The sequence below is a fragment of the Taudactylus pleione genome, unplaced genomic scaffold (genome assembly GCF_031769625.1).
Source record: "Taudactylus pleione unplaced genomic scaffold, aTauple2 ptg000541l, whole genome shotgun sequence".
In the NCBI taxonomy this organism is placed as follows: domain Eukaryota; kingdom Metazoa; phylum Chordata; class Amphibia; order Anura; family Myobatrachidae; genus Taudactylus; species Taudactylus pleione.
The window spans coordinates 92,329-153,276 of record NW_028284943.1 but is presented as its reverse complement, the minus strand read 5'-3'; the positions used below and the strand labels follow the sequence as shown (position 1 = coordinate 153,276).

Here is a 60,948-nt window from a genome sequence, read left to right as displayed (position 1 = left end):
GTCTATTGCTCTGGGTGGACAGTGTTTGAATGTTCACTTTGCATTATATACTAAATACTAGCAATAACTGTTTTAATTGGGCACACTCAATGAATTGTTAAGCTAAAGAACTGGTAAGCAGAGTATCAGACTGCTGGCCATCATATTTATAAAACACTCTTGCAGGGAATGTCCTGCCCTTATGAGTGTTCATGGAAGTGTCAGCCACCAGGTTAGTACACTGGTGTGAGCCCTGGAGGATCAAATAATAATGGTGGAGCAGAGCATGACGCAGACCTAACACTTCTCCCCTAAAGCTGGGTACACACTGACAGATTTATTGGCCGATCAATTGATCGGCCAATACATCTGGTACCTGTCGGCTCGTGTGTACCAGCGATATGTCTGTGAATGACGTTGTTCACAGACATATCTGGGCCTTCGCAGCAGCAGAGGTCGCGGGGAGGGGGATCGGACACCGCCCCTGGCCAGCAGGACCCGCTGCCAGAAGCAGATGATGGTTGTTCAGTATGTATGAACGACCATCATCTGCAGATATATCTCTGCAGTGTGTACCCACCGTAAGTCTGCCCCATCACACAGATTCCAGTATGCCACTCCAACACCTGCAACTATATGCTGCCATCAATTCATATATTAATACTACTGTACACCTTGTCATTTATTGTGAACTCAAGAACACAATTTTAATTCACTAAAATTAAATAATCATTGATTCCTTGCTGGAGTTAATCATCTATGAAAGATCAGGAAAGGAATGCAGTGTTAATATGATCTATGACAGCATCTCACACTGGGCAGAATGTACTAAGCATCGCTTGAGCGATGCAATACATCACCCCTGACTACGGGTACATACCACGGTTCATTACCACGGTATGTACCAAGATATTTGAAAAGGACAGCTCTCCCGATAAGAGCTGTCCTTTGTGATGCTGCCGGGCAGAGGGACTTCCGGGTTTAACACCCAGAAGTCCCTCTGGCGTCCTTCTGCGCATGCGCAGGAGGCCGCGGGCCGCAGGGGCTCATGGGAGGGATACGATCGGATCCCTCCCAGCCTGGAGCATCCCGATAAGAAACCCATAGGCTTCTATTGGGTAACGCCACCTGAAGGTACATTAGTACATTTGGGGAATGCGATAAAAGCCCCGAAAACTACATTTTCAGGAGTTTTACCACATTTTTACCTTTAGTACATCCCACCCCCCTATGAGAGAGCTTGTCTCCCCATTCAGTTCATTCATTTGGTGCATAACACAGTTAAGCTGGGTACACACTGGCCGATATATTGGTCGATCAATTAATCGGACAATATATTGTGCCCCCATCGGCCAGTGTGTACAGACTATATGTCTGTAAACAACGTCGTTTACAGACATATCGCTTTATCTGTGCTCCACAGCCAATGAACAGATATGTCTACAGACATATCTGTCCATCGCCAAGTGCGTACGGGCAAATAGCTGATCGCCCGTACAGAGGGGTGCAGAGAGGGGGGGAGCCGCGAGCGGATACTTCTTACCTGGGTCCGGCACAGCTCCCCATCCACAGCAGCCCGAGCAGTCTCCTCTGTCAAAGGGGGGAGCAATCACGCGGCTCGCGCCCCCAATTGGCTGTGCGCTAAGCTGAGGGGCACACATCGCCCCCCTTCCCCCAGCGTTGAAAATGTTGTTTGTATGTTTTTCCAAAGGGGGCGTGGCCACGCCTTCCACTATTAGGCCCCAGACGCCGGGACCCACTGCAGCATGCAGATGCTGGTCGTTCAGTGTGTATGAACGACCATCATCTGCAGATATATCTGTCAGGTGTGTACCCATTTTACTGATTGTGGCTGTACACAGTCAATACAGCAAATAGGACACAAAACTGTGAATAATTACTGTGTAAATAAAAAACAAACAATAGTTTGCAGGAATCTATGACCTTATAACTGTACTTATGTTCTAGGGAATAGGTTAGCCAAAAAGAAACAGCTGATGGATATAGGCAGTAGGCCTCCCTGCAGACAAGGAGAGTAAATAACTGCAGGGAAGCTGCACACATGTACAGGAGCAGGTCTCATGCATCAGCAAGTCACATGCACAAACAGATGTGTACATGCCTGCTTCCCTAAGGCAGATTTGTGGAAGCTTATGGGTGACAATCACATTACAGAGAACTGCAATGTGAAGTACCATGTATTTATCAATATGCAAGAAAGAGAATTGAAATGTATTACTGGACATAGCAGGTAATATCTAACCTGATCTCTTGCAGAAGAATGCATGGGAACAAAGTACATGAGAATAACTATATATTTATAAGTAACTTCATAAGACATTTGTCTATTTATGTTTCTTTTAAAATCTAAGATAATGCTAAAGGTGCATACACACTGGGCGATATTACTGAGCGACTGCGCGATTACAACATCGTAATCGGGCAATCGCTCAGTAATCGCACACAAATCGTGCACTTTTATGTCAGAAACGACCAGCGATGCGCACTCCCGCTGGTCGTTTCCGACATTGTCCATCGCCTGAACATGCAGCACAATCTGACGATAACGACAGATTGGCATGTTCAGGAATGATGGACAGTGCCTGCACTGAATGACTGATCGTTCAGTGCAAACACTACAGGGGATCAGGAACGACGGTACGATTACGATGTCGTAATCGTACTGTCTTTCCTGACCGCCTAGTGTGTACGCACCTTAAGAGTATGAATATGGGCAATCAAGAACTCTAAGCTCAAACTGAAGTATTGGAGTGAGGACTTTCATAATAAACTTTGTAATAGTAAAAGTAAAACTGTCTTGTTTCAGACAATTAAGAACAAATGCAAATGTCTTATTTATTGTCATTGTGAACAATTGTTTGCAATCTTTATCGGCCCCTTGGAATGCCTGTATGAAACAGCTCTCAAAGAAATTTTGATTATTGATTATTTAGAAGAGCAAATAATAGACCTAGTATCAGGGCCTGTCTGACTGTTGCACTGACTACACTGGTGCATAGAGCGCCAACCAGCAGACAGCACTGTTAACTGCTTCCTGCAGTGAGTTGCCCACCCACAATTTAGCCCCCAGCACAACCACACAGTGGAGAGAGGCCCCCTGGGCTGCCTCTCCACTCTGTCTGCCACCCGACCACAATTCAGCTCACAGCACGACCATGCAGAGTTGAAAGCACCCCAGGGCTATCCCTATACTCTTCCTCTGGTCGCAGTTGTGGTGACATATAGACATATAGCCTCCCCCTCAGCAACAGCACACCCAGAGCCCCCCAAGGAACAACTAAGTGAGACGCTTGGGGAAGGGAGGGGGTGTTGCTTTGACCAATGGATTTAAAGCGGAAACACAAATAAATGCTGAACCAGCCTGGTTTAGCATTTATTTATGTTTCCGATTTTGTAACCCCCCCCTTTGATCTCTAAAGGGACTCTAGGTTACCATGTCCCTTGATGTCTAGGATATACCCACCCTTAAGTGCCCATTAAGTTGTGTATCCTTATATCAGTGCCTCCACCCAAGCTGTATATCTTGGAATTGTTTTATTTAGGCTTGCTTGGGTAAACCCAACCTAAGCTCTAGGTACTATTCCCCAGTTATTTTCCATCAATTAACCACATCAATTTATAAGTTTAAAACAGTTTTATATGATGTATTACAGTAACTTGGTATGGCTGTCAATGGAATTCAAATTACAAAACATACACTTAATTTTTAATTACAATAAAATACATTCCCTTGAATGACATATTATTGCAGCATTTAGCACCAACAATTTATACTTTTACATATCACATATTCACCTTCCAAATGTACTTTGTATATTTGGTGTTGTTACCAACACAGATCCCTTGGGATTTCAATTATAAACTAACCCGAGAAGGTTTAGATGTGAGACACCCTCTAATATATCTAAATACTGACCTCACTCATTATTCGGGTATACCTCCGTTTTAACTATAATGACCATATATGTAAGCCACACAGCATTACATTTTCCTTGTTATAGTTATTTTGAATTGAAGAACAGTACTGAAGGTATTTATCCTCCTTACTCTAAATGAATTAGTAGTATGAATAATCAGAGGCCAGCTACTGTACAGTCTGCTATGGTAAAGCTGCAACTGAATGCAAATAATAAGATATAACAATGTTTCCTCATATGGCAAATGTTTAGATGATTTGTTTCGAGTGGGGAACTCTTTACTGAGCTCCCAGTCTGAGTATACTCTCCTAGTTCACACACCACAAAACTGGCATCTAAATGATAAGTATAGCCACCAGATGAACAATGTTGTTTTTAATTTAAATTAACTAAATTAATGGTTGCAAACTAATCTCCCTGTCAGCTTTCATATATTTATGCTGCATCCTGCCCTGTGGCAAAGTACCTACATTAGGTAGATACAGATTTAGAGTCATTAACGACTTCTAACAGATGCTGATGGTTAACTGGTACTTCCTCCCCCAGTTCATGTCCTATAAAAACTGCTATGGGAGTTCTGTATGTACTTAAAAAAACAAAAACAAAAAAACACTGATAGTTGCTATAGAGGCTTGCTCTCTTTAATCACTTTCCTCCCTCTGTCTCTTATTAAGCTGACAGCTATAGTGATTATATATAGATGAATAATATGTGAGGATATATACTATAGGTGAATAATAGGTTTTCTGGGCCTGATTCAGAGCCGGACGCTATTTGCGCTCGCTCGTTCAGAAAAAGGGGCCGGCTATTTAAATTGAGTGCTCGCTCTTTGCGGTGTGTTGACGCCTCTATGTCTGAGCGAGCGAACGAAACATGCACTCGCTATTTTGTAAAGACGCCCCCTGGCTGTTCACATCATACATCATCTCCGCTATTTATTAGATTAATCGAATACATCGAAAGGTGTCTGAACTGCTCGCAGTGCTTGTGGTTGGATTTTCCTACCGCAATCATGCGAACAGTTCAGGCTAAGAGACAACCAAGTGACGTGGCCGATGACGCTGCTTTGTTAATTATGCACTCCCTTAAAATGCCCGTTTTGACCGTTTGGCACGCCTGTGTTCGGATCTCCACTCCCCGTTTTCAAGCACCTTCTCCTGTTACCACCCACAAACGCCTCATCCTGTCACTCAAATTAGCAGGCACTCGCTATTTTGCGAACACACGATTTCCGAATGCACTGACTGGTTGGCGCATGCGCATTACGACCCATATGCATGCGCAGATGTGCGAACATCGCTCGGAGCGAACGAGCGGCCGCTTACAAGCAGCTCTGAATCAGGCCCACTATCCCCTCTGTCTGCTGTTGGTGCTATGTTAGTGCTCACCACATCCTATAGTAGCGGGGACTTCTGCTAGCCGGGCTCTGCTCAGCTGACAGACCCTTGAAGTTGGCTAGAATCACTGCTTGTCACTCTCTCTCTACTGCCGACCACCCAAGCCGCCGACAGCCAACACAGGAGCTGCCTTCCACACAGACCCGGAGACAGCCACTTACATCTGCTTCCAGGTAAGCGCCAGACACCTCTGCCATTTCTGACAGCGGGCACCGCAGCCTCCTGCCCGTCAGGAATACCACTGGTTCCCTGCTCCCTCTCCAACTCCACCTCCCTGTGCCTGGTAACCTGTTTACAGCTCAGCTGCCGCTCAGGACACATGGGGATGACTGAGCACTGGAGGGAGGGATCCGCAGACTGACTCTCAGTCTGCTGGCAGTTCTTTTTATACCTCTCTCTACCCTGCCCTTCTTTCTCTGACAGGACCCAACTCACTCCCATCTGTATCACTCCACCCCTTTTTCTATAGTGCATGGACATCCCACACACTGGGGCACATCCTCACCACAGAAAGAAGTACCATATAAACCTATTTGTAAATTTTTTAAATACATATCACAATGTACATTTTCAAAAATATCTAAAATATCTATAGCAGTTAGTATACATTTACCATATTATAAAAGGAAAGTTATGGTAAAACTTACCTTTGTTAACTCTCTCTTCGAAGTCCATAGGGTCCACAGGGAGACAATGGGGTGTAGGTGGGACCTGGAGGACCGGACACCAACAGCAAAGCTTTTCAATCCCAGGATGCTCCAGTCCTATCCCCGTATACCCCACCCACAGCCTGAGGGCAACTCAGTTTTGTTAACAAGCCCAAGGCAGGAGCAGGAGAGGAGAGAAGAGAAGGAAGAATGGTACACTGAAGAATCACACTCTCACACAGAGAGGGAAACAAGTGACCAAGAAAAGAAACCCATAGAAGCCAGGTGCATCAAGTTGGGTGCCCTGTGGACCCTATGGACTTCAAAGAGAGTTAACAAAGGTAAGTTTTCCATAACTCTCCTTTTCTTCATCAGGGTCCATAGGGCTCCACAAGGAGACAATGGGGATGTCCCAAAGTAGTTCAAGGGCGGGAACACTCCTGAGCTGATAGGAGAACTGTACACCAAAGGAAGCATCCTGAGAGGCAATTGTATCAAAGGCATAAGACCTAAGAAAGATGTAGACAGAAGACCAGGTGGCCCCCCTGCAGAGCTGTTCAGTTGAGGCGCCATGCCAGGCTGCCCATGAGGGACCCACAGAGCGAGTAGAATGTGCAGATACTGTAGCTGGCACAGGAAGTCCAGACTGCGTGTATGTCTGAGAAATAGTCATGCAAATCCATCTGGCCAGAGTCTGTTTGCTAGCTGGCCATCCCTTCTTGTGGAATCAATATAGGACGAAGAGGGAGTCCGATTTCTTCATGGAAGTAGTACGGTCCACGTAGATCTTCAGCACATGGACCACATCCAAAGAGGCCTCACCTGCCGAGAGGTCTGGTGATTGAAAGGCTGGAACCACAGTTTCCTCATTTAGGTGGAAACGAGAAACCACTGTTATGAATCTCTTAGAAGATTCACAATTGAATCATACCAGGAACATGAAGCTCAGGAGAGTATAGTGAATTGGTTGATCAAGAGTCAATTGATAATAGATACTTAAAGAGTCAATTGATAAAAGAGTCGATTGACAAGGAATTTTGAGGATAAGATGGCTCCTAGTTGAAATGTACTTGGCTAGTTGCAGTCTTGAGGACTGGTATGCACTTGGCTAGTTGCTGGTATGCACTGACTGATATCAGGAATTGCTGTAAAAGTTTATTGCATGAATATACAGACAATTAATTGGAGTTGTAAATTGGAGATAGTGCACATAGCACTAAATGGTAGTGCAGACAGCTGGGTGGTAGTTAGCGGATTGTCCATACAGACACAGAGAAGCTGCTGAAAGTGCTGGAGTGAATAAACAAAAGTTCACAGTACTGAAGTGCAGCAGACACTGCTTTAATGTACTTGCTGGGAATCCACACAGACACTGAAATGTGGCAGACTCTGCTCTGTTGTCACTTGCAGGTAAATCACACACACGCTGGGAAGTGGCAAGCCACTGCTTAGATGTAACTTGCAGGGAAATCACAGACATGAGGAGCTGGAACACACAGGAGGATAACCTCCCACTAGAACCGGAAGCCACAACAAACACTATAGCTGGCATGGAGTGAAGGGCTGGCTGTAACTTATGCAATGCAGGATCCAATCAAAGGCATTTCCTGCAGAGAGCACTTCATAATGACTGCTAGTGTGCACCTGAGCTGTGTACACAGATAAGACATGATTTATTAGTGTGCAGCTGAATCCAGCACACAGACAAACAGCTAGAGCTGTATACAGACAAGACAGGAATCCGGCTGCCTGCAACAGCCGGAACATGGTTCAGGACAAGATGCAGTATCCCAGTAGCTGGGACCTGCCACCAAGATGATCCGCTGTCATGGATCCTAACAACCACCTTGGGAAGAAAGCCCGGGCATATTCTAAGAACAGCCCTGTCCCAAAGAAAGATTAAAAAAGGGGAGCGACGTGAAAGCGCACCTAAATCCGATAACCTTTGGCCAGATGCAATTGGCTGAAGAAACAGAGGCTTCGCAGTGAGTCACTTGACATCCACTGATTCCAGGGGTTTGAATGGAGGTTCCTGAAGTGCTTGGAGCACCACTGCCAAATCCCATGGAGCCACAGGAGGGACAAAGGGAGGCTATATACGTATAGCACCTTGCAGGAAGGTTTGAACATCTGGTATAGGAGCAAGTCTGTGCTGCACTTTCAGAGATGCTAGGCGGAAGCTTAGATCCAATCCAGCCTGAAGAAAGGAATTCTAGACACCTTAAAAACTTGAGGGTAGTTTCTCGGAGCACACTATTGGAAATATGTATGCCATATTCTGTGATAAATCCTGGCTGAGCCTGGTTTACAGGCTCTGAGCATGGTCTGGACCACAGAACTGGAAAATCCCTTAGCCATTAGGAGGGATGTCTCAAAAGCCAAACCGTTAAAGACAGACGGGCTAGGTCAGGATGTAGACATGGACCCTGAGACAACAGGTCTACTCATAGAGGAAGTTGAAGAGGAACGTCTATGGAGAGACTTTGAATATCGGAGTACCAATGGCATCTGGGCCAAGTCAGAGCTATCAAAAGGACTGCTTGAACTTTCAAAGAACTTGAGGAAGCAAGGGTATTGGGGGAAAGAGATATGCCAAATGGAAGATCCATTTCACTGACAATGCGTCCACGAAGGCTGCGTTGGAGTCTCTTGTCCTGGTTTTATATACTGGAAGTTTGTTGTTGTGTCTTGAGGTCATAAGATCCACACCTGGCAGACCCCATTTGTCCACCAGGAGCTGAGAGACTTCTGGATGTAGAGACCACTAACCTGCATGCACGTTGTGATGGCTGGGGAAATCTGCTGTCCAATTGAGAACTCCCGGGATGAATACCGCGGAGACGGCTGGGAGATGGCAATCGGTCCATGTGAGAATGTGGGATACTTCTGCCATTGCTGCTTTGAGTGCCTCCTTGGTGATTGAGGCAGTCCACTGCTGTGGCATTGTCGGACTGTACTTTATCAGCGATGCCCTGAAGAATATCCTAGGCCAGAGTGAGAGCTCTGTAGATGGCTCGAAGTTCCAAGACATTGATTGGTAGCTCTGCCTTGACTGGGGTCCAGCAGCCCTGGAAGGATTGCTGGCCGGGCACTGCACCCCACTCTCGGAGGCTTGCGTCCATGGTGAGGAGAGCCCAGTCCAGGATTCAAAAAGGGTGACCCGTATCTAAATGGAATGTCTGTTACCACCATGCTAGGGACAGACAAACCTCTGGGGGGAGGCCCATCATCTGGGATCAAAGTAGATGGGGTAGCCCATTTCACCTGGAGAGGATCAGGTGTTGTAGGGGCCTGGAGTGAAACTGTGTGAACTCCACCATGTCGAAGGTGGACACCATTGATCCCAATGTCTGCATTGCAGCGTGAATTTACACTCGGCAACTGTAGAGCAGTCTGTGACTTGGTGTTGTATTAATGATATCTTGTCTGTTGTTTGGAAGATTCTCTTAACCTGAGAGTCCAAGAGGGCCCCTAAATGTACCATTCTTTGAGAAGGTGTCAGGGAAGACTTTTTCCAGTTGATCAGCCAACTGTGCATTTGTAGGAAGGCAATTGTTACCTGCAGATGGCGGTGAAGAATCTCTGGCGAGCTGGCCAACAGCAAGAAGTCATCTAAGTACAGGAGTAGTCTGATCTCTTGATGATAAAGGTAGGCCACCATAACTGCCATGATTTTGGTAAAGACGTCAGGGGTCGTTCAGAGGCCAAACGGTAGAGCCTGAAAATGGTAATGCTGCCGCAGTATTGTTGATGTAAAGGCGCTATAAGTACATGTAGGTAAGCGTCCTGAATGTCCAGAGACGCCATAAAATCCCCAGGCTCCATAGCTAGGATAATAGAGTGTAGGGTTTCCATATGAAACCTGGGCACCCTGATAAACTTGTTCAGAGATTTGAGGTTGAGGATTGGCCGATGAGACCCGTTGGGCTTCTGAACCAGGAAAAGGGTAGAATAATAGCCCTTGCCTCGGAAGGGGACCGAAATTATTACTGCTGAATTCAATAAGGACTGAATGGCTTTTTGGAGCAGCAGGGCCTTGCTTGGGTCCAATGGAGGTCCTGTGCAAAAGAATTGTTGGGGGGATCGCCTTAGGAAGGATAGGGCCTATCCGTGGGAGACCACTTCTCTTACCCATGCATCTGATGTGGTCTGATGCCAAAACTGGGTGAATTGAAGAAGTCGGCCTCCTACACTGGGAGCCCCAAGGGAGAGGCCCGCCCTGTCAGGCTGTAGGCTTGTCCTCAGACTTGGCAGGTGGATGTCCAGTAGCCCAGGTTTGTTTGGCCCTAGGCTTGGAGGCCTTGGCTGATGCCTGTAAGGATTCTGGATATGAACCTCTATACACTCCTGCCTATACCTCCTAATATCCTGCCTATAAACCTCTAAGGTTGACGCAATTTGCATACGCAGTCATACATTAAAGACTCTAGACCTTGAACCTGTGTTTCCAAAGCACAAAGTATTATTCAAGTAAAAGTACAGTCAGTTACACGCTATGATCTAAGTAAAATTTAGCGCAAAGAAATTATACAGACCCAAGTACAGTTATACATACGCATGCGCTCTGGACCAGATCCCGGCATCAGCAAGAAACCTCCGTCAATCAGCATTCAGCAAGAAGACTAGAAACCCAGGGTCAGAGCACACATATTTATACCCCACCAGAAATAGACAACACAATAGAGGAGTTTGTTCCTGATCCCATTGGTTCCCAGTGCGGGTGCATTTGTTACAGGGCATTTAACAGGTTGGTTCAAATGGACACAGAAAAGCCTCTAACAGCTTCTTGCCTCCTCTATTTCCCCTGCATGCAAATCTAGGCTGTTGGTTTCACAAAAATACATTTTGGTTCTTTATGTCTTTACGGTCCATAAGTTGCGAACGCATGTTCCGATCTTCACACCGATGCTGTAAATAAAGTGCGGATCAGTATAATATCAAACACGGCTATCACTAGGGGTGAGCATGTTCGGATTTCTGAAATCCGAACCCCCCCGATCCGAGGCCGATCCGAGTCAGGCTCGACTTTTCCTGCCTGACTCGGATCTGAAATCGAGGCAAAACGTCATCATCCCGCCTTCCGGGTCTCGCGGGTTTTGGATTCTATATAAGGTACCCGTGTCGGCGCCATTAGCTCACTCAGCTGTGGACAGTGAAGAGGGAGGGTGGGAGTTAGGGCTGGCTGGGCTGTGTAGTGTAGTGTTGTGCTGTGCTGCTGTTGTCCATAGGGGCTGTGTCCACTCCTCCAAAGTCCATAGGGGCTGGCTGTGTTGTGCTGTGCTGCTGTTGTCCATAGGGGCTGTGTCCACTCCTCCAAAGTCCATTGGGGCTGGCTGTGTTGTGCTGTGCTGCTGTTGTCCATAGGGGCTGTGTCCACTCCTCCAAAGCCCATAGGGGCTGGCTGTGTTGTACTGTGCTGCTGTTGTCCATAGGGGCTGTGTCCACTCCTCCAAAGTCCATAGGGGCTGGCTGTGTTGTGCTGTGCTGCTGTTGTCCATAGGGGCTGTGTCCATTCCTCCAAAGTCCATAGGGGCTGGCTGGACTGTGTTGTGCAGTCAGTTGTCCATAGGGGCTGTGTCCACTCCAAAGTCCTGTGCAGTGTTCCAGTCCTAAAGGGGTGCTGTAGTGTTGTCAGGGGCGGATTGGGAATTTAAAGTGGCCCTGGAAAAAATCCCGAAAGTGGCCCCATGTGCGCGGTGAAGGAGCGCACCTGAAAAAATGGGTGTGGCCTTGCAGCTAGGGGTGTGGCCGCGTGTGAAATGCTACGCCCGCAAGCTACTCCCCTTGTTTTCATCATGCTGGGGGCACGCCCACTGCTCTGGGAGCTGATGGATATGCCCCCAGCTCCTCTCTCCAGTGAATAAGCACAGCGTGTGAATAAGTGTTTTCTTACCTATATGATTTCTCTGCAACAAGGAACCGCTGAAGAAATTGATCCTCCCTGGACAGGCTGTTTCTTGGCAGTTGTTGGTTTTCACTATTCATGCAGGAGATCACATGATCCAGAAGCCGCCTGTAAGCGCAGGAATAAACCCAATGTCATCAACATGCAACAGAGGTTCCCGCCAGTACCATCATCCTGTATCTTCCCCCTGTCACTCTCCAATACCATCCACCTGGATCTTACATCCCACTGTCCAGCTCCAGCTCCTCTTTGCCCCCATTGCCATCTCCTCTGTGCCTCCAGTGTCAAACCTCTCCCCACATCACAACATCCTCCCACAGCACAGCAAAACCCTCTCCCCTCACAGCACTCATCACAGTCCCCCTCATAGCACAGTCCTCCACAGCTCAGCCCCCTTATCACAGTCCTTCATACCACAGTCATCCTCAACATAGTTGCCCACTTGCCCGCCCCCTTCATAGCACTGTTCCTCCCAAATCAGCCCCTCATAACACAGCCCCCCTCATCACAGTCACCCCATAGTAGTCTTTCACAGCTCAGCCACCTCATCACAGCCCTTCACACCAGTCCTCCTCAGCACAGTACCTCACAGCAAGATCACCTGCATAGCACAGACCCTCTCACAGCACAGTCCCCCTCATATGACAGCCCCCTCAGAGCACAACCCCTCACAGCATAGCCCCAGCAGGCCCTTAGCACAAAATAACACAGCTCCACAGACAGATCATCTCTCCCTAGTTCGGCAGAACCCCCCTCCCCCCACAGACAGATCATATCTATTATCTAAGTACAGAATACCCCACCCCCCTCAGGTCATCATTAATCATTTCTCCCCAAAGCCCCCACCCCAGACATCCCTCTCTCCAGACTCCATCTCCCAGCCCCATTGCCCTCATCTCATCATGAATTTGAAATTTGATTTTAAATAATTTTAAATAAACACCCAGCCCTGACCTCTGATGGCTAGCCTACCACTGCTACCACCAGGCACTGACAGACTGCTGCAGCCAGCTGATTGTATCCTCTCCACTGTGGTCCCTCCCCAGACTGTGAAGTTAACTTAAGAGCCTTCTGGCTATGACATTAAACTTCTTCACAGCCTGGGGAGGGGAGAGTGGAGATCAGACAATCGGGCTAACAGACTGCCCTGAGCAGCCCCATAACTCACCCCCCGCAGCTGCACCAACCACCGCTATCAGTCAGTGGCGTAAGTTCATCCCAGTCACCCAGAGGCAAGAAGGAGATGTGCACCCCCCAAAAAAAGGAAAGTAAATATGCTGCGCATATATATATATATATATATATATATATACACGCGCAAGTAGCTGTGATAAGAAATTATAATTATCAGGACTAGGATCTGATAATTAATAAATATCAAAAGCACGCTGGTCATATGACGCATGCGCAGAGGTACTTTTAAGTCATTACCCTTGAAGTCCCTCTATCGCAAAGGACAGCTCTCCCGAAAGCGATTTTAACCGCAATTGCTGATGCGTATGGCATTACTAAATGCTGCTATGATTGCGATGAGTGGGATGCTTAATGCAACCCACCCCAAGTGTCATGCACTTTAAGGGTCAAATTGATAACTATTTGCAGACCAAGGCCCCCATTTATTAATGATCGAAATTACAATGTGATCTGGGCATGATATTACCGTCCATGATAACATTGCAAAATGTTCCATCTGGAACATTCCAGGGACAGGGGCTCCGAAAGGAACCCATCACTGCAATGTGCCCGGAGAGCTACAGGGACTGCTGTGCATGAATCCACCGGGATTCTTCCCGCAAAAAGTAATGGGCAATCTGCCCCTGAGTGTTGTCCAGGGGGTGCTCTGTCCATCAGGGGTGCTCCCCCCAAGTGCAAAAAAAATAAATATTTTTTCTGTGTTTGTGAATTGTGTGCACTGTGGCTGCACATGCATCAACAAAGGAGCAGCGCCAAGCGTGCGCCTGTGTCCCATAAGTAAAGGGCCGGCTGGCTCGTCCGTTAAAGGGTGCTGTAACCCCAAAAGGGCACTCCAAACAAAATAAAAAAATATATTTTTTTGTGTTTGTGAATTGTGTGCGCAGTAGCCGCACGTGTATCAACAAAGTAGTGCCAAGGGTGCGCCTGTGTCATAAGTAAAGGGCCGGCTGGCTTGACCGTTAAAGGGTGCTGTAACCCCCAAAGTGCACTCCAAACAAAATAAAAGCTGGCTCATTTCTTAAAGGGTGGTGTAGCCCACAAAGTGCACTAGTCTCCAACAAAAAGAAAAAATTATTTTCTGTGTTTGTGTGCGCCTTAGCCGCACGTATATATCAATATAACATAAATGGAGGACCAAACTTTCTCCGATATAAATAAAATAGGGAAAGATCAAGAACCACTTCCTTCTAGTGCTGAAGCTGCTGCCACTAGTCATGACATAGACGATAACATGCTATCAACGTCGTCTGCCAAGGCCGATGCCCAATGTCATAGTAGAGGGCACATACAATCCCAAATGACGAAGTTCAGGAAAATGACCTTGAAAAAAACATTTAAATCATCTGAGGAGAAATGTAAACTTGCCAATATGCCGGAGTGGCAAGGAACGGCTAAGGTCTTTCCCTATGTTCATGACTAGTGGTTCAGCTTCACATGACGATGGAAGCCCTCCTCCCGCTAAAGAAATCAAATGAGTTAAGCTGGCAAAAGCACAGCGAAGAACTGTGCGTTCTAAGAAGATATCACAAATCCCCAAGGAGAGTCCAAGTGTGGTGGCGGTTGCGATGCCTGACCTTCCCAGCACTGGACGGGAAGAGGTGACTCTTTCCACCATTTGCACGCCCCCTGCAAGTGCTGAAAGGAGCACCCACAGTCCACTTGCTGATATGCAAATTGAAGATGTCACTGTTGAAGTACAACAGGATGAGGATACTGGTGTAATTGGCGCTGAGGAGGAAGTTGGCGAGGAGGATTCTGATGGTGATGTGGTTTGTTTAAATCAGGCTCCGGGGGAGACAGTTGTTGTCCGTGGGATGAAAAAGCCCATCACGGTCATGCCTGGGCAGAAGACCAAACATTCCACCTCCTTGGGCTGGCAATATTTCTATCCAAATCCGGACAACAACTGTCTTGCCATATGTACCATATGTAAAGGTGAAATAAGTAGGGGTAGGGACGTTAACCACCTAGGAACATCCTCCCTTATACGGCACCTGCAGCGCGTTCATAAAAAGTTACTGTCAAGTTCAGAAACTTTGGCTAAGACCGTAAGCAGTCCAGGGACACCTAAATCCCGTTGTCCTGTTGTATCCAAGCGCCTGCAAACCACAACGTCAACTCCCTCCTCGTCAATTTCCTCCTTAGTTCAGGATCGGAAGTAGTCCTGCAGGCCATGTCACTGGCATGACTGACTCTCCTATCCGGGATTCCTCCGGAGGATCCTGCATTGCTACGCCTCCTGCTGCCGCTGCTGCTGTTGCTGCTGCTGGGAGTCGTTCATCATCCGGGAAAGGAAGTAGTAACACCACTACTTTTACTAAACAATTGACCCTCCAACAGTCCTTAGCGAGGAGGATGAAGTACGACAGCAGTCATCCTGAAGCAAAACGTATAACTGAGGCCTTGACTGCTATGTTGGTGTTAGACGTGCGTCCGGTATCTGGAACGCCAGCAAACACTCTTGAACCTGCCCCGCCATCGCCTGAAGCAAGAGGTTGTGACGTGGTGGAACTCAACCCTCTATATGCTTCAGAGGATGGAGGAGCAGCAAAAGGCCATTCAAGCCTATACATCCACCTATGACATAGGCAAAGGAGGGGGTATGCACCTGACTCAAGCGCAGTGGAGAATGATTTCCGTGTTGTGCAAGGTTCTCCAGCCCTTCGAACTTGCCACACGTGAAGTCAGTTCAGACACTGCCAGCTTGAGTCAGGTCATTCCCCTCATCAGGCTTTTGCAGAAGCAGCTGGAGAAAGTGAAGAGGGAGCTAAGACGGAGCGATTCCGCTCGGCCTGTGGGACTTGTGGATGAAGCCCTTCATTCCCTTTGCCAGGATTCCAGGGTGGTCAATCTGTTTAAATCAGACCACTACATTTTGGCCACCGTGCTCGATTCTAGGTTTAAAGCCTATGTGGTGTCTCTCTTTCCGGCCGACACAAGCCTGCAGAGGTGCAAAGACCTGCTGGTGAAACACTGTCAGCTGAAGCGGAACGTGACACGTCAACAGCTCCTTCTTCATTTTCTCCCGCAACTGGGGCTGCCAGAAAAAAACTTAGGTATCCTAAGCAACCCTCTGGCGGTGATGCAGGGCAGGCAGGACCAAGTTTGGACATCTGGTCCGGACTGAAGGACCTGGCAACAATTTCTGACATGTCTACTGTCACTGCATATGATACTGTCACCATTGACCGAATGGTGGAGGATTACATCGGTGACAGCATCCAAGTAGGCATGTCAGACAGTCCGTACCTGTACTGGCAGGAAAAAGAGGCAATTTGGAGGCCCCTGTACAAACTGGCTCTATTTTACCTGAGTGTTTAGTGCAGCCGGGAACCTTGTCAGCGAAAGGCGTAGGAGTTTGCTTCCACAAAATGTGGAGAAGATGATGTTCATAAAAATGAATTCTTCCAACTCTTCCAGGGAGACCAGCCTCCAGAACGTACAGAGGGACCTGTGGTGCGGGGACGAGTTAATAGTCTGTGAGGATGAGGATGTTCACAACACTGAAGAGGGTGAGGAATCTGTGGATGAGGAGGATGAGGATGACATCTTGCCTCCGTAGAGCCAGTTTGTGCAGGGACAGATTAATTGCCAGCTTGTTTTGTGGGGGCCCAAACAAACCAATCATTTCAGCCACAGTCGTGTGGCAGACCCTGGCGCTGAAATGATTGGTTTGTTAAAGTGTGCATGTCCTGTTTATACAACATAAGGGTGGGTGGGAGGGCTCAAGGACAATTCCATCTTGCACCTCTTTTTTTTCTTTGCATTATGTACTGTTTGGGGCCTAGTTTTTTAAACTGCCATCCTGTCTGCCACTGCAATGCCACTCCTAGATGGGCCACGTGTTTGTGCCGCCCACTCGTGTCGCTTAGCATAGCCTTTTGGACATAAAAACACTATTGTGAGGTGTTCAGAATAGACTGGAAATGAGTGGAAATTAAGGTTATTGAGGTTAATAATAGCATAGGAGCAGAAAAACCAACACATTCTGTGATTTTAGCTGTTTTTATTCTTTTTTTTAAAAAAATACAGATCCAAAACACAAAACCCAAAACACGGAAGGGTGGTTTTGGCAAAACCAATCCAGATCCAAAACACGAAGAAAGATCCAGATCCAAAACACGAAAAGTGGCCGGTGCACACCCCTACTTATCACATATTAAACCTTAGATACCAAAATAGTCTTTATTTCACAGCATTTGTAATAAATGAATAAAACTCGGATCTTTTACTTTATAGCTATGGAACCTTTTGTGTAAGTGTGCATTATGTAAGTATTAGGGATATGGGAAAAGACGCTAGTTAGGTTTATCTGATTTGGGGCAGATGTGCACGCATGCAGCTAATAAACAGCGTTCAAATGCAGGATATTGTGCATTCGCTACTGAGCGTCATGTTAGCAGCGCAACTGTGCGTAATGTGTGGTGTTTATGCATGAGATTCTATTTATGATTGGCTTAACATATATATATATATATACACACACATATACAAACACATACACACACACATCTCATTCCTTACTTACAGTTTCAAACTGCAATGCAAATGTGAAGCTGGGGCCATTCTGTCTGGGAGTGGGGCTAAAACCTGTTTAGGATTCAGACAAATTCAATTGTGTAGATCAATGTCTGGGTTATATTACAATTGCCACAACTATACTTGTCTATATACAGGAATTCCCAATTTGTATATAAAACACTCACAGTATTCTGGTGTATTGTCTATTCTATTTACTTTTCTCAGGAGGCTGTTTTTCTTATTGTTTTTGGTAGATTATCAAAAACATTGCCATCTGTACTTAGCTTGTGAGTTGTAACTTAAAATGGCGCTGGTCGCAAAATGGTGTCTTGCATATTCTTATTTTTAAGATGGAGTCTAGCTGCCATTCGCAAGATGGCGTCGTTACGATCTAATTTTAAGCTGATCTTGTCTCAGCCAATTATCTAGCTTCGACGCCTGCTACTGTGGAAAGGAATGACCCTTAGCTTTTCCTTGAGGGCGAAAGGACAGATAGTATGATGTCCGAGTCTTTGTATTATATGAAAAGGACAGGAACGCCGTTTTGGAAGCTGCCAAAGTAGTTTGAATTTTATCTAATTCTGGACCACATAGGATATCTCCAGAATAAGGAAGAGACTTCAGAGCCCTTTTTAAGGCTACTTTCCAGGAACAGAGCCAAACAATACGGTGGGCCACTACTAAAGTGTCAGATATCCTGGAGGCTGCATCTCTAATGTAAGATATGTAGGATAGTTGTTCCCTTGAGGCATTAGGGGATATGTCTCTTCTAGGGCCTCTGCCTAGCTCTCAATGGCTTCTGCCACCCAGGCTGTAGCCCTAGCAGGACGAGTAATAGCTCCTGTAAGAGAGTATATGGATTTGTGACAAGCTTCTATACACCTATCTGTAGTCTCCATCAAGGAAGTTGCAGTATGGATGGGTAAGGTGGCATTCTTAACCAGACGTGTTACATGAGAATACACTGCGAGGGAAACTTCCCATTTAGTGCAAGCAGTAGCTGGCAGAGAGTAAAAGGAACTATTGGAATTCGAAACCTTTTATCGGGCATATTCCATGCTTCGCTCATGTGATCAGATAGCTGGTCAGAGTGAGGGAACTCTGGTAATACTACCTTTTGTAATTTAAAAAGTGGTTGTTTTCTCTTTGGAGCGGGTTCTTCCTCTTCTATTTGTAAATACATTTTTACAGGTCTCGAAAGAGCAGGTATATTTAATTTAGAGGGTGGCTCCTCGTCTCCTGAAACAGAGTCAGAGTGAGAGAGGTCTGCATGTTCTGTCTCCCCAGATGATATATCAGAATCAGATAACTGGGTGGGCTGGGAAGATAACACGGCACGTTAGTAGGTAAAGGCTTTTCCTTTTGCAGCTTTTGCTGAAAAACTGTAGAGTTGTTAGCCAAACTCTGTACTGAGGTAGACTGTACGTCTACCCATGGGGGAGACAAAGGATTTGCAGGGAGTACCTGCTGTGGCCATCCCATAGGGAGAGCTACCACGGGGACTGCTAAGTTGCCCGCAATCTTTGCCAGCACCTGAGAAAAGGCAGCCCAAGGGTCATGAGGAGGAGACACTGGGGCTGAGGGGCCTGTCACATACAAACGCAGGAAAAAACCACTATATATCTGCAATTGGCACTACTATCAACTAGGGATGAGCGGGTTCGGATTTCTGAAATCCGAACCCCCCCAATCCGAGTCATATCTGAGTCAGGCTCGACTTTTCCCGCCTGACTCGGATCTGAAATCGAGGCAAAACGTCATCGTCCCGCCTTCTGGATCTCGCGGGTTTTGGATTCTATAAAAGGTCCCCGCATCGGCGCCATTTCTCATTCCGGCTGTGGACAGTGAAGAGGGAGGGTGGGAGCTAGGGCTGGCTGGGCTGTGTTGTGCTGCCGTTGTCCATAGGGGCTGTGACCACTCAGTCCATAGGGGCTGACTGGGCTGTGTTGTGCTGCTGTTGTCCATAGGGGTTGGCTGGGCTGTGTTGTGCTGCTGTCATAGGGGCTGGCTGGGCTGTGCAGTCATAGGGGCTGTGTCCACTCCAAAGTCTATAGGGGCTGGCTGGACTGTGTTGTGCAGTGTCCCATAAAGGCTGTAGTCCTAGAGGGGTGCTGCAGTGTTGTCCAGGGGGTGCTCCCCCAAAGTGCACTCCAAAAAAATTTTTTTTTTTCTTCTGTGTTTGTGAATTGTGTGCGCAGTAGCCGCACGTGCACCAACAAAGTAACGCCAACCATGCGCCTGTGTCATAAGTAAAGGGCCGGCTGGCTTGACCGTTAAAGGGTGCTGTAAACCCCAAAGTGCACTCCAAACAAAATAAAAAAATATTTTCTGTGTTGGTGAATTGTGTGCACTGTGGCTGCACGTGCATCAACAAAGGAGCAGCGCCAAGCGTGCGCCTGTGTCCCATAAGTCTGTTAAAGGGTGGTGTAACCCCCAAAGTGCACTCCACAAAAAATAAACAATTCTTTTTTTTCTGTGTTTGTGTGCAAAATATATGCGCAGTAGCCGCACGTGCATCAACACAGCAGCAGCGCCAAGCGTGCGCCTGTGTCATAAGTCAAGGGCCGGTTTAGACATCTGGTCCGGACTGAAGGACGTGCCAACAATGTCAATTTCTGACATGTCTACTGTTACTGCATATGATTCTGTCACCACTGACAGAATGGTGGAGGAATTATTTTCTGTATTTGTGAATCATGTGCACTGTGGCTGCACGTGCATCAACAAAGGAGCAGCGCCAAGCATGCGCCTCTGTCATAAGTAAAGGGCCGGATGGCTTGTCCGTTAAAGGGTGCTGTAACCCTCAAAGTGCGCTCCACAAAAAATAAAATAATCTTTTTTTTTTTTCTGTCTGTGAATTGTGTGGGCTGTAGCCGCACCTGCATCCTCAAAGCAGCAGCGACAAGCGTGCGTCTGTCTGTTACATCGGTGACAGCATCCAAGTAGGCATGTCAGACAGTCCGTACCTGTACTGGCAGAAAGAAGAGGCAATTTGGAGGCCCCTGTACAAACTGACTCTATTTTACCTGAGTTCCCCCACCCCCCCCCCCCCTCCAGTGTGTACTCCGAAAGAGTGTTAGTGCAGCCGAGAACCTTGTCAGCGAAAGGCGTAGGAGGTTGCTTCCACAAAATGGGGAGAAGATGATGTTCATAAAAATGAATTATCAACTCTTCCAGGGAGACCAGCCTCCAGAACGTACAGAGGGACCTGTGGTGGTGGATTCCAGCGGGGACGAATTAATACTCTGAGGATGAGGATGTACACAACACTAAAGAGGAATTATTTTCTGTGTTTGTGACTTGTGTTCACTGTGGCTGCACGTGCATCAACAAAGGAGCAGCGCCAAGTGTGCGCCTGTCATAAGTAAAGAGCCGGATGGCTTGTCCGTTAAAGGGTGCTGTAACCCCCAAAGTGCGCTCAACATAAAATAAAAAATTCTTCTTTTTTTTTCTGTCTTTGTGAATTGTGTGGGTTGTAGCCGCACCTGCATCCTCAAAGCAGCAGCGACAGGCGTGCGTCTGTCTGTTAAAGGGTGGTGTAACCCTCAAAGTGCGCTCCACAAAAAATAAAAAATCCTTTTTTTTTCTGTCTTTGTGAATGACATTATGCTGTTCCTATTTTCTCTATGGATTAATTAAAGGACATTTTTATGAAGCCTGGTGAGTGCACCCCGGTGTTTTCTCTCTTATGAATCATTATAAACATTATATATATATATATATATATATATATATATATATATATATATAAACAAACACACACACGATGTATGTGTAACCTACGTATGCAACATTTATAGAACACCTATACTTGAAGAACCCTCGAAGAAAATTGATTTGGACACCAATCCTCTTATACCACATTCATGCACTTCTTAACTTGAGAGCTCCTTGTCAAACAGAAAATTGTCAGGTGCCCCCTGCCCTGTGGTGCCCTGTGCAAGAACACGTCGCACCACCCTAGTTACGGCTCAGTGCGCTGATGCGGTCACTTCTCTCCGAGCACATCACAGGGACGGGCTCTGTTCTTGTGTGAGCCATTTAATAAATCCCGCTATTCTCTCTCCCAGATCACATTGAGTATGCGGTTACTGATGAATGGGCGGGGGCGGAGCAATGACGCAGTGAGCTGTGATTGGCTCACCGTGGCCATTTTAGAGCCCTGATTAAGCAGCAATCTCAGGGGTGGAAGGTGCAAGGTAACCATATCAATATTTCAGAAACAACTAAACTCTCTGCCTGTCCAAGTATACTGCATCTGAAATAAAGTTAAAAGAAATATAAGACTTTGTGCATAGCAAGGGAAACAGTAAAAAAGCTGTGGAGGGAGCTATAACCAGGACAATTCAATCACCCAAGATGAACTGTAGTTGTGGACATCACGAACAAGTACAGCAGAACAACAAATGGTGGTGCGAGGTAAGGCAAATCATGGCCATCACTTTCAACTAAATTGCCCCCTTAGAGTAATGCTATTCTTCTAAGTTACTCTGCAGTACTATATCCTATACCACTTTTTTTTTTTTTTATAAAACAGCAAGTGAGAAAGTATGGGTAGCTTGAGTAGATCATCTAGATCAGTGGTTCTCAAACTCTGTCCTCAGGACCACACACAGGTCACGTTTTACAGGTCACCCAGCAGGTGCACAGGTGTATTCATTACTCACTGACACATTTTAAAAGATCCACATGTGGAGATAATTATTTCCCTTGTGATTCTGTGAGGAGACCTGGAAAACATGCACTGTTTGGGGTCCTGAGGACCAAGTTTGAGAACCTGTGACACAGATCATGGGCAGACAACGTATGGCACTTCAGCAGCTGTAAAACAACACAACCCAGCATGCCACAATTTTAGAAAGATCTAACAGCAGCTGAAGTGTCACGTTGCCTACCTCCAATATAACTCTACAATGCATTGGACACACTTCTGACATTGATGTTATATTACTACTTCTATTAATCTGGTGAAAGTGTATTGGACAATAAAAAGGCAGAATACCATCACATGCCACTGGACTAAGGGATTCAAAATAGTCTATGATTTGGAACCTTTCCAGTTTCTGGTTCCTCTTGATGGTCATCTCAATCATGTATACAGTGGTGCAGGGTAGGAAGTTTTGTACACTGGATATGTGCCTTGTATTTAGGTCTCCTCCGGAACCTTTCCGAGGAGACCTCATTTAAAGAGGGCTTTAAATTAATGGTAAATTTAAGGCAAACTGAATTTTTTTTGGACCTGTCTGTAGTAATCTACTGCTCTCCATAAGTCTCTATATTTATGGATAGAGCCTCCAGCTCTGGTCTCTGAGCCCTCTTGCACAAAGGGCTTGCTGACGATATCATATCCTCTACTTGATGTTGGCAAATGTCTATCAAAATGTAACCTTGTTAATGAATTCAGGCCAAAACAAATTAGCAACAGTTAGAGGGTAATCCAAAGACTTAGGTGCTAAGCCAGTTATAGGAGGGAAATGTAGTGTGTTAAATCAGACAGATTGAAACTGCATCCTTCAGCACCAACACAGAAGGGCATAATCAACTAAGTGTGTAAGCCCCGTGGCTTCCACACGTTAACTTGCAGAGGCTGATTTTGCTTGCAGTCTATTAAGGTGCAAACAGAATCAGCCAGCCTAGGCGGAAAAATGCAATAATTATCAAAATAGTGATGTCTGTAACATGTGCAAAGGTACTATCACAAGTCAATCTTTGCGAGTGACACCTAACACTCGTGCAGACACAATTGCAAAAGAGAAATTAAGATGACTCATATAAGTGCCTTGGATTGATAGGAAACGTCAAGTAATAAAATATGAAGTTTAAAAGTTCATAGTCATTCATATATCCTTTGGTCCACAGGAACCTTTCTGGTGTTCTCGGGCTTAATGTTGCCTCTCAAGATTTCCAATGTAGGAAGTACCACTCCCAATGTATGTATAGATAAATAGAGAGAAAAGCAAAAACTACTGCAGCTCACTCTCAATTGAATCTACCCCAAAATCAGCCTCAGGGAACCATGCAAAGTTTATCCTGAGTGACCGGCTAGTGCATGAGACCTGCTCCTGAGCGCATGCGCAGCTTCCCTCCAGTTATGGCAGGGGAGTCAAAATGTATTGTCCCTCTCCCTACATTTAGCAGTAATATGACGTCTTGCTACCTATACCGATCAGCTGTTGCTAGGCAACAATCATCTTGATGAACAAACATGACTGTCGATACAGAGACCCCAATTTTCACAGGTCCGCTCTTCTGCAAAGCTGCCACTTCCCATACGGACATGTATCGGTGGCCTCATGCATTTAGACTCTTAGCTAAGGCAGACAAGTTGTTGCTCTGCATACTGTATAGCAAAAATAAGAAGTGCTGGTGATGCTGGCCAGTCTTCACAGCAGTTCCTATCTGGACACACTTTAGTATTGCAGAGAAGGGAAAACATCTGCCATTTTCAGGTAAGGATAAACACAAGGGGAAATAGCATGATTGTCATTGAAATGTCAATAAGGATGTGAAACCTCACAATTCTGTTAATGTGCATCAAGTTTGAAAAGAAAAGTAAGAAAAAGTAGGATATGTTGTTAATAGGTAAATTAAAAAAAAGATAAACACCTTTTTCTATTGCAAGAAAAAAAAAAAAAATCACTAAACTATATGTGTTTAAACAATCATTTATTAGAAATTTGTAATTTGAAAAAAAAACAAAAAAAAAAACGACATTTGGACCACATAGTACAATATAAACTGACCAACTAAATCATTTGTGCAGTGGTCAGCTAAGATAATAAACTAAATTATGTGATAATTACAATCCTTACCCTCCACCTCTCCCAAACCATCAAGGGACAAAAAAGCTTAAATCAAAGTGAACAGCAGAATCTTTCACTGCAAAAAACTAACTATAATAAGGCATAACAACTTAAGCTTAACAATGCAGTCATGGCCAAAGTGCTTAAACAAAATGATTTGAAGAACATTATATCTGAAATATAAACTCGTGTTACAGTGAAATTCACATGCTTGGAAACTTACATGTACTGTGCAAGGAGTAGAATAAATCAGATAGCAGCATACAGAATAGTGTACTACATGAGTACATCTAAGTCGATACATTGTTACAGTCAGACCTACTGTATGTAGCACAGAAGGCACAAATACATAGAACATAATACCCTTAATCATCTATCTGGAAGGTCATAAATCCCCATAATCTGAAAATCTAAGAATTTCATATTAACAGATAATAGTGCAAAACCACAAATTGTTACATGTAAGAAACAGTCAGGGCAGCGCATACAACATCATCCTACTCAAATCATTTGCTTTTTAATAGTCTCTTCAATATGTTCCTGATTGCATAAAGGTCCAACATCAAGTTGTACGAGCTGACCAGTGCGGAATTCCAATAGCATTTTGCTACTCAACACCTCCAACTTTTTAAAATGGCTAAATGACTCCTTCCAGTTTCAGAGTCCAGCCATACTCCACAGGAAAACCTCCAGGAGGGATGGACGGCAGCTCAACCACAAGCCCTACTTTTGGGTCAGGTTTCCAGGCTAACTTCCCTGTGAGCCCCAACATTGTCACCTGCAGGAAGCAATTTTGTAATTGTATTAATGGTCATCAGCTGTAGATTACAATGGTAAGATAACATATGCAGAATGTTCAGAGAGATTTAGTTGTTTTTCCCACTTTAAAAAAATCTCTGGATTTAGCAGGATTTTGGCACAATATAGTTGGGACCTCTGCAGATCAGCTTTTCAGCTGCTGTACTCGCCCTAGCAGGGGAAATATGACAGTGGGACCACCAAAGTACTATTATTGGGAAGGGAAAACTCCTTTAAGAAGGTAAACAGAACCTTGCAGAGCACAAAAGTAAGCACTGATACCGCTTGCCCCCATGTATTACTGTGGGGCTGGGTGGTAAATGACATGGGTGCTGCAAGGCTGCACGCTAGATCTTGTGATGCTTGTGAGCTCTTGCGCACGCTCATGTAGGGTCAGCCAGGAAGGGAGACACAGTGCATCAGCACTTGGCTGATGCAAGGTGTGCTCTGGCGGAGATCGCCGGAGGGGAGAGTTTTCACTCCCCCACTCCGGCAGATGAGATGTTAATACAGCTCATCAGTACTGCTCCCTGCTTCGCCTTGGTAAAGAGGCAAGGCAGGAGGAGTTATAGGGGCACAATGCGTGCCGCTATAATACATCTCCCACAGTCCGCTGCATGCTACAAGTAGCATTGAATTCAGCATAACAGTCCTATGCATACTAGAGAGCCCCATACCACCACTACCGCCATGCATAACAGCCTAATGACGTATAGTGCACAATAACAGCATCACCACTGTCCCATGCCCACCTTTACACCCTAGCACAATAACCGGTCAGTCTCAAGGCTCCCACACAGCTGTATGCAAATCAACTCCCAAGGCCACTACATACAGTTATACATCAAGATTTATGCCCACCAAATGCAGCTCTGTGCCAGGATTTCAGACTTCTCCTAAGCACTCTATGGGGTATAGTTAAAGTTCGATTTTGCATTTGATTTTATATTCAATTTAGCTCACCTAAAATTGAATCAAATCAAATGTAGATATCACTGTGAAAATCCAACATTTACTTAAAATCGATTTTGTTGCTAAATTGAACTTGATGTGGTTCGAATTTGACTAGCAAATCCTTGTTGGATTTTGGATGCCCATGTCCAAATCAAATTGAACACAAAAATCGAACTTAAAATCCCCAAAATAATAGACCTGCTCATACTGGCAATTTTAGCATGAGCAGGTGCCAGTTACACAGATCTATGCATGCTTCTGTGTGGAAAAAAAAATGTAAAATACACCCCCTCCCCCCACAACCTAAATGCACAACAGCACTGGGCTTTTCTGAGCTGGTACTGGTTGTGAAAATACAGCTGAAATAAAGACATAGGGGTCCCTGGTATTTTCAACAACCAGCACCGGACTCTTTCTAGCAGGGGTCTCATGCCACTGCCGGGACCCCCAACCAAAGCATTCACACCCGACTGCTAGTCAGCCAATGCTGGTGATCCCTGGAGAGGTGGGGTACCCCTAATAAAGGGGTTCCACCTCTCCAGGGTATCCCAGGTCTGGGCTGATCGCCCTGGGCTATCCCCAGCACAGATGGTGCCGGGTTGATTGTGTCAAAAATTAGATGAAGTAATATTTTCTTTTACAGTAGAACTAGAGGTGCCAGCAAGCCTCCCCCGCCTGCTGGTACTTTGAGAACCACAAGTACCAGCATGCGGGGCATTAAGGGCACACTGGTACCTATAGTTCACCTGCAGAAGAAATATTAAAAAAAAAAAAAAAAGACAAGTAACCCGGCATCCACCGCCCAGGCCTCGGGTTGACTGGAGAGGGGGAACCCTTTTCTTAGGGCATCCTCATCTCCCCAGGGATCCCCAGCCTGGGCTGACTAGTGGTCAGGTGTGAATGCTTTGGGCATTACACCCCCGCTAGAAAGTCCGTTGCTTGTTTTGGAATATACGAGGGGACCCCCTACTCATTTTGGCCCCCGTATTTCCAAAACCAGGACTGGCTCTCCGATCCTGGTGCTGGTTGATGAAAACACAGGGGACCTCCATGTCTTTTTTCCCCTTTATTTTCACAACCAGGACCCGCTCAGAAAAGACTGATGCTGCTTGTGCATTTATTTTACACTTTTAATTGGTTTTTAAACACTGAAGCATGCATGAATGTCACTGATCTGTGCATGTTTCTGTGTAACTGGCACCTGCTCATGCTAAAATCACCAGCATGAAGCAGGTTTATTATTTTTGGGATTTTCAGTTTGAATTTGCCTTTGATTTGGTGTGCAAATTAAAAATCGAATATTAGTAAATCGGGGATCCTATATTGGTCTATGTAAAAGTACAGATGTTTAGTCGATATTCAATCCTAAAGGAGATTCGGTTTCATATTAGATTCCACATTCAATTTTGACTTTAATAAGTCTCAGATGCTCAAAATGGAAAGCAAAATCATCCAAAACACAAAATCGAACTTTGATAAATATACAGCAAGTGTGCACCCTCATGTCTGTCAAATTTACTGAAATTTGCAGTTTCTGTACCATTCCCACAAACATGAGCTCTGTATCAACCTCTATTTTCCATTTCTTACAATTTGTCCCTTTCATTGTGGTGCTAGGTTCCTCCACATTAGTGTGAAAAAAAAACAACAGAGCAAATAGCACAAACACAAGGGGCTTCCACGCAATAAAATCACCGGTGGTATGATTCTATTATACCGCTGGGATATCAGGTTTCAAAGCTGATGGAGGTTTTAAAACCAAGCAGGCTAGGTTTGTAGGAACTACAGTGTGGTTTTTACGAATGAAAAAACACGTGATGAAAGTCACACTCGGGAATTCAATTCAGCACGATGTGCTGCTGGACATCCCTGCTTCTGATAGTAGCTTCACTCATTATGCTGCGCAGCTATAAGATGCAAGGAAAAGCAAGCAATGATATTAATCAGTGAGTACATTTGCCAGACCATTCTAGAGGCACTCCATGCTGCACTGAGTACAGCTTGTTGGGGTGCCTCATGAGCCACTCGCTGGACACAGCATTATCTAAAAGGATGATTTGTGCAAGCATAGTGTAGATGTGTGTTGCAGTAAATTACAGAAAGCACACAGCATACACTTTATAAAACAGTTTGAATACTCACATTAGCAAAGGGGGAAGCTATTGGCGAACCCAACTCTAGAATATTCCCTTCGGGCCATTTCAAGAAGATACTGTATACAACTGAATCTTTGGCAGTATACCTGAAAAATTAGGTTCTTTAGTTAGAAGAAAGGAATGATGTTAAACAAGAAAAACACACTTTATTCAGAGCAATAAGCCAGGAAGCAGATTTTCAAGAGCAGAGTAGAGAGTCTCAAAAATAACACAAGTATGAAAGTAAATTCTTTGAAACTAAGGGGCCACTGATGAGTTGCACACAAGCTGACTTCAACTACTTTGACACTGCAGGAATGGTACTAAGGGTCTGATTCAAACTTGCTCGCAAGTGGTTCGATGGCCGGGCAGTGCGTGCGCGAGCCCCGGAGCAAGTGAGAACGTCACTCGCTCGGGGCTCGCAGCAAAACGGGGCGGCTGTCAATGTCGATTGACAGCTCGCCCCATTGTGTAGGCGGGTCGGGGGGGTGGCTGGCCAAACGGAGGCGTTCCCGAAGGAATGCCTGCCGTTTGGGGGCAGCCCTACTGACATCACACGTTATATGTCAGTAGTGAACTTCCTGCTCTATCAGAGCAGGAAGTTCACTGGGGCTTGCGGTGGACGAGACCCTACCACAAGGGTCTCGTCGCAAGCCCGATGGTCGCGACCATCGCCAGGCTGCCCGCTAAAGCTGTGGGTGGTCACCTACAGCTTAGCGAGCAGCCTGTAGGCTGGTAAAATTTTTTTTAAAAAAAACGGCCCGCCGATTCAGAGCGAGCGCTCGCATATAGCGCCTCTGAATCAGGGCCTAAATATGGATATCCATCCATATGCTAAGCTGAATGCATCTATATGACCTCACCACCTTTGTCTGTATAATTGGTTTCATAGCCATCATCATTATCAGCACACACTTAAACCACCCCTATCCTAGGTTTTCCGCCTACAGGCCCTCACTAAACAAACTCCGTGCAGATGCCCATTGCCAGCCAGTTACACCCATTCAGCCACAAGTGGAGATGCGTACAACTCTGAAGCGCTTGTAAATGCGTGCACTCAACTACGAAGCATGCGCAGTGCTAAAGAACACAAGATCTACACGCAAAACAAACTTGCGTGCAACTCTGGCTTGGCCCCTAGGTTCTTGGTTTTGGTGCACCTTCCTCCATTATTCTCCAGGTTTAAAAATATTCTTGGGGCCACCTTACCAGATGTCGACAGTAGTATTTTCCCTTTGCACCCTCCAAGGTTTAGTGGCATAAATTGCTTCTCCGTTAATATTCAGCCATTTTCCAACATTTCTAAGCCTTTCTTGAAAAATGGGCATGATCAAGCCATCCTTGCTGGGTCCCACATTCAAGAGATAGTTTCCTCCGTAACTCACAGTCTGCACGAGTTCCTGAGGGTTATTACATTACAAATCAAGCAAAGACATACACAAATACTGGAACTAACAAGTAACAAAGGTTTGGATCATCTATCATTAGCGACAAATCAATATGATTGACCAGGGGATCTCAACTCCAGATCTCAAGCACCTCCACCAGGTCATGTTTTGTGGATTTCTTTAATCATTCCAAGGTGAGTTCATCTATTTTGCTGGGTCAGTAATTATCCCACCTGCTACCACAGACAGAAATCTTCAAAACATAACCTGTTGGAGAACTTGATTGTTGAGCGTGAGAACCAGTTTTATAGATAAAGAATGCAACAGACATCAAAAGTTAATTTTCAAATACCTGAAAGTTAAGGTAGAACAAGGTCACATAGGAGGTTATTTTGTAATAGTAGCGCACAGACAATATGGCCTAAGAATCCACTAGAACACTTTTTAAAACCACAATCAACACTCAAAAAAAAAAAATTTTTTGTAAATAGGCCACTGCTTCTTCACTGGTTTACCCTGAAATTAAAAGGATACTGATAATAAAAGCAAACCACTGTTCATTATTAAGCTCTCCCCCTGACTGGACAGTGTGATAGACTATAGTGGCAACACAGTTTAATGTATTTAGTAATTCCCCATTCCATAGTCTGTCATTTTATATTTTTACAATAACATCTTTCAACTAAAGGTGCCTACACACTTGGCGATGTGCTCACGATCCGACATTGTGTCCGATTTCCCCTTGAACTCTCCGGCAGTCTTGGGCACGATTTGGTGTTAAAACTGTCCAATGTGACAAACGATCTATCGTGCCTCCTAACTATTCCAGTGCATTGTGACTGCGATTGTCAGATCTGCCCTACAGCACGGCAGATCTGAAGATGCGATATACGACCAGCATCGGCATCGTGAGTGGACACTCACGATTTGGGCATATTTTACACGATTTGTCGTCACAATGCGCCGGAATTGGGCAAATCATGTAATATATCGCAAAGTGTGTAGACACCTTTAGTCTGTGTCTTGCAAGTAGAGATCAGTCCAGCACTGCACTGCAGGAGACAGCTTCCATATTCATCCAAACGTCTAAAGCAAGAATTTAATACATTGCACCCCATATTAGTAGCTGAATACCACTCCCCTTTACAGATAATCTAAATCAATTACATGACTATGTGCCTGATTCAGAGATGGTCATAGAAGCACAGTAGCTGCGTCTTTGGATGCAGCTAATGTGCCAAAATAGGCTAATGCTGCAGGAGGCGTCTTGTGTAAACAGACACTGGCTGCGGTGATCCAGTGCTGCATCCCAAGATGCAGTATCAGATCACTTGCATGAGTATTGGCCATCTGTGTAACCTGTCTCTTATATAACCCTCAGGTTACTCAGGATGGCCGGGAAGTTCATGCTTCTGGGGCCAGTAAATCTGTGTCAGAAGACGGCTGCAGCAGGTCAATTATGCTGCGGCTTAGGAGCACTGCGACTGTAGTCACAGAAAGACATGTACATGCGCAGTACAGATCCTGCACACGTGCAGATCTCCAACCATTGGAGATGTACGTAAACCCAATGGTTTATGTACATCTCTGAATTAGTCCCTAAGATCATACACCATGAAACATTAGAAGGGGGTTTTTCACTCACCGAAATGATACATCCTTCATCCATAATCTGGTTGACTTGCATGTTGCGTCTGTAACCCCAGGAATAATGGTCTATGGAAGTACACTTCTCCCATTTGTGGTCTGGGAGGGTAGATGGAGTGAATTTATCAGCACAGTTATAAAAGCCTCCATGGTGGCAAGAACAGTTGCTTCCCCATCTGTCATTCACCACAACTTTGTCCTAAAACAGACAGACATGTTAGTAATCGTACTCCTAAACGTTTGTTCTGGAGCTTTCTGGAGTCCTCCGTTTTCTCTTTTTCCTTTCAAATTGAGAATATACTTGACTCTGGGGGGCACCACTGACTAACCAACTACACTACCAGAATACTTGTATTGTTGGGTTATCTCTAGACATTGATTAATTTGCAGTCAGCTACAAGAGAAAGATTTATATTAAAAAAATTACCATTTTCAATAAAATCTCCACCTTTTGTTTTCCTTCCTGTAAATCATTATTTTTTCAGTGTAGAAAGGGAATTTGGCACTATAATAATGTAAAAATCTGTTATTTTTTTTTTCAGGTATTATAGAAGGGTTGTGGAAGAGGTACTTTTGTATGTAGAGTTAAGGTTTATCAGTTTGTTTATCTTGATATATTAGCAAATGACCTAATACAGTAAGTGGTTCAAAATTATCCCACTTTTTGTATGGAGAAATTTTTTTTGTTAAATGCTAATTAAATAAAAATACATCTTACATGTTAAATAAAACAAATATCCAAAAATAATAATAATTAGAAAAGGATACACAACTCATACTTATTTTGAGAACACAAGTGGATGATAAAATATGATCTAGCATACAAAATGATGAGAAAAAGTAAAATTTAATCATTACACCTTGATGGGGCTATCATTGTAGAGCCAGGCCAGGAAATCTGTGGAGTTCCAGTAAGTATCTGGTGATTCCCAATCTCCATCAGACCAAATTAAATCTGGTTGGTACCTAAAAATAGAAGGATGACATTATAAGGATGACATTATAAGGATGACATTATAAATGCCAAACAAATGGCCAGTCGAATAGGTAGACACAGAAGGACTTGGATAGAAAATTAATCTGTTTATTGAACTGATATTTTAGGGTAAATCCACATTTAAATTTGCTAACAACCTAAAAATAATGATTAACTATAAGTTGCCTACAGACAGTACACAATTGATGGATAGGATACGCTTAGTGGTCACGCTAGCGCAGGCAGGGCGCCTGTCGTAAAAGGGCACTTCAGAGCGTTCCTAAGGAGTGCCCGAAAAAGGGGAGTGACCACTCATGAAAGCGGGCATGGCTTTGGGATGCATCCCCTTTTCATCACTGTAGGGGGCCTGCTGGGCTGCCCCCAAGTATCTATTCACTCGCTGGTGACTGTTTCACCGGATCTTCCCGTGGCCAGCTGTTTCAGCGGGGTGCCACTATAAGGGCAGGGCGCGTTTCAGCACTTTCAAATCGGGAAGGGTGCGGTGCAGCGCTCCGCTGAAACATCCTAGTGGGTACATTAAGCTTTTGCTTCACTAACAGCCCATCCAAAGATGCCTCTCATGCATAGGAGTACCAGTTTTCTGCAGTTGGAACCACAGTTTGCCATTTTGTCTTATAGGTAGCTTGGAGAAGTGCCAAAAGCAGCAGTGTTTGGACATAGTCAGGTCCATAAATATTGGGACATTGACAGAATTTTCATATTTTGGCCTCTATTCACCACCACAATGGCTTTGAAATGAAACAAACAAGATGTGATTTAACTGCAGACTTTCAGATTTAATTTGAGGGTAATTACATCCAAATCAGGTGAACGGTGTAGGAATTACAACAGTTTCTATATATGCCTCCCATTTTTAAGGGGCCAAAAGTAATGGGACAAGCTAAACAATCCTAAATTTAACTTTCACTTTTTAATACTCTGTTGCAAATCCTTTGCAGGCAATTAGAGACTGAAGTCTGGAACGCATAGACATCACCAGACGCTGGGTTTCATCCCTGGTGATGCTCTGCCAGGCCTCTACTGCAAATGTCTTCAGTTCCTGCTTGTTCTTGGGGCATTTTCCCTTCAGTTTTGTCTTCATCAAGTGAAATGCATGCTCAAATCGGATTCAGGTCAGGGGATTGACTTGGCCATTGCATAACATTCCACTTTTTAGCCTTAAAAAACTCTTTGGTTGCTTTTGCAGTATGCTTCGGGTCATTGTCCATCTGCACGGTGAAGCGCCATCCAATGAGTTCTGAAGCATATGACTGAATATGAGCATATAATATTGCCCGAAACACTTCAGAATTCTTTCTGCTGCTTTTGTCAGCAGTCACATCATCAATAAATACAAGGGAACAAGTTCCATTGGCAGCCATACATGCCCACACCATGACACTACCACCACCATGCTTCACTGATGAGGTGGTATGTTTTGGATCATGAGCAGTTCCTTTCCTTCTCCGTACTCTTCTCTTCCCATCACTCTGGTACAAGTTGATCTTTGTCTCATCTGTCCATAGGATGTTGTTCCAGAACTGTAATAGCTTTTTTAGATGTTGTTTGGCAAACTCTAATCTGGTTTTCCTGTTTTTGTGGCTCACCAATGGTTTACATCTTGTGGTGAACACTCTATATTCACTCTTGTGAACTCTTCTCTTGATTGTTGACTTTGACACATATACATCTACCTCCTGGAGAGTGTTCTTGATTTGGCCAACTGTTGTGAAGGGGTTTTTCGTCACCAGGGAAATAATTCTTCTGTCATCCACCACAGTTGTTTTCCGTGGTCTTCCGGGTCTTTTGGTGTTGCTGAGCTCTCCGGTGCGTTCTATCTTTTTAAGAATGTTCCAAACATTTGATTTGGCCACACCTAATGTTTTTGCTATCTGTCTGATGGGTTTGTTTTGATTTTTCAGCCTAATGATGGCTTGCTTCACTGATAGTGACAGCTCTTTGGATCTCATATTGAGAGTCGACATCAACTGATTCCAAATGCAAATGTCACACCTAGAATCAACTCCAGACGTTTTACCTGCTTAATTGATAATGAAATAACGAGGGAATAGCCCACATCTGTCCATGAAATAGCTTCTGAGTTGATAGTCCCAATACTTTTGGCCCTTTAAAAAGTGGGAGGCACATATTGAAACCGTTGTAATTCCTACACCGTTCACCCGATTTGGATGTAATTACCCTCAAATTAAAGCTGAAAGCCTGCAGTTAAAGCATATCTTGTTTGTTTCATTTCAAAACCATTGTGGTGGTGAATAGAGGCCAAAATCTGAAAATTCTGTCAATGTCCCAATATTTATGGACCTGACTGTACCACAATGGATAGTGATGTCGAGTCATTAGGTGTTCCTCCGTGTATACAGTTCATTTTTCAGTTTTAGGTGGATAGCCATATTAACACACATAGCAATGTACATTGGGTCAGATTGGGCAATAACAGAGGATGTCTTATTCACAAGCAGGAAGTATTGAGTCAATATTTACCTTGTTACCAGGTCATACAGTTCAGGCATGCTCTTTGTGAACACAAAATACTGTGTTTTGAAGTCATTTTGTTTGTCAATTAAATAAAGAGGATGAAACCACTCCAGTAACGAATGATATAATCCATAACGCAGGTTTCTAGAACACAAAATTATTAACATTAGGCTGGAATATGGTTATGAATGGCTCTCTATTGAAACACAGCCCAACTGGGACATACTAGATGAGGATTGTGTTTAATAGGATAATGGAGAGAAAGAAATTGGTTAGTTTTTGACTATTTAATTCAACAAACCTTTTTTTCAGCGCCTCTCTCAAATCTCCCACCAGGTCACGATGTGGCCCATTGTCCACAGAATTCCAGTTCCAGGACACAGGAGAACCCCAGTTAGTAAAACCTTCATGATGCTTTGTGGTTAAGACGACATATCTGGCCAAAGCAATAAAAATAAGACATTATGTACAGTCATATGAAAACAACATTTTCACTGTATAAGTAAAACAAGAGGACTCTGCTGTCAGAGAGATGGAACTAAACAATGAAGGTGAAACTCAAGAGGAGGAAGTGGTAAAGCAATAACCTACAACCATGGTCAGTTTGTATCATGTTACAGTGCACAGTATCACTCAGAAATATAAGTGATACAGATGATTAAGGGGCCAATTTATCAAAGTGTATTTGAGGTATAATCAGTGGTGTCCCTCCCCGCTATGACACCTGGGATGGGGGAGAGGTGCCATGAGCGTGGCGCAGCTGTTGAAAAAAGGGTGTGGCCTCACAGATGGAGCGTGGCCTCGCGGCACAAACCCCGGCCTATGCCGTGGGCATATCTGGTGGGAAGTGCCGGCTCCCTCACTGTGACAGGAGCCGAGTGCTGCACTTAATGCTACAGTGCAGGAACCGGCTTCTGTCACTGAGGGGGAGCCATCACCTTGGTGTCACCCCTCGGCAGGTGACACCTGCACCCCCCTTGTGACACCACAGGGAATAATCCCCGAAAAAACACCAGTTTTAGGGGGTTTACCTCAAATACTAAGTATCCCCCATATGTATTAATGAGGGACCGCAGCAGGTATCTCCAAAACCTGCTGTGATCCCTTCATTACCGCTGGCAGCCGCCTCCCCCATAGGTTCTATGGGGGATGCGATGCTGCCAAATTTACCAATATCCGGAATGCAATGCATTCCACATATTGGCCCCGCAGCTAACGCCATCTGAAAACAACATTAGCCGCTGTAGCCTATCGGCTACACCGCGCACTATTAGCCAGCGGAGGGATCCGCCAGAACCCTCCCCGGCTATGGCGGGTGTGCATGTGGAGTCCACGGGACTGCGCATGCGCAGCACCCCCTGCGCTGGCCAGCAGCTCTCCGGAGACAATGAAGGGACGGGCTCCTTTCGGAGCCAGTGTTCCTGCATGTCCCGAATGATACATCCGGCCGATAGGATCGCTTTTTGCAATGCGATTATGGGCGTTACTGGCATGCCCTTATCTCATTGCAAAAGCGATCATTGATAACTGGGCCCCTAAAACACTAGATGGCACTTCAAGATGCAGAGCAGCCAACGTCTTAGCCAAGTTCTACCAGAGAGCTTGAAATAAAGCGGCCAGTGGATAAAATGTTATGTAACAATTTTCTGAAAAATAACTTTGTATTGTATGAAGGTGTTATGACAGGGCTCGACAAATTTTTTAAAAATCTAGAATCTAGGAGCCATATTAAAGGTTTAGGAGCCAGACCATCGTCCATTACTAAAATATATGAAAGCTTGTATAGACCACCACACATGCCCTTTCAGTGCCCCTCAACCTCCCCACATACAATCAAATTACCACACATGCCTCTTTAATGGTCATCAGATTCTGCAACATGCCCATATCAGCCCCTGTAATAGTGCCCCAAGTAGTAAGCCCCCTGTGATAGTGCCGTGCGAACACACACACACAAAAACAAACAGAATATTTACCTTAAGCCCCGAATATGCGTCCACCGCTCCTCGTTACTATGGGAGAGACATCATGACGTCTCTCCCATAGTGCCCGTGGGGGGAGCTGGGCTCAGGACTGAGCTCCGGCTGCCACTGTGGGGAGTCGGGTGCACGCAGGTAAAATGTTACCGGGTCCCCGGCAAATTGAGCTTCCCTGCGGTGCGGGGGGGGGGGGGGGGACCCTTGGAAAATTCTGTCACCAGGAGTAAAATCGTAATCGCCATGGCGACCGGGATTTCTCGAGCCCTGTGTTATGACCTAGGGCACATAGTAAAAATGTTGGCAGTCTATTTACCGATATATTTGGTGGATAAAAGTGCTATGTCCGATTCATGTCGAATTTATCTTAAACAGTAAATATCTAATTTTCTTCCAAATTTAACAGAACACCTACATCCACTCACCTCTTCAATTATTAACAATGTAAAATAAGATAAGATAAAGGCACTCGCATATATAGACACAGGGGTGGACAAAGATGGAAAATGGAATAAGTGATATCAAATATGAAGAGAAGTGTTTTTAACATATTTTGTCTGGTTTCCCATATTATTGGGAAATATATTCTCTTCCAACTTCAAATGTTGTTCTCTATCTTGGTTAAGTAATCCCGACAAGAAAAAGAGAAACCACCCAGTGCTAGTCACTTAGGAGGAACAAGCACTACTGCAGCAGTATAACAAAGAGGTACTTGCCAACCTCACAGATAAATCAAAAAGCAGTTTTACTACACTTATATACCTTTGTTGGGATATTAAATCATGCATATAATAATGTACAAATAATATTTATTAAATAAATCAAATAGAATAAGCACAAGGAACATACAAAACATACATTTTTGTGCTTTTTATGTTTTGTATATTTCTAGTGCTTATTCTAATGATTAATCTATTTAATAAATATTATTTGTACATTATATGCATGATTTAATATCCCCCCCTCCTCCTCCCATAGCCTAACCCTAAACGCATAACCTGGAATCAGTATGATTTACTGCTGTCTAATCCCTACAGCGGCAGCCTGACAGAGGAGGAAATCCTGATCGTCCTTAAGGTGAGTATAAACTAACCTAATTCTACTCCCTAACCCTCCTTTAGGGGTGCCTTACCCTAACCCCCCCTTCCCCTAGCCTAACCCTAACCTCCCAGGGGGTACCTAACCCAAAATTCCCCCGGGATCCCTAAATCTAACCCTCCCACCGCGGCTGTCCGCGCCTGGCTTACCTTCGATCGGTAAGCCGGGTCTCCCGGCGTAGGTCTAATGACCGGTGTTGGGATTTCGATGCCTGTCATTTGTACCTTGCCTGGATTAAGCAGTCGGGAAGCCAGCGGTCGGCATTGCGACCGCCGGCTTCCCCATAACCTAGTACTTTAGGGGAAAAGCAAAGGAAGGAATTGAAACTATTTTTTACAAGTATATCATCCACTTTATGGATTTTTTTCCCTTAAAAACGTTGTAAAAGTGAGGTTAGGGCGATTATAAGCAAGTGCTCTGTATATTTCTTTCCCCTGTAATGATGCGTTGGCTCACTGCTATTCACTTCCTTATACAATACATACATAAATTGGGGAGTGGAAAGGGGGTGGAGGGAGAGACATTTCACACCAGATCACGCTGCAGCCTGCTCATGTGATGCGGGGAATTAGGAACAACACCTGTCACACAGAGCAGACAATAGCAGATCTGGCTCATGTGATGCCCCGTATACTAACCCCCAATACAGGAGCTATGTGCTTGGCCGTCAGGGCGTGTATACACCTATAGTTTGGGATGACACCTGTGGGGGCAGCCTGGCTTCCCAATGTCATCATGATCACTCGCAGCAGTAACCTCTCTCCAAGACACACACACTGTCCCATCCCTCTCTATAGCCCTGGCACCACACCCGCCGCAGTGCCCATCACACCCTCCGTCCCTCCCAGGAGCGATCCTTGCATCCAAGGCGAACTCACCGAGCCCCGGCTGCCTCAAATAGCTCCGCCCAGGAGTCCGGATCGAAGAACTCAGCGGTGAATTGCGGGGCGAAGTCGGCGTAGGAGAAGCCGGGCGGGTAACTCTTGTTCATGAACTGGACGTACTGCGGGCTCTTCTCATGCCGCCAGTTCCACCAGAACCACTCACTGCCGAAAGAGGGCACGGAGAACACGCCCCAGTGCAGGAAGATGCCGAACTTGGCTTCATCGTACCAGGGCGGCAGTGGCCGCGCATCCAGAGACTCCCAGTTGGGGGCATATTTTGCAGAATCCCCGGCAGGCAGAGGGACGGCCAAGCACAGTAGCAGCAGGAAGCCGGCTAGGGAGCCAACTGCAGCCGCCATGAGAACAGCTCAACTTTCACTAACTAAGCTTAGCTGCAGCTCTATCCTTCCCTGTGAGCTGTCATGTGATGCACGGTGTCCCCGCCCTCCATCCATAGCCAGCGCTCCTCTTCCTTGTTCCCTTCAGTCACTTGTGCAGCTGACTGACTGCCCTGCTACCTGTACCTGTGACAGGGGTACAGCGGCGCGAGAAGTATCCCTTGTGAGATCATAAAACCTGTAACTTCAGCTGCAGATCTCACATATATACCTACCTGTCACACGGGGTGTCATTTATAAAAGCACTTCACCAACGTTATATACAAGAACGAAAAAGGAAGGACATAATTTTAGTGGGCAGATCTTTTTTTTTAAGTGAAAACTGGAACCCCGGACCGGCTCCCTGCAGCGACCTCTGCCGCTGTGGAGCTCTCTGTGCATGTGACAGTTATCACACGGAAACGATGCATCCTCCACTGCTGCACCTGCTGCTGCTCCCGGGCGGAGTTCGCAGCACGGAGATGGTTGCTAGTTCAAGCAATAGCTTAATAAAGTATACATATTCCCCTTTCCCACTGGTTATGTTCGGAGGTTAGGGGATGTAACCCTAATGCTGGGCATGCACTATACAATTATCTATCAGATATTTGTCCAATCTGGCTGGTTGGAATGAAAACCTGGTAATGTATGGGAGCTAATAACAGTCGTCCATTTGCTCACAAACACTGGAAACAGACAAAAATGGTAATTCAGACAAATTGGTTAAAACAAACGAATTAAACCAATTTGAACAATTCTATTTTTTGTCCGTTTTCCAGGGCGGGATGTACTAAAGGGGAAAATGCGGTAAAACCTCAGAAAATCCAGTTTTCGGGGGTTTTACCGCATTCCCCGTATGTACTAAGCAGCAGAATGCATCTTGCGTCGCTAGGTAACGCCACCTGAAGGTTAACCTATGAGCTTCTTAACGCGACGCTCCTGGCTGGGAGGGATCCGATCGGATCACTCCCATGAGCCCCCGTGGCCTTCTGCGCATGTGCAGAAGGACTTCTGGGTGTTCAACTCGGGAAGACCCTCTGCCCGGCAGCATCGCAACGGACAGCTTTTATCTGGAGAGCTGTCCTTTGTGAAATCCTTGGTACATACTGTGTTAATGAACCGCGGTATGTACACAAAGTCAGGGGAGATGTACCGCATCGCAAAAGCGATGCTTAGTACATCTCGCCCCCAGTGTTTAAAACCATATGATCCAGGTGCCTGAATGGTGCTCTGGCCACCTTAGGCCAGGTGCTGGAATGGTATGATGACCACATTTCTCAGCCGTTCTGGCAGGGACGTGCAGTCAGGGGAGGCAGAGCCTCCCCTGTCATACTCCTTAGATTCGATATAAAAATGATTAGAATAATACAAAGAAGATATTAATAACTAAACATCTTTGTTTTTTGTAAACATTTTATAGGTAACACCAGCTTTGTGGAGCTCCCTGGGACTGCAGGGAGACGAGAGATGAGGCATAACCAGCTCAGCCTCGCTTCTGTTTAGTCAGATACTACTTGCAGAGCTGGGGGCGGGGCCACACCACGGGCAGTAAGCTGCACAGAAAGAGAGCTAATAGAGGCATGCCTTTGAGTATGGGGCTGTGTCTTGAGCACTGATGGACACCTTGAATGTGTCATGTGACCAGGAAGTGCACTGCAGTGTTCAGAGATCAGTCACCAGCAGCAAGACAAGACACAGTGATGCAGGTAGGAGAATCAATGGACACTGAAGCTTAGTGTAGTGAGGGGAGAGTTACAGTGAGTGGGGGTGAGACAGACTTACAGCACTCAGACCCATCTCCATGTGTGCCTCCCTAGCCATTGACCTCACCGCACGTCACTGCGTTCTGGGTGCCGGTACGAGTGCTCTCACTACCTTAGCCAGTCGTTCCGGGTTTCGGTACGGTGCTAAGACAACCTTAGCCAGCCAGTCCAGGTGCTGGAATGTGCTGCTGATCACCTTTAGCAGCCGTTCCGGGTGCTGGAATGATACTCTCTCCACAGTAGCCAGTTCTAGCTGCCAGAACGGTGCTCTGTCCACAGTAGCCAGCTGCTCCAACTAGAATAACAATTTTAATACTTAAGATTAATGGCTGACTGTGTAGCCTGCTAGGCAGCTAATCATCATCATGCTATCATGATGTGGAAGCCTGGAGGTGTAGCTCCATCTGCCCTATTGTTAAACTGGCCCTGGTGTGTCATTTTTCTTGAACTCTATTCATCATATGCACCCTGATAAATGTGGATGTAATTCCACTTGAATGTCTGCTTAACATGTATTTGTCATTTATATTTAGTCCTTCAATACAAATCTATTTCTATAGAAAATACAATGAGTACCGCCCTGTTTAATTTTTATTATGTACAGCAGAGTATGCTACATATATCAAATGGAATACATCACGTGTATCTGAGGTACACCTCTGATTCCTACCATAAAGTATGAACCTCTTGACTTTGTGGCATTCCCTAAAATTTAGGAGTCTATTCCTGTACCACTGAAAAGCCCTTTATCAGTGATAGCAGGACTTTTCACTGCTTGCTCACAATCATAAAAGGCAGGGCCGAACTTGCCATCTGGCTCTTCTGGCAAATGCCAGAAGGGCTGATGAGCCGGTCTGGTCTGAAACCTGGCCAAGCAGTACCGCCTTCCAGCGCACTGCTCGGCCAGGACACTGAGAGATGGGGCGTGCCTCTTGCCAGGCCCCAATGACTCGCAGCATGCCCCTGTTAGATATAACCACGCCCCTGTGAGGCGAGGCCACGCCCCTTTTGTGCAAAGGTTTGAGCAGAGGTTAATGCCAGTGCTGGTAAAGAGCCCTAGTCCAGCCCTGATAGAAGGAATAACCGTGGAGAAATCTCCGATTTCTCCAGTGCAGCCCCTGATTAGTGTAGATATCGCTTCCCCATACACTAGTATGGGGAGAGCGATTTATATAAGCAGGGAAAGTTCAGCTCTCCGTTTTGCTTCTAAGAAAGAATTTGCCATCTCAGGATGGCGTAAGGAGGCTGGTGAGGTGAAAAAAAGCAGAGAAGACAGTTATCTTTCTGCCTTCGCCCTATTCTCTCTGCCCCTTCACAGACAGCAGCCAATCAGAGGAGTCCAGGGCATATGCAGGGCTGGCGCTTCCACTAGGCAAGCTTAGGCAGCTTCCTAGGGGCGCCGGCCACTAGAGGGCGCCCAGCCCTCCGATCACCCCCCCATTTGATGTATGCCCGCTGAGATTGTGTTACCAGCGGGCACCCGGCTCCTTCTCTACCATCCCGGTGGCACCCGGCTCCTGACCAACACCCCCCGGCGGCTGAGGAGGATGAAGCTCACTCCTGAGCTCCGTCTTCCAGATCCCGCAGTGCACTATGGGAGTGATGTCATGACGTCACTCCCATAGTACTGAGGAGCGGGCGCCGGGGACGGAGCTCACTTCTGAGCTCCGTCTTCCGGGTCCCGCAGTGCACTATGGGAGTGACGTCATGGGGGTTCTACAGGAGCCCTACTGCTGGGGGCACTATTGGGAGCACTACAACTGGGGGCACTACAGGGGCCCTTACTACTAGGGGCACTTAAAGGGGTATTACTACTGGGGCTCTGCAGGGAGCATTGCTACTGGGGGCACTACAAGGGCATTACAACTGGAGGCACTACAGGGGCCTTTACTACTGGGGGCACTGCAGGGGGCATTACTACTGGGGGCATTATTACTGCTGAGGGCACTGCGTAAGGGGCACCATTACAGTGGGCATTGCATAAGGGGCACCATTACAAGTGGGCATTTAGGGCCCCATTTACAAATGAAATATAACCCCTTTAGCGCTCGCTAAAGGGGTTATACCATCTTGCTGTATTTAGTAAACAGCGGTAATCTTAGATTACCGCTGTTTGTACAGCATCGCTCTCGCCATCTAAAAGATGGCGAGAGCGATGCGGGCCCCATTGCCGGCAATGGAGACCCGGCGATGCCTTTCTGGCTTCAACGAAGCCTTCCAGGCACTGCCGGGTCTCCCTGTCATGCACATGCGCAGACGGACCGTCGCTGGCAGCGTTAGGCTGCCAGCAGCCCAGCAGAGGACCTCGTCGAGGACGAGGATTCCGCTGGACTTCGCGGGACCTCGCCAGAGGGGTAAGTATTACTAAATACCAGTGGAATTTTCATTTGTATCACAGTGATACTAAACGAAAATTGCCGCTGGTATTTCACTTAGTTTGTAAATGGGGCCCTTAGTGTTTTAGGGGAACTACTACTGTGGGCATTGTGTAAGACTTAAGTTAGGGGGGCTGTCACAGTTGGTGCTAGTGAGTTACCTGTCTCAGGTGATGAACTGGAAACACTGGAGGCCGCCTGGACTGGAACCATGGATAACATGAATAGCTCTTTTAATATAAGAAGTGGGTAGCAGTGAGAACTGCCTTTGACTGGAACTGGAAACTTGAAGCGTTGGAGTGAGACCAGAAGGAACTTGGAGGGACCGGACTGGGACCGGCAGGTAGGCTGACTGAGCTGGTCGGGGTACCAGTAGATGAGCTTGCAGATGGATGGCAGCATGGAAGCTACTTGGTGCAGCTAATGAGCCGTGAGGTGAGTGGACTTGGAGTAACCGGACTGGGACCGGCAGGAAGGCTGACTGAGCTGGTCGGGTTACTAGTAGATGGTCTTGCAGATGGATGGTAGCGTGGAAGCTACTTGTTGTGGCTTGGGAAGCCATGGGTAGACGCTGGTAGCTGGGTGGCTACGTGGAGCAGCTGGATAGCCGTGGGTAGACGCTGGTAGCTGGGTGGCTATGTGGAGCGACTGGATAGCCGTGGGTAGACGCTGGTAGCTGGGTGGCTACGTGGAGCGGCTGGATAGCCATGGGTAGACGCTGGTAGCTGGGTGGCTATGTGGAGCGGACGGATAGCCGTGGGTAGACGCTGGTAGCTGGATGGCTATCTGGAGCTGCCTGGGAGCCGTAGGTGAGAGGTGGTAGCATGGAAGCTACTTGGTGCGGCCTGGGAGCCGTGTGGAGAAGCTGGTAGCGTGGAAGCTACTTGGAGCAGCCTGGGAGCCGTAGGTGAGAGGCTGGTAGTGTGGATAGCTGAACGCAGCAGGCTTACAGATAGCACTGGTCTAGGAACCAGCAGGAGCCTGGGACACACTGGTACTCAGAGGTACAGCTATAGCACAAGTTGTACACCACGGGACGTAACAAGATGTTCAAGCACTGAGTGCTATTAGAGGAGGATCTATATACCTAGAGTCTGGCAGCGATTGGTGGATACAGACAGGTGGTCTGGCAGTGGCATTCTGAGTGGAGCAAGGCACAACATGCAGAGGGAGTAATCATCTCTGCAGCCCTTGAGAATCAGGACCACACCTGTGATTCCAATTAAGACTAGCAATGCTCACAGACAGAGCAGGGTCCAGGTGATTAATCAGTGTGGGGAGGAGAGCAGTCTGCACACACAGAGATGTCACAGCCAGCATGATTCAGCCAGAGCAGATGTCCCAGGAGAATTACAAACACAGATCCATGGAGCAGCTGGCAGAGTTAAGTCTCAAAAGGTAAAACCTAGCCAGGATTGTGACAGTACCCCCCTCTTCATGGGTGGACTCTGAACACCCAAATAAATACATAGGAGAACATGAAAAAATGAGACACCCAGGAAACTGAAAAACTTTCTTCCAAACATGACATTACAGGAGCTTCAAACATAGGGACACCATCACTCTTGAAACATCTCTTTAGACATCTTCTTAAATCTTACATTTATTGGGATACCAGGAGTGGAAATTCTTCAAAGGGGATGGTTCAAGACCTTCTTCGATTCTTCTTTCTGCTGCGAGAACGTTTTGTGCCAACCGACGGACATGGGACCTCTGGTAACTCCCGTGGATATACATGACTGGAAAGGACAGGATCAAATGGCAGATGGTCTTCAGGGAATGGAGATTTATCATATGCAGGATCGAGTTCAGACTCTGAGTCAGTATCTAAAGGTAAAATGGAAGGTTTAGTAGGACTTGAACATTGATAGGACTCCTGGGAGGAACTAAGCGAAATATAACCAATTTTGATGGTGTTTTGGGAGGTACCGCAGTATGAAGAGGACAAGGAGGTGGGTGCACATCTCATGTTCAGGGATGCCGATTCTATAGTGCCACTCTCCTTGGATGCTTCGATTTCAGCACGTTGGCCCTTGAAAACTTGACCTTGTCCGGATTTCAGGGAAGTGGAGGACTTAGCAGAGGATGATTCTTTAGTAGAACCGACAGACTGCTTGGCCCGTTTTTCAGAACTGAGAATTTCACTAGAATTTCGTTTGACAGGTGTAAGACCAAATTCTTTAATAACAGCTTCACTGAAAGTCTTTATTTTTAGAAGCACAGGATCTTTAGACTCGATGAAAGGATTGGCCCAGTCCAACGCCTTACCTCTAAAGGAAGAGAGAAGGTACTTAGTAAAGTTGGTAGGAGTGATACCACAAGCTGGATCTGCTTCCATGATTGCAGCATATTGCTTCAGTAATGCAAAGTATTGCGATAAGTCCCCATCAAAATATATGCATCCTGGAGTATCCGATGAAGTTTGTGTGTTCGAGGATTGTGGAGCACATTAAGGTGCAGGGCTGGAAGAGACTTGAGGATGCTCCGATTGATGAGGAGTCAAAACAACTGAAGTTGACAGCTGTTCGATACTTGGACCAACTAAAGGAACTGGAAGGAGTCCTGAGGAGCCAGAGACAGCAGCTTCAACAATCGAGAACAGACTACAGAAACTGTCATCCTCTGGAACGATATTAGCAGGAGATGTTGAACAAGAACCATGATCAGGTTTTGTAGTACAAGACACTTCTCCCTGGTAACTGGAACTTGAAACCCCATCCTGAGGCATGAGACTTGAGACCCCCTCCTGGGGTGCGCGACTTGAGACCCCCTCCTGGGGTGCGAGACTTGAGACCCCTTCCTGGGGTGCGAGACTTGAGACCCCCTCCTGGGGTGCGAGACTTGAGACCCCCTCCTGGGGTGCGAGACTCGAGACCCCCTCCTGGGGTGCGAGACTCGAGACCCCCTCCTGGGGTGCGAGACTTGAGACTCCCTCCTGGGGTGTTAGACTTGAGACCCCCTCCTGGGGTGCCAGACTTGAGACCCCCTCCTGGGGTACGAGACTTGAGCTCCCCTTCTGGAGTGAGGCACTTGAATTCCCTTCCTGGGGAATAACACTAGAAACCCCATCCTGGGGTATGAGACTTGAGGACCCTTCCTGAGGTATAATTCTTGTAACCCTCTCCTGGGGTGAGAGACTTAAGGTCCCCTCCTGGAGTACAGAACTTGACACTCCCTGTTGGAGTATGGGACCCAAAATCCCCTTCTGGGGAAGCTGACTCGACTTTACCTTTTGGGGTATGGAACATGAACCCCCCTTTTGGGATGCGAGGACAGAGACTTCCTCCTGGGGTGAGTGACTCAAAACCCCTTCTTGGGTTATGAGACTTGAGGACCTTCCTGGGGTTGAGACTCTGGAGACCCCTCCTGGGGTTGCCAACTGGAGTCCACTACTGGAACAGGCAGAATCCGGGCTGGGACCAGAACAGGCAGAATCCGGGATGGGACCGGAACAGGCAGAATCCGGGCTGGGACCAAAACAGGCAGAATCCGGGCTGGGACCGGAACAGGCAGGATCCGGGCTGGGACCGGAACAGGCAGAATCCGGGCTGGGACCGGAACAGGCATTGAGACGTTGATACATTGTTATACTGCTGAATTGCAAAGGGGACAGACCTTGATAAAGTGGTCAGAAGTTCCACAATGGCGTTCAGCCACAGAGAGCTTGGAGCGTGGGTAACTTCGATGTCTCACTTTACTTGGCATGGAAGAATCTTTGGTTCTTAGAGATTCCAAGATAGAGTTTTTAGTTGAGACAGAGGTAGCTCTAAGAAATTCAGGAATGATCTGAAAGTTTTTGCTGAGTAGAGCCTGTAGCTGTTCCAGCAGTTGATGGAAAGTAGTTAGGGGTTCTGGTAAGATTTGGGTATCATCTAGCCGGTTAGTCAGAATTTCCAGAAGCTGTAGTACTTGATGCTGTACCGCCTCCTGTGAATCCAAGCGAGTGATTAGGTTACGGAAAGCACTTGATCCAGAATTAGGTGCTTGATCTGCCACCATCGTTAGGCTTGAACATACTGTCACAGTTGGTGCTAGTGAGTTACTTGTCTCAGGTGATGAACTGGAAACACTAGAGGCCGGCTGGACTGGAACCATGGATAACATGAATAGCTCTTTTAATATAGGAAGTGGGTAGCAGTGAGAACTGCCTTTGGTGATGAGTGACTGGAACTGGAAACTTGAAGCGTTGGAGTGAGACCAGAAGGAACTTGGAGGGACCGGACTGGGACCAGCAGGTAGGCTGACTGAGCTGGTTGGGGTACCAGTAGATGAGCTTGCAGATGGATGGCAGCACGGAAGCTATTTGGTGCAGCTAATGAGCCGTGAGGTGAGTGGACTTGGAGTAACCGGACTGGGACCTGCAGGAAGGCTGACTGAGCTGGTCGGTTTACTAGTAGATGGTCTTGCAGATGGATGGTAGCGTGGAAGCTACTTGTTGTGGCTTGGGAAGCCGTGGGTAGACGTTGGTAGCTGGGTGGCTACGTGGAGCAGCTGGATAGCCGTGGGTAGACGCTGGTAGCTGGGTGGCTACGTGGAGCAGCTGGATAGCCATGGGTAGATGCTGGTAGCTGGGTGGCTACGTGGAGTGGCCAGATAGCCGTGGGTAGACGCTGGTAGCTGGGTGGCTACCTGGAGCGGCCGGATAGCCATGGGTAGATGCTGGTAGCTGGCTGGCTACGTGGAGCGGCTGGATAGCCGCGGGTAGACGCTGGTAGCTGGGTGGCTACATGGAGGGGCCGGATAGCCGTGGGTAGACGCTGGTAGCTGGGTGGCTATGTGGAGTGGCCGGATAGCCGTGGGTAGACACTGGTAGCTGGCTGGCTACGTGGAGCGGCTGGATAGCCGTGGGTAGACGCTGGTAGCTGGATGGCTAACTGGAGCGGCCTGGGAGCCGAAGGTGAGAGGTGGTAGCGTGGAAGCTACTTGGTGCTGCCTGGGAGCCGTGTGGAGAAGCTGGTAGCGTGGAAGCTACTTGGAGCGGCCTGGGAGCCGTAGGTGAGAGGCTGGTAGTGTGGATAGCTGAACGCAGCAGGCTTACAGATAGCACTGGTCTAGGAACCAGCAGGAGCCTGGGACACACTGGTACTCAGAGGTACAGCTATAGCACAAGTTGTACACCACGGGACGTAACAAGATGTTCAAGCACTGAGTGCTATTAGAGGAGGATCTATATACCTAGAGTCTGGCAGCGATTGGTGGATACAGACAGGTGGTCTGGCAGTGGCATTCTGAGTGGAGCAAGGCACAACATGCAGAGGGAGTAATCATCTCTGCAGCCCTTGAGAATCAGGAACACACCTGTGATTCCAATTAAGACTAACAGTGCTCACAGACAGAGCAGGGTCCAGGTGATTAATCAGTGTGGGGAGGAGAGCAGTCTGCACACACAGAGATGTCACAGCCAGCATGATTCAGCCAGAGCAGATGTCCCAGGAGAATTACAAACACAGATCCATGGAGCAGCTGGCAGAGGTAAGTCTCAAAAGGTAAAAACTAGCCAGGATTGTGACAGGGGCCCCTTAAAAATGTTGCTATGGGGCCCAAAAAGTTCTAATTACAACCCTGAAACTGTGTGTATATATACAGTACCAGTCAAAAGTTTGGACACACCTTCTAATTAAAAGCCATAGAATCACTGGGCTTTCTCGTCAGGGCGATATGAGTGAGACGCTTGAGGAATGATCTGGTGGATCATATCCCCACGCCTCTTCTTAAATGGGGAGGTGTGAAGAATTATAGATTTTATATGATTGTGAGTTTGTTTCATAATACGTTGTTGTTGAACTCTGGCCCTCACTGATCACTAAGATGCTAATATCCTGACTCGCATGATAATTCTTCTTTGAAGTTTACAAGTCAGGAAACCTTTTTGTTAGAGTCTGCCCAGGTAAATGAAATTAACAGATACAGGCCAAGTCCCACTAGCCTGTTAATGAAATTAATAAATACAACACAGATTTGTCTAGCTTAGAGCCCAGCTGTGTATTCTTTCAATTACGATAACATTGTCACCAGGACACCTCATCCCTTTGTGTTTGTGGCTATAGGAAGCAAGCACCATAGGGGGTGTACAACAAAAGAGGAAAAGGCTGACATTCAGGTGTGATGAGATATGGCAGATCAAAAATAAGTCACCTTGGGATGGTTTATGTGACAAAAGTGATGTATCAGTGCTAGCTGGAAGCTTGGAAAATTATATACATATAACTGGACTCCATATCATACAGATTGGAAGATATGAGATATCTCAGGAATGCACTATGACAATCACATCATATTTACACTTTTATAACAGATAAAATATGGACCCGTATGAGGAACACACCATATTGTAGGTAGTCCATCCACAGGGGAAGTTGTTAGGTTTAGTCTGTTATAAGTTTAAAGGGATTTAAATTTAGCTGGGAGGTTCCTGACCTTCAATTATCTAATCCACCAATCAGAACGGATGGGTCTGACCTCACTTGAGGTGTGATACGTTTCTGATAAAAGGGATTGAGGCCCTGTGTTCTGGGTTATAACTGGGGGATCAATTTGTCGCATTGAAGTTTAACCTGCAGTCTCTGCATTTTCTTACCATTCCTCCTGGGCGGAACGCTAAGTGTTTCTAACGCAGCGTGTTATCTGTAAGTCTACCTCTACCATTTTTATTTTATATTGCTGTATGTACCTTTGTAACCATTCTTTTTCTGTAACATTCTTTTTTAAGCATTGTACTACCTTTTGTGTAAATAAAGTATTCTTTATTAGTTTATTTCATATATGCTCCGAACCCTAGTCTTTGAAGAGTTGACGCTACACATATTGTTAAGTACGTAAAGCAGAGAGTTGGTCTCAGCAAACTGTGTGGTCGTCTGGGATGCCGAGTCTGCGCAATTGTGGAGAGGTTAAGCAACAGATTAACTGCGTGGGGATCTTGTTGCTGAGCCTGTGCAATTATTTGGAGAATAGAGGACCGGTGGCCTCTTTAAATCGTTCCATCGGTGGTGGCAGTTTCGTAAGTAAGGTATTTGTATTACGGCGCTCTGTCTATAGCAGAGGTGCGCCCCCCACGTCAGGGATACTGGGTACGGGTCCCTGACACAAATCAAAATATGTTTTATATTTTAGATTCCTCAAAGTATCCCCCTTTTGCTTGGATGACAGCTTTGCACGCTCTTGGCATTCCCTCAATCAGCTTCATGAGTCTCCTGGAATGGTTTTGAATTAACAGTTGTGCCTTGTCAAGAGTCAATCTGTGGAATTACTTGCCTTAATGTGTTTGAGACCATCAGTTGTGTTGTGCAGAGGTAGGGTTAGTACACAATGGACCCCACTATTTGACTACTGTTGTAATCAATATTATGGCACTAACCACTCAACTGAGTAAAGAGAAATGACAGTCCTTCATTACTTTAAGAATGAAGGTCAGTCATGAACTTTGAATGTATCCTCAAGTGCAGTTGCAAAAACCATCAAAAGCTATGATGAAACTGGCTCTCATGACGACCTCCCCAGGAAAGGAAGACCAAGAGTTACCTCTGTTGCAGAGGATAAGTTAATCCGAGTTACCAGCCTCAGAAACCGCTACTTAACAGCACCTCAGATTAGAGACCACATAAAGTGTTCACAGAGTTCAAGTAGCAGACAAATCTCAACATCAACTGTTCAGAGGAGACTGCGTGAATAAGGCCTTCATGGTCGTATTGCTGCGAAGAAGCCACTACTGAGGATGAACAGCAAGAAGAGACTTGTTTGGGCCAAGAAACACAAGGAATGGACATTAGACCAGTGGAAATCTGTACTTTGGTCTGATGAGTCCGAATTTGAGATTTTTGTTTCCAACCACTGTGTTTTTGTGAGACGCAGAGAAGGTGAGCGGATGGTTTCTGCATGTGTGGTTCCCACTGTGAAGCATGGAGGAGGAGGTGTGATGGTGTGGGGGTGCTTTGCTGGTGACACTGTTGGTGATTTATTCAAAGTTCAAGGCATACTTAACCAGCATGGCTACCACAGCATTCTGAGGCGCCATGCCATCCCATCTGGTTTGTGCTTACTGGGACCATCATTTGTTTTTAAACAGATAATGAACCCAAAAACACCTCCAGGATATGTAAGGGCTACTTGACCAAGAAGGAAAGTAATGGAGTGCTGCGTCAGATGACCTGGCCTCCACAATCACCCAACCTAAACCTAATTGAGCTGGTTTGGGATGAGTTGAACCGCAGAGTGAAGAAAAAGCAGCCAACAAGTGCTCAGCACCTCTGAGAACTCCTTCAAGACTGTTGGAAAACCGTTCCAGGAGACTACCTCATGAAGCTGATTGAGAGAATGCCAAGAGTGTGCAAAGCAGTCATCAAAGCAAAAGGGGGCTACTTTGAGGAATCTTAAAAATATATAACATATTTTGATTTGTTTAACACTTTTTTGCTCACAACATAATTCCATATGTGTTCTTTCATAGTTTTGATGTCTTCAGTATTAATTTACTATGTTGAACATAATTTAAATAAACAAAAACCATTGAATGAGAAGGTGTGTCCAATCTTTGGTACTGTGCATATATATATATATATATATATATGTTTAGAGAGAGATTACAGCGCCAACTGGGTAGAAATCCTCCTAAATTGTGTTTTAGTTGTGTTACTTATCTCACACACATATACTTTAACCAAACCAAAGATTTATAGATGGTTATCATGCACTCCCCCAATGATATGGGTGTCAGTTCAACCAGTAAAAACAATGTATCAGTGGTAATCTGCTACATATATAAAAATGGAGCTATTAGAACTGGAATAGAGCGCCCAATGTGCTTATGTACCTTTATATATACACAAACGGTATTAAATTGATTAATGAACTGTGTAAAAAGTGCTATAGTGCAAAAAATAATATATTAAGGGATACATCCCAAACAATGAAGTACCCGAAATAACAATCAAATTCATATAAATGTGCAACCGTGCATCAATTATTAAAGTGCAAAAATATGTAAGTGCAAATCAGACAATATTAAAAAATTTAAAATTATAGTTTTAATCAAAATCAGCAATAATATCCTTCCACATGAAGGATAAAATACATAAAAATTAAGAAAACAATTTGCACGTGTGTGTATATATATATATATAAAAATACCATAAAAAATCTGAATAAATAGGGATTTAAAAAATAAATATAGCTTATCTGATAAAAAATGGCAAGTTCATGAAGAGAACAGGAGCATCCAATGTGTTTCGTCCGTATCCTGGACTTCTTCAAGGGATGTATATAGTATGTATATATATTAGGGATGTGCAGGCTCGGATAGGTTCGAGTTTGCACGTGGAGTTCGGATTTTTCCCTCCAAAAAAACGGAACTCAGAACGAGGCAAAACGTCATCTTACATGGACGAACATCATCATTCCTGGTCTTTTGTCCAGGAATGATGATGTTCGTCCATGTAAGATGACGTTTTGCCTCGTTCTGAGTTCCGTTTTTTTGGAGGGAAAAATCCGAACTCCACGTGCAAACTCGAACCTATCCGAGCCTGCACATCCCTAATATATATACAGTCAGGTCCATAAATATTGGGACATTGACAGAATTTTCAGATTTTGGCCTCTATTCACCACCACAATGGTTTTGAAGTGAAACAAACAAGATGTGCTTTAACTGCAGACTTTCAGATTTAATTTGAGGGTAATTACATCCAAATCGGGTGAACGGTGTAGGAATTACAACAGTTTCAATATGTGCCTTCCACTTTTTATGGGACCAAAAGTAATGGGACTATCAACTCAAAAGCTATTTCATGGACAGGTGTTTCATTATCAATTAAGCAGGTAAAAAGTCTGGAGTTGATTCTAGGTGTGACATTTGCATTTGGAATCAGTTGATGTCAACTCTCAATATGAGATCCAAAGAGCTGTCACTATCAGTGAAGCAAGCCATCATTAGGCTGAAAAATCAAAACAAACCCATCAGAGAGATAGCAAAAACATTAGGTGTGGCCAAATCAACTGTTTGGAACATTCTTAAAAAGAAAGAACGCACCGGAGAGCTCAGAAACACCAAAAGACATGGAAGACCATGGAAAACAACTGTGGTGGATGACAAAAGAATTATTTCCCTGGTGAAGAAAAACCCTTTCACAACAGTTGGCCAAATCAAGAACACTCTCCAGGAGGTAGATGTATATGTGTCAAAGTCAACAATCAATAGAAGACTTCACAAGAGTGAATATAGAGGGTTCACCACAAGATGCAAACCATTGGTGAGCCACAAAAACAGGAAGACCAGATTAGAGTTTGCCAAACAACATGTAAAAAAGCCATTACAGTTCTGGAACAACATCCTATGGACAGATGAGACAAAGATCAACTTGTACCAGAGTGATGGGAAGAGAAGAGAAGGAAAGGAACTGCTCATGATCCTCATCAGTGAAGCATGGTGGTGGTAGTGTCATGGCGTGGGCATGTATGGCTGCCAATGGAACTGGTTCCCTTATATTTATTGATGATGTGACTGCTGACAAAAGCAGCAGAATGAATTCTGAAGTGTTTCAGCAATATTATATGCTCATATTCAGTCAAATACTTCAGAACTCATTGGACAGCGCTTCACAGTGCAGATGGACAATGACCTGAAGCATACTGCATAAGCAACCAAGGAGTTTTTTAAGGCTAAAAAGTGGAATGTTATGCAATGGCCAAGTCAATCCCCTGACCTGAATCCGATTGAGCATGCATTTCACTTGATGAAGACAAAACTGAAGGGAAAATGCCCCAAGAACAAGCAGGAACTGAAGACATTTGCAGTAGAGGCCTAGCAGAGCATCACCAGGTATGAAACCCAGCGTCTGGTGATGTCTATGCGTTCCAGACTTCAGGCTGTAATTGCCTGCAAAGGATTTGCAACAAAGTATTGAAAAGTGAAAGTTAGATTTAGGATTGTTTAGTTTGTCCCATTACTTTTGGCCCCTTAAAAAGTGGGAGGCACATATAGAAACCGTTGTAATTTCTACACCGTTCACCTGATTTGGATGTGATTACCCTCAAATTAAATCTGAAAGTCTGCAGTTAAATCACATCTTGTTTGTTTCATTTCAAAGCCATTGTGGTGGTGAATAGAGGCCAAAATATGAAAATTCTGTCAATGTCCCAATATTTATGGACCTGACTGTATATATATACATACTAACATACTTCTGCCTGCGCTCCCCTCTTCATACTCATTTAGCCCCTCAGGTGAAAATTACTTTGCACAGGTGGAGTGGCGGATGAGTTTTGTGTTTTTTTTATATAGCTTTACTACTGGGGGCACTGCAGGGGTCAGCTATAGCTGACCCTTGATGAAGGTGGTAACACCAAAACAGCTGTTGGGGCTGGGAGTTATCATAATGCCTGATACTGCACCACTATGATAAGTACTAAGTTGCAATTGAATATTATTGTATGCAGCTAACTGGCTTTTTATTTGTCGTGAAATAAATGCATCAACTTTTTTGCCACAAGGTTGGTGTGCTGGTTTACTATTACTGTTCCTATGGATGCAGTTAAGTTAGTGATTGTATGTACAGGCATTATCACACACTATGCTGATGTTGTTATTATGTACCCCAATTTTAGTTAAAACTTGCTGATGTTAAGAAATACTGAGATGCCGTGACAAAGGTTCTTAAAGAACCAAAACGTTGGCAAATTAATTTGGTATATCCTATTAAACTGATTAATATTGCAAACTTCAAGTCAAGTCTGGAGAGTGTCTTCCTTTCATCACATGATAGTATAAATATATTTGTGGGTAACTATCAAAGCTACCCTGGAAAGCACCCCAGCAATTGATACACACAAAAGTGAGAGTGCCGGACCACATCTCTATAGATATTTCGAGCACAGACACAATCTGTGCCTTATTCCGGACACCCAACTATATGTTCAAGCCTCATATATACTGGAGTATATTGAATACCGCATGAGCAATATCTGGAGTACACCACCCTTATAATCTTAGTAATTGCATATCACCAATATGGCACAAGGGGGAGCAGCATTATTTGATGAAGCACTCTTGTCACAAGCGGAACAAGGGGCGCTATCTTACACTGATGAGGAAGCTGAAAAAGTTCTATTCGATAAACTAGATTTCTCAACATTACCATCTGAAACATCCATTGATGTATTTCACCAACTGCTTAGAATGAAGAGGAGGGAAGTGGACCTAACACTGCATGGACAGTTCCTATCGGAGTACCATAGGAACAAGCAGATTCCTAGAGGTTTTAGAATTAATAACATGCCCACCATAGGCAGAAACAACCCAGTATTCTGCAGTAACTGGTGTAGCATTCTAAACAAGTGCTCATTGGACCTCATTGTGCTTGTAGTAGAAGAAGTGGGACTTGAGCTCAATAAAGTTAAAAGTGAATTGGACCAGTTCCCAACAGAGAGCCTCAACATTATAAAAGAGGACAAAACAACTAACTGGTTGGAGAAACAACACGCCCAGATAGATAGCTATAAGAAAGACCTTATAGCATTCAAGAGGAAAAAACTAGCCACGGTAGCCACGGATTATAAAAATCACACAGTGTACAGATGGCTGCTGGGAGACACAACAGGAACAAGTAGAAATCAGAGACCGAGCCGGCCAACCCAGAGAAGGCAGATATACATCTATCCACTTGATACAGGATCCTCAGGTACAACCTTGGAAACTGACAACATTAAAGCCAGACCACCCCTTGGTTTTTTATCGATAGGTCCAGCGAGAGACGAAGACCCAACAACCTCGGTAAACAGACCCCATCCGAGGAAAGGCAGCTATGCCCGCAAAGAGAAGAGGAAGAGGCAGGAGGCAATGAATTCAGTTTTTAACTTATCTGATCACCAACTAACTGAAACAGAATATACACTACTCTCCAAAGGCCTAAGTTTCGTGCCAACAAATAGGCATGATACCTTTAAATGGACTATAGATCACTATAAATTTGGCTGAAAACTGCGCTTAAGGGAACATTTCAAGGATACAAAGATGGATACAAACTTAAACCCCTTCAAAAAATCATCTAAATTTGACCCCACCTCCACCAATGCAAGTATCAAAACGTACTTACGCTTAGTCAGTCAAGATACAAGTGAAGCCTAAGCATCAAAATATTATGACAACTTTACCAAAAGTGAAAAGCAAGCCCTGAACAGTCTCCGTAAGAACAACAACATAGTAATAAGGCCAGCAGACAAAGGGGGAGCAGTGGTAGTCCAAAACTGGAAAGACTATGATGATGCAATTATGAAGCAACTGAGCGATACAAATACCTACCGAAAATTAGGGCATAATCCAATGGCGGAGATACAAGCTAAGGTTGAGCTAACACTGAAACAGGCACTAGCAGCAAGATGGCTAGATGAAGACACATATGCATTTCTGGCACCCAACAACCCCAGGTGCCCCATCATATACACCACTCCCAAGATTCATAAAACCCTTAACAAGCCACCGGGCAGGCCAATTATATCGGCCCAAGGATCTATACTACAACCGCTGGCGATATACATAGATCATTTCCTGCAACCAATGGTACAGAGTACAGCAAGCTATATTAAGGACACGGGTGACCTTCTAGTGAAAATTAACAAGATCCCAATTGGAGATGATGTACTACTGGCAACAATGGATGTATGTTCTCTATACACCATTAAACCCCATACAGAAGGACTCAAAATCATGGAGCAAGCACTACAAACAGCACCCACCCATCAAGTACCTTCTAAATTTATAGTTGATCTGGCTGAACTAGTTTTGCTCAACAATCATTTCAAATACAAAAATGACTATTACCTCCAATCCTCAGGCACGGCTATGGGGTCCAATTTGGCCCCGGCCTATGCCAACCTGTATATGGCCCAATATGAAAATGAAGTCATTATGCCAAGATATGGCAAAAATATTAAATTATTCATGAGGTTCATTGATGACATCTTCCTATGGACCAGAAGTAACCTTCATAGAAATGGTCACACAGCTCAACCAACTGGAGCATCCAATAAGATTCACATATCATGTTGACAAATTTACAGTGGATTTCTTGGATTAATCAATATTCCGCATCAACAACCAATTGGGCACAACCCTGTATAGAAAACCTACAGATAGAAATCTCTTCCTAATTCCCTCAAGTCATCACCCACCAGCACTTATAAATAGTCTGCCTATCTCTCAATATCTTAGAGTCCTATGTAATAACTCTAATAAAGATAGAATGAATGAACAGCTTATGGAAATGACAGCAAGGTTACAGGAGAGGATATTCTAAGACCCTCCTTAACAAATGTCTGCACAAAGCTAAGCATAAACTTACTAACCCAACGCAGAAGCAGAAGAATATGGAACGACTCCTTTATGTTACTGAATATAATAACAAATCACAACAAGTGGAGAAAGCTGTCAAACGCCATTGGCCAATCATCACTACGGCTCAAACCCTACCCTTTAGGAACATGCAAGCGCCCATGATGGCCTACAGACGAGGACCCAATCTCAAACAGCTTCTATTGCGGCCAACACTCAACCCGGAAGCACATGAGACTATTACAAGAACAATGCAAAAAAAAAACAGGTAGCTACAAGTGTGGCGGATGCATCACATGCAGCTCCATGATTACTGGACCCACTTTGGCCCATCCACATACAGGGAAAATAATAAAAATTAAATGGAAACTACACTGCAGAATGGACCATGTAATTTACGTCCTAATGTGTCCACGTGGCCTATATTATCTGGGTTTGACATCCAGGAATTTCAGAGAGAGGATGGCTAATCATAGAGCTTCAATTAGGGCAGCACTCCTAACAGGTGAATCAGATAAACCAGTGGCAAGACACTTTGCAAATAAAGGACACCAGGTAGCAAGCCTCAAATGCAAACTGGTGGATTGGGTACCCCAACCTGAACTAGGAGGGGATCGACTAACCTAAAGAAGTGTGAAAGCCGCTGGATCCATAAACTTGACACAGTCGCACCCCGTGGACTGAATGAATATTGCCCCCTGAACGTTTTCTTGTAAAACCCTGACTGTGCACAATTACCATATATCTGTATATATGTACTATGTCAACCACTAAGCAGGGTGCTATATCTCCAGACCTAGATATGGCAATAGGCCCTACCTTACCCTTTTACATTAAGATATTATAAACTCCTCATTCCAACATAGCTAGTACATACACACACTTACGCACGCCCTATGACAAGATTGGAATATTAGTACATGCTTATAAGCCTATATGCACCCCGCTAACAGAACTAATATTGCCCTGTGAATATTTCCCTGTCTACTCTGAGAATACATCATTTTTACATGTTTATATATAAGTGCTGTGATACCTATCACGAAGGGTAATACACCTCCAGAGCTAGATTTGGCAATAGGCCCCACTCCACTTCCCCATAATGGAGTATCACCATGCCCTCATTTCGGCATAACCAGTATCACATACACGTATGCACGCCATTAGCTAGGATACCACTATTGGCACCTAGGGTCCATCTATATGTATGTATGTATGTATATGTGTGTATATATAAGTGTAGGTCTATGAGTATGCATACATATATGTATGTATATATGTCTGTATATGTGATCGTATGTTTATAATTCTATTGATTAATGGATATGCACCTGCAAGTATCTTTCTAAATAAACACGCTCCTCTACCTAATCCCAGTATAGACACGTTATAGGTATTTTATATATGTATCATCCAATCAAACACCGCAACAATAGTCTATTATAGTCTCCCCTTAGCATAACCACAATCCTGGAGCATGCTCCACTTCCTGTGGACACCAGTACATGCCCCACTTCTGGCCACCGCAGCACACTGCCCCACTTCCGGTCACAGTGCTTGGATGCCCCGCTTCCGGTTGTCGACTAATAGCTAATAGACTAACACTTAGATATTTAGCTCCCGGTGAGGTGTTCTATCCACCAGCGGACATAACGCATATGAACCCAGCCGCGTTAATAATAGATTACACCAGCACATTTCATGATCGCGCCAGCACTTCCAGGTATGTGCATGACGCACTTCTGGGTGGGCGCTACTTAAACTGTGACACAGTGCTACCAGGGAGACTCAGAGAATGACATACCACACCTGACTTATGGGACCAACAGGTAAGACGCTACTAGTCTATAGCAGCCATGCACTGGCACATGCATATACTGCCTCAGGACAGTTAAGCTCCAATACAGGTACCATAACTTTATACTATATGTATCACTAGCATATTCTCACAATTTAATGTTATCTCACCCAGCAACCTGGGACTAGTGGTGTAAGCATATGACGAGTATATACCATGGCAGCATTAGCTTAATACATGTATATATTACCCTCTCTTAAGTCTCTATGGAGAAGTGCATGTTTATCTATATGTATATCTGTCTATGTAAAGACTTGTGTATTAGTGATTGTATGTACAGGCATTATCACACACTATTCCCCAGTAAACCCATATTGGGTAATTAATATAGGGCCTGTTAGACCACATGCTGATTATGTACCCCAATTTTAATTAAAACTTGCTGATGTTAAGAAATACTGAGATGCCGTGACAAAGGTTCTTAAAGAACCGAAACGTTGGCACATTAATTTGGTATGTCCTATTAAACTGATTAATATTGCAAACTTCAAGTCAAGTCTGGAGAGTGTCTTCCTTTCATCACATGATGATAGTATAAATATATTTGTGGGTGACTATCAAAGCTACCCTGGAAAGCACCCCAGCAATTGATACACACAAAAGTGAGAGTGCCGGACCACACATATATATATATATATATATATATATATATATATATATTTATTTATTTTTAACACAAAACTTAGCCGCCACTCCACCTGTGCAAAGTCATCTTCACCTGAGGGGCTAAATGAGTCCGGGGGGGGGGCACATGTAGAAGTTTTGCCTAGGGTGCCTAGAAGTCTAGCACCGGCCCTGGGCACCTCCTCCTGATTGCCGCTGCTGCCCCAGTGCCCCCTCACTCTGCCCTACCATTAGTAAGGTGCCTGACATATATATATGCCGTGTCGCCACCTCTTAACTATAGATGAGCGGTAAAACTGAACCGCTCATCTCTACTCTTAACTGCCTGCTGCCCCCTGCTCCCCCCTCGCACAGCCCCACACCTGCGGCAGCCACAGATTTGAAGTGAGCACTTTATATCGCATCAAAGTGATGCAATATATAGTGAAAAGTAACAATTCAATTTTTTTTTTCTATCCTCCATGGCAGCCTCACCTTGGGACATAGGACCTGTTCCCCTAGTATAGACAGTAAGTTTTTTCAGGGACTGCCCCCCCTTGGTGTATATATTCCGGCCCCTCCACCTCCTTGCCTTTTCTTCCTGTATCCTAACAGTACAGATGTAGACTAGGGAAGTTTGTTATTTTATTTTCTAAATAGGGCTTACCTCTTTAATATGATGCCCATTGTGCCGAGGGCTGAGGCAGGGTGGCACCCCGGGGTATCGTCATGAAGGCGGATGGCTGAGAACTGGTAAGTTACCGGAGTTTGAGGAGTATGCTTGCGCTTCGGTCTGGGGAAGTCCTAGCAGCCGGTGAAGCAGATCTCTTGCTGGAGCTCCCTGGTTAAGCACGAGTAAAGATGGTCGCGGTGTTGAGCTGGCCGGAGTGCGCAGGCGCGCATCAGTAAGCTTGATGAT

The 60,948-nt window shown here is 45.3% G+C and overlaps 1 protein-coding gene across 1 annotated transcript; it reads right to left on the bottom strand.

The window, feature by feature from the left end:
* Positions 1-24,230: 24,230 nt before the first annotated feature.
* On the bottom strand, positions 24,231-39,296 carry FUCA1 (alpha-L-fucosidase 1). Its single transcript, XM_088451199.1, has 8 exons — positions 38,731-39,296; positions 35,080-35,214; positions 34,785-34,922; positions 32,167-32,272; positions 31,305-31,505; positions 29,481-29,671; positions 28,279-28,378; positions 24,231-25,162 (listed from the first exon to the last, which is right to left on the bottom strand). Exons 1-8 carry the CDS (start codon positions 39,093-39,095, stop codon positions 25,022-25,024), a joined length of 1,377 nt encoding a protein of 458 aa, XP_088307325.1. The 5' UTR covers positions 39,096-39,296; the 3' UTR covers positions 24,231-25,021.
* Between the last annotated feature and the right edge of the window lie 21,652 nt (positions 39,297-60,948).

Bases quoted from the DNA above. Each gene is read 5' to 3' on its own strand.
- FUCA1 (XM_088451199.1), bottom strand. From the start codon at position 39,095: ATGGCGGCTGCAGTTGGCTCCCTAGCCGGCTTCCTGCTGCTACTGTGC. The intron at 35,215-38,730 runs GTGAGTTCGCCT...TGCTTTGGCCAG, and splicing joins TTTGAGGCAGCCGGGGCTCG to ATATGTCGTCTTAACCACAA. The intron at 28,379-29,480 runs GTAAGGTGGCCC...CTAATTTTTCAG, and splicing joins AATACTACTGTCGACATCTG to GTATACTGCCAAAGATTCAG.